This window comes from Phoenix dactylifera, chromosome 2 (assembly GCF_051530095.1).
Source record: "Phoenix dactylifera cultivar Ajwa chromosome 2, Ajwa_hap1_PhDact_Kaust_v1.1, whole genome shotgun sequence".
In the NCBI taxonomy this organism is placed as follows: Eukaryota; Viridiplantae; Streptophyta; class Magnoliopsida; order Arecales; family Arecaceae; genus Phoenix; species Phoenix dactylifera.
The window spans coordinates 16,945,654-17,017,742 of NC_143191.1; the positions used below are offsets into that span (position 1 = coordinate 16,945,654).

At 38.0% G+C, this 72,089-nt stretch overlaps 2 non-coding genes across 2 annotated transcripts; both read right to left on the minus strand.

Moving 5' to 3' along the window:
- Positions 1–16,152: 16,152 nt before the first annotated feature.
- LOC148714574 (small nucleolar RNA snoR137) lies at positions 16,153–16,284 on the minus strand. The gene has a single exon (XR_015975964.2). It is a non-coding gene; the product is annotated as a small nucleolar RNA snoR137 (small nucleolar RNA).
- A 30,438-nt stretch (positions 16,285–46,722) lies between these two features.
- On the minus strand, positions 46,723–46,854 carry LOC148714576 (small nucleolar RNA snoR137). The gene has a single exon (XR_015975965.1). It is a non-coding gene; the product is annotated as a small nucleolar RNA snoR137 (small nucleolar RNA).
- Positions 46,855–72,089: the final 25,235 nt, after the last annotated feature.

Sequence of the window (72,089 nt, forward strand, 5' to 3'; positions counted from 1 at the left end):
ATTATATTATTATATTTGCTCATCTAGGAGTTTAAATCATCTTCCTTTGTTTATTAAACTACTTGTAAAGGTTGGTTGGTTAATCCGCAAAACCAACGGAATAGGTTGATTGGTGAACCCGGAAAACCAATTGTAAAGGTTCGTTGGTGAGCCCGTAAAACCAACATAGGTTTTTGGTGAACCCGAAAAACTAAAGTGTAAAGGTTTTTGGATTGTGAGCCCGGAAAACAATCCAACTGTAATCCGCGGAATTATAGTGAATTTTCAAGGGGTCGCTTGGGGAGTGGACGTAGGTGCTAAGGAGAGCACCGAACCACTATACTTCTTGTTGTTTGCATTGTGATTTGTTTAAGTTCACTAACTCATCATTTAACACAAGTAAGATAGTTAAAATCAAAAGAAACCAATTCATCCCCCCCTCTTGGCTTGTCACCTTGGGCAACAAGTGGTATCAGAGCAAGGTGATCCAATAGTACTCATTGATCTCACAATCAAGAGTTAAAGATCATGACAACCCAAATGGGATGTTCTATGAGTGAGGGGCAATCCACAAATAGACCACCTCTATTTAATGTCACAAACTACACATATTGGAAAGCTAGGATGAGGATATTCATTCAAGCTTTAGACTATGAATTATGGTACATCATTACTAGAGGGCCTCACACACCCACACTTAATATAGAGGGCACTATCATACCCAAACCAGAAATGAATTGGAATGAAAGTGATAGAAGATTGGCACATTTAAATGCAAAAGCTATAAATGTACTTTATTGCTCATTAGATGTAAGTGAATTTAATAGAATATCTACTTGCATCTCTGTTAAAGAAATTTGGAACAAACTTGAGGTCACTCATGAAGGGACCAATCAAGTTAAGGAGTCAAAAATAAACATATTAGTTCACAAGTATGAATTGTTTAAAATGGAATCTACTGAGTCCATAACTGATATGTTTACTCATTTTACTGAAATTATAAATGGGCTTAAGAGTTTAGGAAAGTCTTACACAAACTCTGAATTGGTGCAAAAAATTCTCAGGTCTCTACCAAGAATTTGGGAGGCCAAGGTAACCGCAATTCAGGAAGCTAAGGACCTCAACACACTGCAATTAGAGGAACTTCTAGGATCACTCATGACCCATGAGTTGACAATGAGGCAAAATTCGGAAGATGAGGTCAAGAGAAGAAAGCCCATTGCCCTAAAGACTATCACCCCTAAACAACAAACTGAATCGGAAGATTCAGATGATGATGATGAATTTGATGAAGAAGGGATGACTATGCTTGGAAGAAAATTCAGAAAATTTACGAGAGGTAAGAACAGATTATATAAAAAGAAACCCTTCCTCAAAGGTAGCTCAAGCAAAGAAAAGGGTAAGAACAAAGAAAAGGAAAAAGAAACTCCTATTTGCTATGAGTGTAACAAACCCGGGCATTATAAGATAGATTGTCCAAATTTGAAATGGATGGCAAGAAAACTGAAAAAGAAGAACTTCATGGCTGAATGGAGTGAAAGTGAGGAGTCAAGTTCGGAAGAGGAAGATCATCAAGAGACGGCCCAAATGTGTCATATGGCCAATGACGATGAGGTAGATTCTGAACTTGAATGTGATTTTACTGTTGATGAATTACATGATGCATTCTTAGAACTCATGGAAGAACATAAGAAACTTATCAATAAAAATAAAGTTCTAAAAGAAGAAAATCAATCTCTTATCAAAGATAAGTTAAAACTATCTCATAACTATGAAACATTAAGTAGAAAACTTACAAATGAAACCAAGAATCTAATTGCTGAAAATATCAAGTTAAAAGAAGATGCTGAAAAATATAAATTCTTAGTAGATAAGTTTACACTTAGTTCTACCAAATTAAATATGATTCTTGATAGTCAAAAAGCTGTATATGATAAGGCTGGATTAGGATATAAAACAAATAGGAAACAAAAATTCTTAAAGAACATTTTTGTAAAAGCTAAAAATGAAAATATTACTTGTCATTGCTGCAATAAATTAGGACATAAAGCATATGAATGTAACTATAGAAAGTCCGGTCAAAACAAATTAAGTAATAATCATAAGATTAAATTCAAAAAAGTTTGGGTTCCAAAAGGAACATCAAGTACTAACCCTTAAGGACCCAACATAGTTTGGGTACCTAAAGCTCTTTCTTGATCTTGATTGCAGGGGTGTCTTGCAGCTGATAAAGTGGAAAAACGATGGTATCTAGATAGCGGCTGTTCAAGACACATGACCGGTGACGTAGACCAATTTGTCACCTTGGAATCAAAGAAGGGTGGAGTAGTAACCTATGGAGACAATGGTAAAGGGCATATCATTGGAAAGGGTAAAATTTTCATTACTCCATCCATTTTTATAGAAAATGTCTTATTAGTTAAGGGTTTGAAACATAACCTGCTTAGCATAAGTCAATTTTGTGATAAAGGGTTTAAAGTCACATTTGAAGCATCAGTATGCATAATCACAAATCCTAAAGATAATAGCATTGTACTTGTAGGACAAAGGCAAAGAAATATTTACTTAGTAGATCTTCATGATTTAGGCAAGAAAAATGGATTATGCTTAATTACTAATGAAGAAAAGAAAAATGAAACAAGTTGGCTTTGGCATCGTAGACTAGGACATGCTAGTATGGAATTAATATCAAAACTAGTCAAGAAGGAATTAATAAAAGATGTGCCAAAACTGATTTTTGAAAAAGACAAAATCTGTGGACATTGCTCATTAGGAAAACAAACTAAATCATCTTTCAAATCAAAGAATATAGTATCAACAACTAGGCCTTTTGAACTCATACACATGGATTTATTTGGACCCACTAGAACTGCGAGTCTAGGAGGAAAGAAATATGGACTAGTAATTGTAGATGATTTCTCAAGATATACATGGGTTTCATTTTTGCACATAAGAATGAAGCATTTTCAGAATTCTTAAAACTATATAGTAATATCATAAATGAAAAGAAGCTCACCTTAGTAGCAATTCGAAGTGATCATGGTACTGAATTTGAAAATCAACACTTTGAAGAATTTTGTAATAAAAATGGTATTTCACATCAATTCTCAGCACCTAGAACGCCTCAACAAAATGGGGTTGTTGAAAAAAAAAACAGGACATTGGCAGAAATGGCACGCACGATGTTGTGTGAGTCAAATCTTCCAAAGTACTTTTGGGCTGAAGCTATAAACACTGCTTGCCATATTCTAAATCGGGTTTTAATACGACCAATAACCAAGAAAACTCCTTATGAACTTTGGAAGAATAAGAAACCAACTGCTAAATATCTTAGAGTATTTGGATGTAGATGTTTCATCTTAAACAATGGCAAGGAGGATCTAAGTAAATTTGATGCCAAGTCAGATGAAGGTATCTTCTTAGGATACTCCACATCTAGCAGGGCATACAGAGTATTTAATAAAAGAACTCTTGTAGTGGAAGAGTCAGTTAATATCATATTTGATGAGTCTGATAGTGAGTCTGCTAGGAAAGAAAATATTCTTGATGATGATACAGGAATTATCGACTTTGAAAAGTTGAATATTAATGACGTGCCAATTCAAGATAAGGGAGATGATTGCGTGCCACCACAATTTCAAAACTTGCCAAAGGAATGGAGGTATGCATATGGACACCCTAAAGACTTAATCATTGGTGATCCATCTCAAGGGGTAAGAACTCGATCATCTCTTAGAAATTTAAATGATTATCTTGCTTTTGTTTCACAATTAGAACCTAAGACTTATGAAGAAGCTGAAAAAGATACTAATTGGATAAATGCCATGCAAGAAGAATTAAATCAATTCAAAAGAAGTAATGTATGGACATTAACTGAAAGACCAAAGCATAATTCAGTAATTAGAACAAAATAGATCTTTAGAAATAAATTAGATGAAAATGGGTTAGTTATAAGAAATAAAGCTAGACTTGTAGCTAAGGGATACAATCAAGAAGAAGGAATAGATTTTGATGAAACATTTGCTCCTGTAGCTAGATTAGAGGCCATTAGACTACTTCTAGCATTTGCATGTTTCATGGATTTCAAATTATATCAAATAGATGTAAAGAGTGCATTCTTAAATGGTTTTATTGAGGAAGAAGTATATGTAGAGCAACCTCCTGATTTTGAGAATCATGAATTGCCAAATCATGTGTTTAAACTACATAAGGCATTATATGGATTAAAGCAAGCACCTAGGGCTTGGTATGATCGATTAAGCAAATTTCTGCTTAATAATGACTTTAGTAGAGGAAATGTAGATAAAACACTATTTCTCAAAAGAAAGGACAAAAATCTATTAGTAGTACAAATATATGTAGATGACATAATCTTTGGTGCCACAAATTATACTCTTTGCAAAGAATTTGCTGATTTAATGCATGGAGAATTCGAAATGAGTTTGATGGGAGAACTAAGTTTCTTTCTAGGATTACAAATCAAACAAACTAAAGAAGGCATTTTCATTCATCAAACTAAGTATACAAAGGAAATACTAAAGAAGTTTGGAAATGAAAATCATAAGGGAGTAGGTACTCCAATGAATCCTACTAGTAAGCTAGATAAAGATGAAAAAGGGAAGAGTATTGATATTAAGCTTTATAGAGGACTAATTGGATCCTTGCTCTACCTTACTGCTAGTAGACCAGACATCGTATTTAGTGTAGGAATATGTGCTAGATACCAATCAGATCCTAAGGAGTCACATTTAAATGCTGTTAAAAGAATCCTTAGATATTTAAGAGGAACTACGAATATAGGATTATGGTACTCAAGAGACTCCTGTCTAGATTTGCTTGCATACTCAGATGCTGATTTTGCTGGATGCAAATTAGATAGGAAGAGCACTAGTGGTACATGTCAATTCTTAGGAAACAACTTAGTATCATGGTTTAGCAAAAAGTAGAATTCAGTGGCACTGTCAACAGCTGAAGCTGAATATATAGCTGCTGGTAGTTGTTGTGCTCAAGTACTATGGCTTAAGCAACAACTAGAGGACTATAGAGTTAAGCTAGATAATATTCCTATTAAGTGTGATAATACTAGTGCCATCAATCTTACTAAAAATCCGGTTCAGCATTCTAAAGCCAAACACATAGAAATACGATATCATTTTATTAGGGATCATGTGCAAAATGGAAACATATGTATTGAGCATATATGCACTGAAAAATAATTAGCCGACATATTCACAAAACCCTTGAGTGAAGATAGATTCTGCACGCTAAGGAGGGAATTAGGCATATGTGATCCTTTTTATTGAAGAGATATAAAAGGGAGCAAGCTGTCTCATGATACATTCCTCCCATTTCTAAAAACTCATGAAACATGAGTCAAACTTGTCATTTATAGATTCCCTACTCATGTATCATTGTTCCAGAAAGAATTTATAAGGATTGGAAGCAAGAAAATTTTTAGAAGCAAAAAGAAATTAAAAAAAAATTTTTCTGAACTTGGGTCGACCCAACCCAGAATAGGGTCGACCCAACGTTGAGTCGATCCAAGAAAATTCTTGAGTCGACCCAACGTCGGGGCCCCACTGTTAAAAGGGGGACCCGAGAGCTCTTTTAGGGCACTGTTTGCCCTTGTTCTCTTCTGAAAACCCTATTCCCCACTCTCCAAACTCCTCCAATCATCTCCAAATAATAGATTACTTTAAGATCTTGGAGAAATGGGACCCAAAAGAGCCGTAGCCAAGAGATCCGGAAGAGTCTCACGGATCCAACGTGAGGAAAGACATGCTACGGAGCCATCTACAGTGTCTCCACAACGTGAGGCACGTGCAGAGCCACCTTCTCCTCCTTCCCCCTCAGTAATACTTGCAAGATTTGCGGGGAGACCAGTTACAACGGGAAGAAGGATCCATTCCGAGTTCTTTGATCAAGAAGGGTTCTGTTTGAGGGAATGGATCCAAAGGCAAGGTTGGGAGTATCTTTGCTCCCTAGATGTGATGATCTACCCCGGATTAGTTCAGGAGTTCTATGCCTTCCTCAAAACTGGAATGGGAGGGCTTATTTCGGAAGTTCGAGGAGTTAGGGTTCGAGTTTCCGAGGAGAGTTTGAGTGAGCTACTTCATCTTCCATGTGAAGGAGCTACTCCAGAAAAGCCTAAAAATAAGATGAGAGCCCTACAGTTGATAATGAAAAATGAAAACTTCGACTTTTCCGAGAAGATAATAGCTAGCTCTCTTTCTGCTGAAATGAGGTTATTGCTCAGTATCATAAATAGGATTTTATTTTCGAAGAGCGGAAGATTCGATCTCATTACAGAGCGAGATCTAGTAGTGATGTAGCATATTATTCAGGGTATTCCCCTGAATCTCCCGGCCATGATCCTGAGGCAGATGAGGAAGGTGATCTGCAACTCCAGATTATCTCTGCCTTATGGTATGATACTCACCTTGATCTTCCGACAGCACGACATATCTGTCGAGGGGGAGATCTCCAGGCAGCTACTTCATACTGATACATACACTGCACGATCATTTATACGCATGGGCTATGAGAAAGTGAACGGGCAGTGGGTTCATACTGGAGCAGGGATTCAGGGTGATGCACCAGAGGGTGATGCACCAGATATTGGAGACCCTATCCCTGAGGATGAGGAGCATATGGATCATCCTACTGCACCTTCAGAGGCTGGACCTTCGTCATCTGTTCCTGCGGGAGACACAGATGAGTATTGGAGTGGGATGACTGAGCTTATATCAGCTCAGACGAGGATTTTCTCTGATAGGCTGACGAGCAGACTCGATGTCATGACTGCTGAGATCAGTGATCTGAGAGAGCAGATAGGAGCTTTACGGAGAGAGAGAGAGGTTCATCGACCATCTGTGCCACAGGCAGCTGAGTCATAGATTTCGGCACAGAGTCATCCAGCTCATCGTGCTCCATGCCAAACTCAGTCTCATCAGGCTCGACCTCCCCTCGCCACGTACACTAGGAGGATGAGGACTAGATCCCAGCCATTAGATACTCCCTAGGCTGATATTAGTATTTCTGTTTAGAGCCTAGGATAGGTATCTAGTTCTCATATGTATTTTGTGTTTATCATGTACTTTGAACTTTGATTGAGGAACATTGTATTTGCTTTTGTTTTTGGCATTATTGTACTAAAATGTTCCTATTTTGATCAATGAAGTTTGAATGTTTGTCACTTATTGTATCTATTCCCATGCACCTATTTGATGATAACAAAAAGGGAGAGAAGTAAAGAAAGAGAAATAAGTTGTGTAAGAAAAGAGAAATAACTTGTAAAATAAATTGAAAATTATAATGAGAAAGCATATACATTTTAGGGGGAGCAATTTGTAACAATGAGAACAATCAAATCTAAAATTTCTATTAAATTTCAGAATTTGGCACATAGAATTTCAGAATTTGGCACGCACCTTTCACACCTCGATACATAACCTGAAACTCATGTTTTATCTCAAATTTTTGGAGTTTCATCTTTAATGAAATATAATTGAAAGGGGGAGCAATTCAAAAAGTCAAATTGGAAACATTTGGATGAAATAGAGGGAGACTTCACCCTCATATTTGAAAAGCTAAAATTCAGCAACTTGAGCCCTTTTAAAACTGATTTTAAGACAAGTATCAATAGGTTCATACTCTATATTTTGTAATCATCAAAAAGGGGGAGATTGAGGATGATAGTGTTATTTTGATAATTAACAAGCAATAATCGAGAGTATGTTATAAGTTAATTTGATACTTCATTTGTAAGTCTGTTACTCTCAGTATATTCGTATAATTATATAAAGATGCATTTCATTATTTATATGGATGAATCTAACCTTGAGTTGCAGCAAAGTGTAGATTGAGTCGACCCCAAGGTTGATTGGGTCGACCCCGGCACATCAAGAAAGCATTTGGCACACTTCTGCAAAAATGGCACAGATGAACAGTAAGTTGGGTCGACCCAAGGAAAGCATGAGTCGACCCAAACATCAAGCTTCTCAACAACTCAGAAAATGGTTCTCTGAAAATACTGAGAGGGTCGACCCAAGATAAAGTTGGGTCGACCCAAACCCTGAGTGGGTCGACCCAAAGGCAAGACAGAACAGATGACAGAAAAGGTTCTCTGGAAACCCTGAGAGGGTCGACCCAAGAAGAAGTTGAGTCGACCCAACTGAACCTTGAGTCGACCCAAAGAAATGTTGGGTCGACCCAAGTGAAGGAAGGCTGAATTGCAAGTTTCTGTGGTTCTGAGAGGGTCGACCCAAGGAAAGTTTGAGTCGACCCAAGTGAAAGTTGGGTCGACCCAAGGACAGGTTAAGCCGACCCAAACACGGGCAGAAGCATAACGGCTAGTTCTGCAGAAGTACTTTTTGTCCTTCCAACAGTGAGTAACGGCTAGTTTTTGAATTCTAACCATTGGAGCTTGTCCAATGGATGAAGAAAACTATTTAAAATGGCACTATTCATTAGAGAGAACATCTTTTTTGCAAGAATATCAAAGAGTACACAAGAAAGACAAAGTGCCCTAATCTTCTTCATCCAAGTGCTTCATTCAAGAGTCAAAAGAAAGTGGTTGAGCAGATTCAAAGAGTCATTAAGAGCTCCATCCATCCGTGAAGAGTGAAGCATCCTTGACAAAGAAGAGAGAAGTCATATCAAGCGATAACTATTCTCTAAACTCTTCTTTGTAGATTATATTGTTATATTTGCTCATCTAGGAGTTTAAATCATCTTCCTTTGTTTATTAAACTACTTGTAAAGGTTGGTTGGTTAGCCCGCAAAACCAACGGAATAGGTTGATTGGTGAACCCGAAAAACCAATTGTAAAGGTTCGTTGGTGAGCCCGTAAGACCAACATAGGTTTTTGGTGAACCCGGAAAACCAAAGTATAAAGGTTTTTGGATTGTGAGCCCGGAAAACAATCCAACTGTAATCCGCGGGATTATAGTGAATTCCCAAGGGGTCGCTTGGGGAGTGGACGTAGGTGCTAAGGAGAGCACCGAACCACTATACTTCTTGTTGTTTGCATTGTGATTTGTTTAAGTTCACTAACTCATCATTTAACACAAGTAAGATAGTTAAAATCAAAAGAAACCAATTCACCCCTCCCCTCTTGGCTTGTCACCTTGGGCAACAGATGCATACTCGCCATCCCGTTTGGATTCGAGTAGGGACTAACTCATTGTGATCATTTTTCACCACAGTGATGCCAGACTTTTTAGGTACGACTTGAACTGGGCTTACCCACTGACTATCAGAAATAGGATATATAATCCCTGCATCTAAAAGCTTGATGACCTCGGCTCGAACTACGTCCTTCATGATTGGATTAAGTCGCCTTTGTGGTTCTCTAGAAATTTTTGCATCTTCTTCTAAATGGATTTTATGTTGGACCACAGAAGGACTAATCCCCTTAATATCAGCTATAGACCAACCGATAGCTTCCTGATTCTTCCGAAGGATACTTAACAGCTTCTCTTCCTGTTCTTTAGTTAGATTCGATGCAATTATAACAGGTAAGGTCTTGTTTTCTCCAAGAAATGCATACTTCATGTTTTCGGGAAGGTCTTTGAGTTCTAGTTGTGGAGGTTTGACATTGGATGACACTAGCTGAGATTCCGAAATAGGCAATGATTCAAACTTGGTGGCCCATCTGCTAGTATCCATCACAGAAATGGAATCTAACAATGCATTAACTTCTTGACTTGACTCACAATCTTGACCAAAATTAGCCAAACATCTTTCTAATGGGTCAGAATAACTTGACTCTTCAAAAGAACTGCTAATTATATTCTCAATCATGTGAATTTCTTCCAAATCGTCCATCTCAGTTGACTGACTACTACTATGAAAAGCATTGAGCTGGACAGTCATGTTCCCAAAGGCTAGAGTCATTATTCCATTTCGGCAACTAATCATAGCATTTGAAGTGGCCAAAAATGGTCTACCTAGGATCACCGGGATGTGACTTTCTGGATTTTTTACTGGTTCAGTTTCAAGGACTACAAAATCCACAGGATAGTAGAATTCATTAACTTTTACAATCACATCCTCCACAATTCCTTTGAGATACTTCACAGTCCTATCTGCTAATGACAAGGTAATATTTGTGGACTTTAATTCCCCCAAACCTAGTTCGGTGTAGACAGAATAGGGTAATAGGTTTACATTTGCTCCTAAGTCTAATAGGGCTCTCCGAATGATGGTTTCTCCTCTTTTAATTTCAACAGTGGGGCAACCAGGGTCCTTGTATTTTGGGGCAATCTGCTGTTGAATAAGAGATGAGGCTTGTGCAGCCATCACAGCTTGCTTAGGAATACTGGTTTTTCTTTTCACCGTGGTTAAGTCTTTTAAGAATTTTGTATAGGAGGGGATCTGTCTGATGGCATCTAGGAAGGATAAATTTATTTGGACATTTTTAAAGACTTCCATGATTTCATCGTACTGAGATTTTTTCTTTGAGTCTTGTAGTCTACTAGGAAAGGGAGCCTTGGGTGTGTACGTCTCTATTGGTTTCTCCTCTATTCCTTGTGTTCCCTGTTCTTGTGTCTTTTTCTGAGTGGGATTCGGTTCATGCTTTTCTTCTTTTTCTTGTACAGGAAGTTGGACCTTGTTGTCCACTTGCTTGCCAGACCGTAAAGTGGTAATTGCCTGGACTTCATGGTTAGGGTTTCCATTAGAATCAATCTGAAACTGGCCTCTCGGCCCTTGATTCTGTTGCCTACTAGGGTTAGGTACTGGCTGACTTGGCAATTCCCCTCTCTTCCTATCCCCTAGAGAGTTAGCTATTTGGCTCAGACTAACCTCAAGTTTTGCAATTGCTTGCGCATGGAATTGGTTAGTCTGGGTTTGAGCCGTGTTGGTCTGTTGTTGTTGTTGGATGAAGTCTTGTTGCTGCTTCATCATGTTAGCCATCATGGCTTCCAATGATGTAGTTTGCTGAGGGATAGGGGCACTATAAGTAGGAATAGGTGGAGCCAATGATTGGTTTATTTGTGATGGACCTATCCTGAAAAAATTCTTCTGAAAACCTGGTGGACCACCTTGATGCTGAATAGGTTCATTTTGCTTGTATGAGAAATTTGGGTGGAAACTATTATCAGGGTGGTAGACTGGGCTAAATGAATTGGGAGTGGGCTTCTTGAAGGCACTATATGAGTTAAGAGCATTTGCTTGCTCAGCCTTAATGTTGGGTAAACTAGGACAACACTCCACTAGATGCTCAGAACTATTACACAAGATACATAAACTATGTGACTCGTGATCCACTTTCATGATGGGATTTAACTCTTTATATGAACTCGAGCTAGTAGAAACAGTGAAAGCATCAAACTTTTTGCTTAAGTTGTTCATTCCAGTCACCAGATTGGACATGACATTTTTGAGTTCTGGGTCTGCTTTCATTTCATAATTACCTAGTTTTCTAGACCCGAACTCATCTCTATTTACTTCCTCACCATAGCTACTCCAATTTTGGGCGTTCTCGGCTAAGTCAACAAGAAATTCATAGGCTTGATCCGGGGTTTGGTCCATGAACCTACCTTTGTGCATGGACTCGATCATGTTTCTATGTGCCGGAGGTAGTCCTTTATAAAAGAAATATACTAGATCAGCCTTGTCAAGCCCATGGTGCGGGCACTTGACCAAAAGATCATGGAATCTTTCACAAAGTTGGAAAAATTCCTCCTCAGATTTTTCTCTAAAAGTTCTGATGGCATCCTTAATTTTTTCAGTTTTTACCACGGGATAGAACTTAGCCATGAACTTCCTAGATAGTTGTTCCCAAGATGTGATGGAATTTGAAGCAAGGGAATACAGCCATGCAGCGGCACGATCTTCTAGAGTCATGGGAAATAACCTTAATTTAATACCCTCTTCATCTAAATTTTGATTTCTAAACGTTTGACAGATTGTCAAAATTTTGTTTAGATGAATGTAGGGTTGTTCACTCTCGAACCCATAAAACTTGGGTAACATGTTTATTGTTGCAGCCCGAATCTCGAATTGGGCTGCATTATTAATTGGTAATACTATGCAAGTAGGGGGACTAGCGGATGCGAGTGCGAATAACTCATTCAAAGTTCTAATGTGTTCACCCTTTGTGGAGATTGACAGTTGGTTTACAGTTCGCAAGTTGTGATGAAAAGTTCTATCAATCTCAGGATCAAATGGGGTTAACTTATCCCTTAATGACCTTCTACCATGCATACATTATCAACACTTCATTAGATTTGACTCCTACAATGAACGAAATCCTAAAAGAAGAGAAGGGCTAGACACAGATGACCACAACCAACACCACACAACAATTTGACCCTATTAGTCTTAGAACTAAGTGAGGTTTAGTAGCTTCTTAAATCTAGTTGCACAGAGATGTATCAGGTTAAAAAGTTCCTGAAATTCTCTCCTAGATTAGACAGCTCCTAATCTCCCTTTCAGATTAAGCTTGAGGTTACCAGTTAAGCAATCCAGTAATCAGTGACCAGAAAAGTCCCGGGGTATGTGGTGGTGCCAGAAGGGATACACCGATACCACAATACCCGTAACAGTTCTCACTATTGTAAAACTTTCCTAGACATCACTAATTACTAAATTCTCACTGGAGTGGCTTTCAGCCGCTTCTTTCTAAGAGCCTAATTGAGCTCGAAAACCCTAAGGCCAACGTCTAATTTGATTTTAATTTAATTTGGCTTAGGATAAGTATGCAAGGTGGTGATTTTTGGACTAAGGACAGGTAATGACTTCCCGACCTTATCTTTTTAATGGGTTTTGCCCTTAATTACTTTATGCAAATGCTTAATACTAAATGCAGCAAATAATCAATATTTTTTTAAAGTTTATGCAATGTCATTAGGTTGTATTGATTAAATGAGCAAGCAAATTTTTTTTATATAATTTTATTTTTTTATAATTTTTTTATTTTTTTTATTTTTTTTATTTTTTTTATATAGCAATAACTTGAATGTAAACTAAACACAATTCTTATGCGTCAGTCAATCTCCGAATGCCCGTTGAATAAGCTCTGGAGATTACTCCGTGAGGAGTCCCAATAGAGGTATGATAACCTTGGGGGATTGCACCCTATCAATTACTAGCAAAAATAATAATTTTTTTTATATTTTTTTGATTTAATTAAAATTTTTTTTCTTTTTAAACTTCAAATTTCGAATCTCAGAATTCAAATTTTGAATTTAGAAAATTTTTGAATTTTTGAATTTTTTTTAATTTTAATTTTTTTTTTTGAATTTTAAATTTCGAATTTCAAATTTTAGAATTTAATAACTACGAAATTATTAACTAGAAATTATCAAAATAAAGAAAATTAATAAAAATAAAAATAAAAACTTACTACTGGAGTACGTTCACTCCGGGCATCCAAAATTTGATTTGATCTCCGTGATCGTTCTTGCTTCTCGATTTGCCTCTCCGGCAACGGTGCCAAAATTTTGTTCGTCCTTTCCTGTCTAACTAAAAATATGCTAGACAGATCGTTGTTAGAGCCGACAAACAAAAGTTAAATTTAAATTTTTACTCCTACCTTTTCTACTCGAAGAATAGTGGTTGTAAGAGGTCGATCCACAGGGAGGCGATTGGAGTTGCATAAAAATTAGAATGTTCACTCAGATTTGAAATCAATTTTTGAATGATAAATGAAAAACATTATTTTGAGGATGTTGATGGATTCTCTAGTCTACCGAAGAATATTTTTTTTATAAAAAGACAAGTACTTAGACATCAAAGAGTATTTATGAATTCATGAAATGTTTAACTATTCAAAGGAGAATTTTTGCATAAATTAAAATGGATGAAAATAGTGCTTAGGGAGATTGAAGCCTACACAAATTGCATAAAGGAGGATTTAATGTATTGCATCAAAGAAGAATTAAAAGATTGCATTAAAAAAAATAGAAATTAACTTGAATCTAGAACAAGGATTGCATAAGAAAAAAAAGAAATGATAGATTTAGAAAACTAAATTGATTACAATGGTAGAAATGAATACCGGTAGCTTGATGCTACCTTTCTTCTGCAATTAAAATAAAGGAAAGAAATAACAAAAATAAAGAAAAGAAAACATCTCCCTTTCTCTCCCACGGTGGAAGTTCAACATAAAATACTATATCTCTCTTTTTTTTTTTTATTCCTCTCTTCTTCCAAAGAACAGAGCAATGCTCTGTTTTTCTTCTCAACCGAGCTCACCTCCTCCTCCTTGGATTCCACCGAGCACACCCTGTTTCTTTGCCTCAACCCAGCACCGAGCTCCCCCCTCCTCCTTTTCCTCCTTCTCCTCTTATAGCCGCGGAGTCACTTGAAATGGAATCACGGAAGGGGGGCGCGGACGCGGTGCGGGATCGCCGGATCACGGAAGAGGGATTTCGAATCCGGCTCGGGCGCGATGCTGGGAGCTGAAGCGGAAGGTGGGGATGCGGGCTTCCTTCTTCGGGTGCTGCCGGGACCACGAAAGAGTGATGTAATCTGGGATCTTTGCTGGGAGGAGCCGTGGATCACGGAGGATTTGGAGAGGATGCCATGGCCGAAATGCTCAAATGGGGAAGGAAGATGGCAGACGCGGAAGAAGATGAGATGGTTTCCTTCTTTGGGCGCTGGATTGGAAGCGGGAGCTTGGATGCTGACTGCTGGGTGGAGCGCGGAAGAGAAGATCACGGAAGAGCTGGGATTTGGGACGGATGCCACGGCTGGAATCCGGAAGAGCTTGAGATGCGGACGGGCTAGAGACGCGGAGGAGATGCTGCTGTGAGGCGCTGGGAGCAGGCTGGATCGCTGACTGTGAACGCGTTGATGGCGTGGAGGATTTGGAAGGGTGTGAACTTCCTTCTTTGGTTGCTGGGAAGGAGGAGGACATGGATGGTCGGGATGCGGCTACGATCCGGGAAGAGCTGGGATGTCTTTTGCCCTCCTGAGATGGGAGCTAGGAGACACCAAGTTCCGTCCAATCAGTCATATAGATAAAATAAATAATGTGATATGAAATTTGGGTTGTAGACGGATTCGTCATGGGTCATCTGTTCTCACTGGAGGTCAATTGCAAATCTTTTAAGTCATGGGTCACCCAGCACCTCATAGTTATGATATGGCCAAATTAGATTTGCCCCAAAATTATTTCCTAAAAGCACAAAAGAAATGGACCTGATTCGGATCTGAACCCGACTCGGATCCGACCCGATCTTCAACCGGGTCGGATCTGGGAAGGGATCCTTCTTTAGTCAAATTTGTACTCAATGTGCATTTTACTCTAATTTATGAAAATCTGTGCCAAACCCAAATATAATATTAATCCAGTGAATTTATCATTATCGGTTAGCAATAATACTAATTTAGGTGACATGTAGGTCGCACTTTTGTGCTCTCATCAATGCTTGCATGCATCTTATTTGATGTTTTGAGAGGCCTGCGTGCCTCCTAAAAAGGGATGTAATTTATTATTTTATATCTGGTTGTATTTCTGTGATGTAATGTACGTCAACGATCAAGTCGAAGACAATACATGAGATGAAGGGCGATTTGAGCGGTTGATGGCGATTGGATCAAGAGTTGATCAAGGATCGAATCAAGGAGGCTCGGGAACAATTCAAGAGTTGAAGACCAACTGATTGATTGACGTGCATGTGCTTGTAATAAATAGGGTCACAAGGAGGAGGGTTTCAATGCCAATTCCCAACCAATTCCTTACATGCCTTCGTTTAAAATTATAAATATTTAATAGGCTTTTATGATGAATTAGGCTCATTAAATAGCCAAAAACAGCTGTTTCATTATCACACAGCAAATGCATGATGAAAAGTAGCCGTGACTACATAACCACAATTCTTCTATGAGTGTAATAGATTGATGTCTGATAATCTCATGTGGCTATATGGTTCTCATCCAAGTGTAATAGACTGGGCGACATCCCCAAAAAACAGGAGCCATGTTGATTTCATGGGGCATATTGAGGTGCCGAGACAATGAGGTCACAATGGTTAACAGCCAGGTTACTGAAAATATAGCTAATGAAACCAAAAGCATGTACCATGATAGAATACACATCATCTAGCTAAAACTAACTCATGCATGCAACAGCGGACACAAGGTACTTAAATTGCATGAAATCTTCAAAGTGCTTTCCGCCTAAAGTTTAAACAGCCAGCATATGTATGCTTCTTTAATTTGACATTCACCAGGAGACAGGTAACACAATGCAACAATAAAAAGCACCATGCTGTTTAATACTGGCCATGTTAAATGTATGCTTCTCACTGAGAAATGACCCAATGCAGGCCACTCATCCAGTAGGGAAGCAACTTCAAAAACATAAGAAGCGAATGAAGAATGTGATGAACTACAAGATATTCTTTAATTGTAGGGCCTATAAGCAAGAGTCTAAAAGTTGTTAAACATACAATGGTGAAGACTTAAAAATAAGACATTATGCTACTTAAATTGCTTTTCAAGTTACCATAAAACAGACGTGCATATAGAAGCAAGGTGGGAAACAGCATGCATCTGGTGATGATTAGTTTAATTAAGAAACGAAAGAGAAAGTGCATGTCTGTCTCATGGCCAGTCCCAAAAAGTAATGGCAGCAATGTTGCTCCTCCAGGAGCTGGAATATGAGACCGTCATCCAGTGGAGGAACTTCCTGAAAGGATTGAACTTTCAAGAAGAACCATCAACACCCAAGGACTATCTATGTGACGTTTACTTAGGAATTTACAAACATGATTGGTTTGCTCCAACAAGTTAAGGAGATTTTCACCCAGAAAAATCTCCTTCGTCACAATTGACACTAGCCATTCCTTGTGGCAAGAAGCAGTTCGGTTAAAAATGAAACAACATGTCTACACTATTCTTAGTTTAAATTTAAAAAACAAAACCAAAAGAATAGAGGTGTATGTATGTCTCATGGCCAGTCCTGAAAGGTAATGGCACCAATGCTGCAGCTCCAGGCCATAGAATATGGGACTGCCATCAGGTGAAGGAACTTCCTAGAAGGATTGCACTTTCAAGAAGAACCATCAACACCCAAGAACTTTCTATATGACGTTTACTTAGGAATTTACAAAAACATGATTGGTTTGCTCCAACAAGTTAAGAAGATTTTCACCCAGAAATACTTCCTTCGTCACACTTAACACTAGCCACCCACTCCTTGTAGCAAGAAGCAGCTGGGTAAAAAATGAAACACATCTACTCTATGCTTAGTTTAAATAAAAAATAAAAGAAAAGAGGTATATGTATGTCTCATGGCCAGTCCCGAAAGGTAATGGCAGTGATGCAGCTTCTCCAGGCGATGGAATATGAGACCATCATCAGGTGGAGGAACTTCAATGGGTCGATTTTTCTTTTGAAATATGATTATCGTAAAATGATCCTAAATAGGTATTATAAATGAATGTCAGACTTAGATATTATCATAAATGACTTTGAGATATAATTTATAATGACCTGTTAGCTGTTACACTTGGTAGACCCAACTTTATTTAGTTTCTAAGCAGAAACATGTGAAAGGCGTCCTTAGAATACAAGCTTGATGCTGAATAATAATTGCAACGAATCAAATTTTTTCAGGGTTGCTGATTTTTTGCATGCTGATTTTTTATGTGATAAATTGATGATTCTAATTGCATTGTTAATGGGATTACAAAGTTTAGAATCATGTTTAGCATGATCAGCAACCCATGTCATAAGATAATCAATTAGATTTCAGATCTGAAAATTATAATTGCTACATGCGGTGAAATAATGCAATCTAATTACTTGATCAATTAGATTGATAAATGGTTAATCCCTTCAATTCTCCATTAACTACTTAATCGACACCTAAATCAATAGACACAAGAGGATTATAGTTTTTTAGGCTCTGTAAAATCATCTAAATTTGGAATATGATTTTGACCTTCTATAGTTAATTTTTTCTATTACCTGGCGTCGATTTTCAAATAGACTCTTTTGGTTTTTTATTTAAACTAAGAATCAGAGAAGACATGTTGTTTTCTACCCAACTGCCTGTTGCTATAAGGAGTGGCTAGTGTTAGGTGTGACGAAGGAGATTTTTCTGGGTGATAATCTCCTTAACTTGTTGGAGCAAACCAATCATGTTTGTAAATTCCTAAGTAAACATCACATAGAAAGTCTTTGGGTGTTGATGGTTCTTCTAGAAAGTTCAACCTTTCAGAAAGTTCCTCCTCCTGATGGCAGTCTCATATTCCATTGCCTGGAGAAGCAGCATTGCTGCCATCACCTTTCGGGACTGGCCATGAGACATACATACACCTCTATTCTTTTTTTTTTTATTTAAACTAAGCATGGAGTAGATGATTCATTTTTTACCTAGTTGCTTTTTGCTACAATGAGTGGGTGGCTAGTGTTAAGCGTGACGAAGGAGATTTTTCTGGGTGAAAATCTTCTGAACTTTTTGGAGCAAACCAATCATGTTTGTAAATTCCTAAGTAAACGTCACATAGAAAGTCCTTTGGGTGTTGATGGTTCTTCTAGAAAGTTCAATCCTTTCAGGAAGTTCCTCCACCTGATGGCAGTCTCATAGTCCATCGCCTAGAGAAGCAGCATCGCAGCCATTACCTTTCGAGCACATTTGCACCCAAACATCCGAGCCCGCGTGCGATCTCCCAGTGATCCTCGCGTTCCCTCCTTTCTGGATTAGCACCCGCACTCTTTCAGAGTAGAGATTCCCACTCTCACTTCATCACAAAAAAAGACCTTTCTAACCTCCAATCTCATGAAGAATAGCTGAAAATACTATTCATTCCCGAAGTTACTATTCATATGAACAGTGTTTGAGATGAAACTATTCATATGAACAGTGTTTAACACTGTTCATATAACTAAACACTGTTCATATGAACAGTGTTACGAGAAAACACTGTTCATTTTTTCACTGTTTTTCTTCTTCCTCTCGCAGTGCCGCAGCCGTCCATCATCCGTGATCAACATCCACAGCATCCCGTGATCCAAGCATTCCCGAATCAGCATTCAAAGCTCTTCTTCTCCACGATCCGCCCAGCCACGGCATCCCACGCTGCAATCAAGCCCATCCGATTGCAAGGCGTGATCCCAGACACCGCATCCAGCATCCCGAGCAATTTCCCAGCTTCTTTCGGATTCCCTCCGCGTCCCAGCCTTTCGTGAAGCCAGCCATCCTTCCGTTGCAGCCTCCGCATCTCTCACCCCATGGGATCATGCGTAATCCCAGCCATACCATCTGCAGCTCCTTCCATTTCCAGGGACCCCAGCACCCATCACAGCCATCCATGAAGGAAGTCCCAACTCTCTTCCGAATTTGAGATCCCAAGCGTCCGCGATGCATAGATCAGCAAGCCGCATCCGCCCTCTCCTTCCTCCCGTCGATCCCGCGGCACTCTTCATTCCAGATCAGCCTCCTCCCAGCGATCCCGTGATCTCCTTCTGTTGCAGCCTCCGCATCCGCACATCCATCAAGCCAGCTCCCTTGATCCAGCCGTTTGCGTGCATTCCGCCCCAAGGATCATGCGTTCGTTCTCCATGGATTCATTGCCGGCTTTAAGAAGAAGTGAGAGATCTATATAAAGGGAGGAGAGGCCATCGGCTAAGGGAGCTCTGTTTTTGAAAAGAAAAAGAAAGAGAGTTCTCGGTTGGGGCCAAGAAACAGGGGAGAGCTCTGTTTTAAGAAGCGCTCTGCTTTAAGAAGGAAGGAAAAAAAAAAGTATTCAATTTTATTTAGGAGTTCCACCGAGGGGGAGCCATGCTCTGTTTTCTTTTCTTGTTTTCTTGTTATTTGTAGAATAAAAGAAGAGGAAGTTTCTTGTTATTTCTTGCTTTCTTCGCAGAAGAAAAGAAACATTAGGCTTCCAATCTTCATTTTTTTTCTTGCAATCAATTTTATTTTTATGAAATCCATCAATTTTCTTTTTATACAATCTATATTTTAAGTGTCAGTTTAATTTCTGCAATTTATTTTATGTGTAATGGAAATCTTACTTAAATATTTTTCCTTGCTGTTTGACCGCTACTTTGCATTAGATTTCATATAATAAGTGTGATTTAATAGTCGTAAATTTGGAACAAAATAATAGTGTAGACACCATAAACGAGCTATCGTAAGGTATTTAAACTTTCAAGAAGAACCATCAACACCCAAGAACTTTCTATATGACGTTTACTTAGGAATTTACAAAAACATGATTGGTTTGCTCCAACAAGTTAAGAAGATTTTCACCCAGAAAAACCTCCTTCGTCACACTTAACACTAGCCACCCACTCCTTGTAGCAAGAAGCAGCTGGGTAAAAAATGAAACACATCTACTCTATGCTTACTTTAAATAAAAAAATAAAAGTGGACACAAGGTACTTAAATTGCATGAAATCTTCAAAGTGCTTTCCGCCTAAAGTTTAAATAGCCAGCATATGAAGACGATGCCTCATGAAAATTTTTGGGTGTCTCTTATATCCAATAGTTTGAAAAATCTATGCTTATCTGATAAGTGCTAAATAATGCATGAACTAATATCTTATTCATAGCACTTATCATTATTTTAATTCACATATTTTGTAAATTCAACTAAAAAATATGTTCACCTTCATCAATGCATTTTAATTCAATTTTGATTATTGATTAAGCTTAATGTATGCAGGTCGAATCAAGCTCAATAAGATAAAACCTAAACCTACACTGCATCATTTCATAATTCCACATCCTCCGGAGTCGACTCCAAGAACTCTCCTCCAAAATCCAGTGCTTCCCATTAATTCCTGTTTCTTCACAAGTTCACCTACTTCTCTTCCCACACTTTTCAATCATTTATTTCTCAGATCTCAAAGTATATCATCTATTCATCTACAGTTGCACAGATCTCAGAGAATTCTAGTCATTGGCCTTTTTCCAGCCGAATAGGATTAACTCCCCTGTTTCAAACGGTTCAATTCCCATCATCCCAACCTCCAGATTTCCCCTCACGCCCGTTTCCATCTTCCTCCATGTCTCTCTACCAAACAGCCCAGCATTCGCGTTTGATCCTAGCCTTCCCGTTCATCATCCACGAGCAAGCTCAGCCCCTGTTCCACGTCAAACAAAACCTCCTCCACCCTCCTGGCATTTCGGTAGAGAGCCCCAGCTCATCTCCCCTCCTCTTCGCCCGTGGGATAAACTCAAATCCCAGCTTCTCCCGCTAGATCCCCTCCACGGATAAGCTCTCAACAACGTCACCAGATCATCATCTCCCGTGTCCCACAACAAAACCAAGCCATCAGCCGATTCCAAACCTCTACGTCCTTCCCAGCTCCCCTATTTCCCAACATTCATCCAGAACCGAATCTAGATTAGAACATCAACATCCCCTGTTTCTCCGCGTTGTAACCATGTCACCTTCTTCCCAGATTTCTTCTCAGCCGCTTCCCAAACCGAGATCCTCACAATCTTCTTCTGGATTCCTCTCTCCCATGATTGTAATCTAGTCGTCCGCAGCCTTCCTCCCAGCTCACGAATCCGTCCGAGTTCATCCTTATCCCACGACCAGCTAGGATTCAACGTCATCCTCTTCATCACGGTTCAGCAGATTCGGCATCCATCTCCTCCCGTTCGTGAACATCATCCTAGCATCTTCATCTCAGCCAAATTCCCAGCCACCTTCCGGATGAGAACCAGCAACCTTCTGCCGGATTACTCCCAACGTCCCAAGCCGTTCCCGAGAATCCAGACCCCATCTGGATTTGCTCCCATCCTCATCCTCTTCCAAATCCTTCCTAGCACTTGGATTAACTTCATCGCCCATGGATAAGATCCAAGCTTATCCTCTCATCCTCTTCCCCTGTTCCGGATCACTTCACATCCGTTCCCAGCTGTCAGCCGAGGTCCCAACTTCCTATCCCCTGCTCACGGATCCATCCACCTTCATCCCATTGTGATCCATCCTTATCCATGGATTCAATCAATGGCATCATCCACAAACTTCCCAGCAAATTTCATTATCCACGAACGGCTTCACGCGTCTTCTCCTTTGATCCGAACCACAGCAGTCCAGTGAATCAGGCCAAGCTTCATCCCAACAGCAAAGGGTTCATCCTTATCCATGATTCAAAATAAGGAAGAGGAAAGAGAGATTGGAGCCTATAAAAGGCCAGGCGTGAAACAGGGGAGGCAACTTCGGTGGGGGTTCCACATATCTTCACAATCTCCGGAGAGGCCAAGTTCCCCACCGGGAGAAGAAGAGCTTGGCTCTTCTCAGGGAGTTCCCACAAGAATAAAAGGAGAGAGAGAAGACTTTGGGGCATTTCGGGAATAACTTCCCATATAAAAAATAATGAAGTGCTGAGAGGAAGTTTTCGATGGAAGTCGCTAGAGGAAGAAAGAAATAAATGGGAGCCCGCTGCTGTGCCACTGCTGCTGTCGCCCACGACTTCATGGAAGGCTGATTTCCTCTCTAGGGCTGGATGCAGCCCTAACAAAGGGCCAAGGGTTTTATATTTTAATTTTCTATTCCTGAAGTTGTATAAACTTTATTTTGCTCCTAATGAATATTTTATTTCATCTCATATTTAATTTCTATGATTTTTAGTATGACGTTTATACAATTGCTCTTCATGATCATTGAAGTAAAAATAAGATAGTTCATGCTTAAGGAAGATGCGATGTGCTGCCACCTTAGATTAGGGTAGACATTTCATGCTAACTAAAGATGGATTATGCCTAAATTACTTTTATGAAATTTTTATTTGAATGCTTATTAGACTTGTAGTCAATTTGCATAATGATCCAAGAATGAAATACATAACAAATAACCCTTGTTTCGATGTTAGTGGTGAATTCCTTGCCCTAGGTTCTCTCAACTGATATCTTTTTAATTGCATTTTTTTATTAAATTTCTTAGTTTAATTTTCTTCACAAACTTTTTCTTTTAAATATATATTTTTTAAGAAAACAACTGTATCCCAATTTCTGTGGATCGATACCCGTAATCACTATTCTACTAGATACGTGCTATTGCGTGGTCTTTAAAGTTGACTATCATTATCTCCTAAGGTCTGTTTTTAGATCACTTTCAATCATGGTGTGTGTAGATATGGGATTGGAGAGAGATTAAGGTGATACTGATGGTGGTGCATGGAAATTAAAGAAGGACATGCCTCATGATTTTTTTCCTTTATTTTTCAATCCTTCTTATTGTATTTGGCTCTAGAATGACTCTGAGATATAATTTATAATGACCTGTTAGCTGTTACACTTGGTAGACCCAACTTTATTTAGTTTCTAAGCAGAAACATGGGAAAGGCGTCTTTAGAATACGAGCTTGATGCTGAATAATAATTGTAACGAATAAGGTATTCCCCCCTGCTTCTAAAAAATTCACTAGTTCGTAAAAAACTTTAGGATGCTTTTGTGTTGTCCTAGGGGCAAGTGCTGCAATGGATACTATATCAAATTGAGGCATAATTGATATTCATACATACATCCTCAAACAAGTAAGGAATTTTGCTAATCAAATTTAGAAAAAGAAATGCATTACTCGGCTGACGTTTACTTAGGAATTTACAAACATGATTGGTTTGCTCCAACAAGTTAAGAAGATTTTCACCCAAAAAAATCTCCTTCGTCACAATTGACACTAGCCATTCCTTGTGGCAAGAAGCAGTTCGGCTAAAAATGAAACAACATGTCTACACTATTCTTAGTTTAAATTTAAAAAACAAAACCAAAAGAATAGAGGTGTATGTATGTCTCATGGCCAGTCCTGAAAGGTAATGGCACCAATGCTGCACCTCCAGGCCATAGAATATGGGACTGCCATCAGGTGGAGGAACTTCCTAGAAGGATTGCACTTTCAAGAAGAACCATCAACACCCAAGAACTTTCTATATGACGTTTACTTAGGAATTTACAAAAACATGATTGGTTTGCTCCAACAAGTTAAGAAGATTTTCACCCAGAAAAACCTCCTTCGTCACACTTAACGCTAGCCACCCACTCCTTGTAGCAAGAAGCAGCTGGGTAAAAAATGAAACACATCTACTCTATGCTTAGTTTAAATAAAAAAATAAAAGAAAAGAGGTGTATGTATGTCTCATGGCCAGTCCCGAAAGGTAATGGCATCGATGCTGCTTCTCCAGGCGATGGAATATGAGACCATGCATCATCAGGTGGAGAAACTTCCTGAAAGGATTGAACTTTCTAGAAGAACCATCAACACCCAAAGGACTTTCTATGTGACGTTTACTTAGGAATTTACAAACATGATTGGTTTGCTCCAACAAGTTAAGAAGATTTTCATCCAGAAAAATCTCCTTCGTCACACTTAACACTAGCCACCCACTCCTTGTAGTGGGAAGTGGTTGGGTAAAAACATGAAACACATCTACTCTATGCTTGGTTTTAATAAAAATATAAAAGAATAAAGATATATGTATGTCTCATGGCCAGTCCCGAAAGGTAATGGCAGCGATGCTGCTTCTCCGGGCGATTTTATATCATAGTTCAATCAATAAATTCTTTTATAAAAGGGGATTACTTAGGAAATTATTTAGATGACAATCAAACAGGCAATTTAGACTCATATGGCTTACCCTAAATAGTTTCACATCGACTATGTACCAAGTAGATCTTCAGCACTTATATAGGGCCAAAAAATCGAAATAGCAACTTCTTGGCTATTTTTTTCAAATATGGTTCCAAGTCATTACAAGCTTTGTACTAATTTAATCACGGTTAAACAACTTGTAATGGATATAGTTTTCCATTTCCTTGAATCAAGATGACCCAAAATGTGGAATCTAATAGGTTGAATGTCTTGAATAATGATTCTAGCACCTTTGAGAGGGATGCCAAGGTAACAACCAACCAGTTCAATCTTTTGAATTTGTAGCAGAGCAATAATGTTTTGAAGCATTGCGGGGTCAATATGTGGAATGAAGGGAATTGAGTATTAAGACAAGTTGATGGCTTCGATTGTAAGCCATCGTAAGCTATAGTTCTAAATTAACTATCTTGAAAGTAAAGCAATCCTCATTGTTGGCTCTTGATAGCAATAAGCAGTCATCGATAAATAGTAGATGGTTGAAAGTACATCTATCTCTCTTTGTTTTATATCTGGACAAGCATGGATTTATCATGATATCGGTTAAGATTTTGATCTCCTATAATCCAACGCGATGACATTTATCTCCATCTTTCAACAACCTCAATTCCTATCTCTATCAAAGCCGGCGAAATTCTTCAAAGGATTAGAAATGAATTCGGTATCCAGAATCGAGGAAGAAGAAAATAAGTAAAACAAATTCAACTGCCGACGAGGGAAAACTTTTCAAACCTCTCCACCTCTTCCATGCCTCTGCTATAACCGTAGAACCCTTAACTCGATCTCCATGTGAAAAACCCCAAAGCCCTAGCCTCTCGATCCTCTCCATCTCACTTCCATGGGGAAACGCTCTCGTATGTTGAGGTCCTCCAGCTTCGGGGCGGCCAGTCCCCTCGACAAGATCTTCTGCCGGATATGGTGTTTGAATGCTAGTAGTATCTCTTGAATAAATGGGTCTGCCAAAGCTTGCATGGTCCATGCTTCATATCATTATTGTAAACTATATGAGCTGTCTAGGTATTTGTGATGATAATTAGATATACTTCAGCTATGCTTCAACTCAGCCTCTTGACAAATTATTGGAGTTTATATGACTTCTGAAATTAATGCATGCTCATATAATGGTGTAAATAATTGTTGAAGTTCAATTCAGCTAGTATAAGCAAATTCTGGCGGTTGTTAGATAGGCAAGAAGGAAGGTAGCTTGTGAAGGTGATTCTCATTAAGTATGGGCCATGGGAGTTCTTGGGGCTAGTAGTAGGCCTAAGCAGGGCATTAGGAAGAATGTGTATGATAGAGCTGAGATCAACAAGAGGGATTGTGACTTGGGATTCATTTTTAAGATCTGGATACTGTCAGAGTCATCATTTCTGTTTCAATCCATTTCCTAAGTTGCACAGGTTTGCTTGAAACAGGAAGTGTAATGCTAACAGCTGCAATTTGTCGAGGTTTTACGTTGCATATCTAAAGCTATAAGGTGTGTCATCCTAGGCTTTTAGTTGGTTGAATCTTTTATGTTGTTCAGGCCTTCTCCGAATCTACTATAGTTTTGAACCTTTTTTTCACTGAAAGCTGATTTTGTGTGCCTTCTAAGCAGTCATCGATAAATAGTAGATGGTTGAAAGTACATCTATCTCTCTTTGTTTTATATCTAGACAAGCGTCCAGCATCTATTTCAAGATCAAGAGCCATGCTCAACATTTCAGAGCGCAGTATGAAGAGGTAAAGAGGAAAGGAGAAAGGGGCATCTCAATCGCATAAATGATTTAAAGGTGCTAGTGGAAGAGCCATTAATCAATACGAGAAAATTGGGTTCCTGTAACAATCATTAATCTAAGCAATCCACTTCTCAAGGAAAGAAAACTTTCTCATGACACCCTCGTTTGGTCTTAGTATACTCCATCATAAGACCTATTCATATACAGATTAATAGTGATTACAGATTACAGAGTTTCTCCAGCCTTGTGTGATAAATCAATAGCCTCCTGAGCGAAGATGCTACAATAGGGAATAGAAATTGAAGGCCACTTTCTCCTCAAGCACCAAATCATCAATGGCGACCTTTCTAAGAGCTTGGACTTTGTTACTATTTGTTTAAGCCAAATACCTAAATGATTATCATTATAAACGTCCGCATAAAAGTTCCTGCACAATAAGGTCAAAACGGTAAATTTGGTTCGGACAAGCCGAGAAACCCTAGAAAGCGCTCTATAAAACGTCGGCCGCCTCCTGCGTTTCTAAGATGTCGAAGCGAGGTAACGCCTCTCTCGCTTTCTGGCCCTCCCTACCCCTGCCTCCAGATTTTCTCGATATCCTTTGCTTCCATCTTGTGATCTGATTAGGGTTTTATGATCCGATTCATCTAGCCAAATGAATCGCGGTGATGGCATTAGATCCTTTTTGCTCTGCTCAAGGATGTCTTCAGATGAGCGCCTTCTTGCCTTTGTTGTTTGCTCTAGGGAAAACAAAAGAGACCGATGTAGAAGCCTTACAAGTTTAATCTTTGCTGGATGAATGCGTCCGATTTTAGGGCGATTGTAAGGCTTGATTCCTTCATCAAACCAATTGGATTCCATTTTTTCATTCAAGTTTTGGTCTTCCATTTTTTCCTCCTGGAAAGCTTACGCTTTATTAGATCTCTCCTGATTTTTTTACTCAGTTTCTGCTAGATACGCAGTGAAAAGTCTTGACTCCGCACCTTCTTATTTGTTTTTTATTAGCAGATATTTTTTAAGATTTTACCATGTTATTTAGATGCTTGTGAGAGACAAGTGATTATTAAGACCGTTTAGGTGTCTATTGATTTATGGTTCTCGTTTTTTATGATTCTTTGCAGAAAAATCTGTAATCTCGCATTTCTACTTCCATTTTCAAACAAAAAGGCTTTTTTTTGTCCTTTGTATTTATTTTTGTTATATTCAAGAATTAGTATATTGGTTGTATGAATATTATGCATATTCATAATACTGTGGAAACAAATGCATGGTTTTCTTGGGTGGAGCATTTTCCATCTTTTTCTTAATTCATCAATATTGGTGGAGAAGAAGTCCTTTCTATCTCATCAGGTGGTTCCTCCACCTGATGGTAGTCCCATATTCTATAGCCTGGAGGTGCAGCATTGGTGCCATTACCTTTCGTTTATGGTGCTTTTTATTGTTGCATTGTGTTTCTCCTGGTAAATGTCAAATTATAGAAGCATACATATGCTGGCTGTTTAAACTTTAGGCGGAAAGCACTTTGAAGATTTCATGCAATTTAAGTACCTTGTGTCCGCTGTTGCATGCATGAGTTAGTTTTAGCTAGATGATGTGTATTCTATCATGGTACATGCTTTTAGTTTCATTAGCTATATTTTCAGTAACTTGGCTGTTAACCATTGTGACCTCATTGTCTCGGCACCTCAACATGCCCCATGCTGTTTAATACTGGCCATGTTAAATGTATGCTTCTCATTGAGAAATGACCCAATGGAGGCCACTCATCCAGTAGGGAAGCAACTTCAAAAACATAAGAAGCGAATGAAGAATGTGATGAACTACAAGACATTCTTTAACTGTAGGGCCTATAAGCAAGAGTCTAAAAGTTGTTAAACATACAATGGTGAAGACTTAAAAATAAGACATTATGCTACTTAAATTGCTTTTCAAGTTACCATAAAACAGACGTGCATATAGAAGCAAGGTGGGAAACAGCATGCATCTGGTGATGATTAGTTTAATTAAGAAACAAAAGAGAAAGTGCATGTCTGTCTCATGGCCAGTCCCAAAAAGTAATGCCAGCAATGTTGCTCCTCCGGGAGCTGGAATATGAGACCGTCATCTAGTGGAGGAACTTCCTGAAAGGATTGAACTTTCAAGAAAAACCATCAACACCCACGGACTTTCTATGTGACGTTTACTTAGGAATTTACAAACATGATTGGTTTGCTCCAACAAGTTAAGGAGATTTTCACCCAGAAAAATCTCCTTCGTCACAACTGACACTAGCCATTCCTTGTGGCAAGAAGCAGTTCGGTTAAAAATGAAACAACTTGTCTACACTATTCTTAGTTTAAATTTAAAAAACAAAACCAAAAGAATAGAGGTGTATGTATGTCTCATGGCCAGTCCTGAAAGGTAATGGCACCAATGCTGCACCTCCAGGCCATAGAATATGGGACTGCCATCAGGTGGAGGAACTTCCTAGAAGGATTGCACTTTCAAGAAGAACCATCAACACCCAAGAACTTTCTATATGACGTTTACTTAGGAATTTACAAAAACATGATTGGTTTGCTCCAACAAGTTAAGAAGATTTTCACCCAGAAAAACTTCCTTTGTCACACTTAACACTAGCCACCCACTCCTTTAGCAAGAAGCAGCTGGGTAAAAAATGAAACACATCTACTCCATGCTTAGTTTAAATAAAAAAATAAAAGAAAAGAGGTGTATGTATGTCTCATGGCCAGTCCTGAAAGGTAATGGCAGCGATGCTGCTTCTCCAGGCGATGGAATATGAGACCATCATCAGGTGGAGGAACTTCCTGAAAGGATTGAACTTTCTAGAAGAACCATCAACACCCAAAGGACTTTCTATGTGACGTTTACTTAGGAATTTACAAACATGATTGGTTTGCTCCAACAAGTTAAGAAGATTTTCACCCAGAAAAATCTCCTTCGTCACACTTAACACTAGCCACCCACTCCTTGTAGTGGGAAGTGGTTGGGTAAAAACATGAAACACATCTACTTTATGCTTAGTTTTAATAAAAATATAAAAGAATAGAGATGTATGTATGTCTCATGGCCAGTCCCGAAAGGTAATGGCAGCGATGCTGCTTCTCCAGGCGATGGAATATGAGACTGCCATCAGGTGGAGGAACTTCCTGAAAGGATTGAACTTTCTAGAAGAACCATCAACACCCAAAGGACTTTCTATGTGACGTTTACTTAGGAATTTACAAACATGATTGGTTTGCTCCAAAAAGTTAAGAAGATTTTCATCCAGAAAAATCTCCTTCGTCACGCTTAACACTAGCCACCCACTCATTGTAGCAAGAAGCAACTAGGTGAAAAATGAATCATCTACTCCATGCGTAGTTTAAATAAAAAAAAAGAATAGAGGTGTATGTATGTCTCATGGCCAGTCCCGAAAGGTAATGGCAGCGATGCTGCTTCTCCAGGCGATAGAATATGAGACTGCCATCAGGTGGAGGAACTTCCTGAAAGGATTGAACTTTCTAGAAGAACCATCAACACCCAAAGGACTTTCTATGTGACGTTTACTTAGGAATTTACAAACATGATTGGTTTGCTTCAAAAAGTTAAGAAGATTTTCACCCAGAAAAATCTCTTTCGTCATGCTTAACACTAGCCACCCACTCATTGTAGCAAGAAGCAACTAGGTAAAAAATTAATCATCTACTCCATGCTTAGTTTAAATAATAATAAAAAAGAATAGAGGTGTATGTATGTCTCATGGCCAGTCCCGAAAGGTAATGGCAGCAATGCTGCTTCTCCAGGCGATGGAATATGAGACTGCCATCAGGTGGAGGAACTTTCTGAAAGGTTGAACTTTCTAGAAGAACCATCAACACCCAAAGACTTTTTATGTGACGTTTACTTAGGAATTTACAAACATGATTGGTTTGCTCCAACAAGTTAAGGAGATTATCATCCAGAAAAATCTCCTTCGTCACACCTAACACTAGCCACTCCTTGTAGCAACAGGCAGTTGGGTAGAAAACAACTTGTCTTCTCTGATTCTTAGTTTAAATAAAAAACCAAAAGAATAAAGGAATATGCATGTCTCATGTTCAATCCCAAAAGGTAACAGCAACAACATTGCTTCCTCAGGCAATAGAATATGAGACTGTTTCTAGGTCGAAGTACTTCCTTAAAGTATTGCACTTTCAAAAGAAACATTAACATCCAATGACTTTCTTTGTGACATTCACTTACAAATAGGTTACATGTTCTTGGATTATGATATATATGGTTCTTGGATTATGATATATAACCCCCCTTTAGGCTTAAATAAAAAACCAAAAGAGTCTATTTGAAAATCGACGCCAGGTAATAGAAAAAATTAACTATAGAAGGTCAAAATCATATTCCAAATTTAGATGATTTTACATAGCCTAAAAAACTGTAATCCTCTTTGTGTCTATTGATTTCATAGTTTAGGTGTCTATTGATTAATTCCACTCCAAGTAGGACTTATGATCAAGTCCTATTAATTAAATTCAATTAGTTAAATTAAATTGCAATCCGATTGCAATTATTCCTTCTTTTAACCACTAACTCTTAGCGGATTAACCATTTATCAATCTAATTGATCATATGTGATTCTTAATCACAATTCAACCATCGGATCGATCAATACTTCTATTGTGTGTGATCCCATAGGTTCCATTCTGACTGGTAGTGAGATATATTGCGATCTCTATCACAATATCATTGAAAACTCCTTTTAATGAGTTGAAACAATTCCAACTCAACTCACCAGGGATTATCAACCATCGAGATGATCCCTGTGAGTCTCACCATCCACCAGTGATACCTAGCAGTATGTAGTGGCTACCCAGCAGAATAGAATGATGAACCTCTAGGTGCAATTATCGTATGATACAGTCCTTCTATCGTGGATCCCTACAGACAGGAGGTCATGGATAACTCATCAAACCCCATCGTCTGTCATATGTCTAGATTTATTCGACTTGAGTTCAATAGTGGAAAAACTCTTTCTCTACTATATTTACTGCCCCGGCCAAGGTCTTAGAACTCAGTCTAATAAATCACATAGGATCATTCCTCTTCTATCAAGGTCGATAGATTCCATGTAAGTGCATACCCTACTCCTACAATGAACCTACTGCAGCCAATCTACACTACAAGGACCCATATGACTAGAGACCATGTATATGTGTAGTCAAACTATAATAACCTCACTGTGAGTAGCCGAAGCACCGCAGGTCAAAGGACCAGTCATACTACTGTAACTCAAGCAAGTCACTGATGAGTGGATAGACATCCAAGTACTTTGGAAGATTTGACTCGCACAACATCGTGCGTGCCATTTCTGCCAATGTCCTGTTTTTCCTTTTAACAACCCCATTTTGTTGAGGCGTTCTAGGTGCTGAAAATTGATGTGAGATACCATTTTTATTACAAAATTCTTCAAAGTGTTGATTTTCAAATTCAGTACCATGATCACTTCGAATTGCTACTAAGGTGAGCTTCTTTTCATTTATGATATTATTATAAAATTTCAAGAATTCTGAAAATGCTTCATTCTTATGTGCCAAAAATGAAACCCATATATATCTTGAAAGATCATCTACAATAACTAGTCCATACTTCTTCCCTCCTAGACTCGCAGTTCTAGTGGGTCCAAATAGATCCATGTGTATGAGTTCAAAAGGCCTAGTTGTTGATACTATATTCTTTGATTTGAAGGATGATTTAGTTTGTTTTCCTAATGAGCATGGTCCACAGATTTTGTCCTTTTCAAAAATCAATTTTGGCACATCTTTTATTAATTCCTTCTTGACTAGTTTTGATATTAATTCCATACTAGCATGTCCTAGTCTACGATGCCAAAGCCAACTTGTTTCATTTTTCTTTTCTTGATTAGTAATTAAGCATAATCCATTTTTCTTGCCTAAATCATGAAGATCTACCATGTAAATATTTCTTTGCCTTTGTCCTACAAGTACAATGCTATTATCTTTAGGATTTGTGATTATGCATACTAATGCTTTAAATGTGACTTTAAACCCTTTATCACAAAATTGACTTATGCTAAGCAGGTTATGTTTCAAACCCTTAACTAATAAGACATTTTCTATGAAAGTAGATGGAGTAATGAAAATTTTACCCTTTCCAATGATATACCCTTTTCCATTGTCTCCATAGGTTAATACTCCACCCTTCTTAGATTCAAAGGTGACAAATTGATCTACGTCACCGGTCATGTGTCTTGAACAGCCGCTATCTAGATACCATCATTTTTTCACTTTATTAGCTGCAAGACACCCCTGTAATAAAGATCAAGAAAGAGCTTTAGGTACCCAAACTATGTTGGGTCCTTTAGGGTTAGTACTTGATGTTCCTTTTGGAACCCAAACTTTCTTGAATTTAAGCTTATGATTATTACTCAATTTGTTTTGACTGGACTTTCTATAGTTACATTCATATGCTTTATGTCCTAATTTATTGCAGCAATGACAAGTAATATTTTCATTTTTAGCTTTTACAAAAATGTTCTTTAAGTATTTTTGTTTCCTATTTGTTTTATATCCTAATCCAGCCTTATCATATACAGCTTTTTGACTATCAAGAATCATATTTAATTTGGTAGAACTAAGTGTAAACTTATCTACTAAGGATTTATATTTTTCAGCATCTTCTTTTAACTTGACATTTTCAGCAATTAGATTCTTGGCTTCATTTGTGAGTTTCCTACTTAATGTTTCATAGTTATGAGATAGTTTTAACTTATCTTTGATAAGAGATTGATTTTCTTCTTTTAGAACTTTATTTTTATTGATTAATTTTTTATGTTCTTCCATGAGTTCTAAAAATGCATCATGTAATTCATCAATAGTAAAATCACATTCAAGTTCAGAATCTACCTCATCGTCATTGGCCATATGACATATTTGGGCCGTCTCTTGATGATCTTCCTCTTCCGAACTTGACTCCTCACTTTCACTCCATTCAGCCATGAAGTTCTTCTTTTTCAGTTTTCTTGCCATCCACTTTAATTCCGGGCAATCTATCTTATAATGCCCGGGCTTGTTACACTCATAACAAATAGGTGATTCTTTTTCCTTTTCTTTGTCCTTACCCTTTTCTTTGCTTGAGGTACCTTTGAAGAAGGATTTCTTTTTATGAAATCTATTTTTACCTCTCATAAATTTTCTGAATTTTCTTCCAAGCATAGCCATTCCTTCTTCATCAAATTCATCATCATCATCTGAATCTTCCGACTCAGTTTGTTGTTTTGGAGTGGTTGACTTTAGGACAATAGTCTTTCTTCTCTTGACCTCATCTTCTGAATTTTGCCTCATGGTCAACTCATGAGTCATGAGTGATCCTAGAAGTTTCTCTAATTGTAGTGTATTGAGGTCCTTAGCTTCCTGAATTGCAGTTACCTTGGCCTTCCAAACTCTTGGTAGAGATCTGAGAATTTTTCGCACCAATTCAGTGTTAGTATAAGATTTTTCTAAACTCTTTAGCCTATTTATAATTTTAGTAAAACGAGTAAATATATCAGTTATGGACTCAGTGGATTCCATTTTAAAAAATTCATACTTATGTACTAATATGTTTATTTTTGACTCCTTAACTTGATTAGTCCCTTCACGTGTGACCTCAAATTTGTCCCAAATTTCTTTTGCAGAGATGCATGTAGATATTCTATTGAATTCACTTACATCTAATGAACAGTAAAGTACATTAATTGCTTTTGCATTTAATTGTGCTAATCTTCTATCACTTTCATTCCAATCCATTTCTGGTTTGGGTATGATAGTGCCCTCTATACTAATTGTGGATGTGTGAGATCCTCTAGTAATGATATACCACAATTCATAGTCTAAAGCTTGAATGAATATCCTCATTCTAGCTTTCCAGTATGTGTAATTTGTGCCATTAAATAGAGGAGGTCTATTTGTGGATTGCCCCTCACTCATAGAACATCCCACTTGGGTTGTCATGATCTTTAACTCTTGATTGTGAGATCAATAGTACTATTGGAGTACCTTGCTCTGATACCACTTGTTGCCCAAGGTGACAAGCCAAGAGGGGGGGTGAATTGGTTTCTCTTAATTTTAACTATCTTACTTATGTTAATTAATGAGTTAGTGGAATTAAAACAAATCACAATACAAACAACAAGAAGTATAGTGGTTCGGTGCTCTCCTAAGCACCTACGTCCACTCCCCAAGCGACCCCTTGGGAATTCACTATAATCCTGCGGATTACAGTTGGATTGTTTTCCGGGCTCACAATCCAAAAACCTTTACACTTTGGTTTTTCGGGTTCACCAAAAAGCTATGTTGGTTTTACGGGCTCACCAACGAACCTATGTTGGTTTTCCGGGCTCACCAACGAACCTTTACAATTGGTTTTACGGGTTCACCAATCAACCTATACCGTTGGTTTTGCGGGCTAACCAACTAACCTTTACAAGGAGTTTAATAAACAAAGTAAGAAGATTTAAGCTCCTAGATGAGCAAATATAATAATATAATCTACAAAGAAGAGTTTAGAGAATAGTTATCGCTTGATGTGACTTCTCTCTTCTTTGTCAAGGATGCTTCATTCTTCAAGGGTGGAAGGAGCTCTTAATGACTCTTGGAATCTGCTCAACCACTTTCTTTTGACTCTTGAATGAAGCACTTGGATGAAGAAGATTAGGGCACCTTGTCTTTCTTGGGTACTCTTTGATATTTTGCAAAAAGGATATTCTCTCTGATGAATAGTACCACTTTAAATAGTTTCCTTCATCCATTAGACAAGCCCCAATGGTTAGAATTCAAAAACTAGCCGTTACTCACTGTTGGAAGGACAAAAAGTACTTCTACAGAACTAGCCGTTATGCTTCCCTCCGTGCTTGGGTCGACTCAACCTTTTCTTGGGTCGACCCAACTTTCACTTGGGTCGACTCAACCTTTTCTTGGGTCAACCCTCTCAGAACCACAGAAACTTGTAATTCAGCCTTCCTTCACTTGGGTCGACTCAACATTTTTTTGGGTCGACTCAAGGTTCAGTTGGGTCGACTCAACTTTTACTTGGGTCGACCCTCTCAGGGTTTCCAGAGAACCTATTCTGTCAATGTATTCTGTCACTGCCTTTGGGTCGACCCTCTTAGTGTTTGGGTCGACTCAAGCTTGGGTCGACTCAACTTCCTCTTGGGTCGACCCTCTCAGTGTTTCCAGAGAACTGTTTTCTTGAGGCTTGAGAGGCTTGAGGTTTGGGTCGACTCATGCTTTCCTTGGGTCGACCCAACTACTGTTCATCCGTGCCATTTTTGCAGAAGTGTGCCAGATGCTTTCTTTATGTGCCGGGGTCGACCCAATCAACCTTGGGGTCGACTCAATCCATACTTTGCTGCAACTCAAGGTTAGATTCATCCATATAAACAATGAAATGCATCTTTATCTTATTATACGAATATAATGAGAGTAACAGACTTATAAATGAAGTATCGAATTAAATTGTAACATACTCTTGATTATTGCTTTTTAATCATCAAAATAACACTATCATCCTCAGTAGTCCTTTCACTTCTTACTATGTGATTGGAAAATCCATTTCTTAGGAATAGGCTCAAAACAATATTGTTTACCTCTATTTGATTTTGATGAGCTCAAAACACATGAGCACATTTCTTATTGTACTAATAAATTTAAGTGAGAGTTTCAGAAGAAAATATATAAAAACTTAAGATAAATCCATTAGAAAAAAGGTTCAAAGGAATTAAGATGAGTTAAACATTTCGTTTGAACCTTATTTGCACTTGGACTGTCCACGAGACGTCTTCCATAGTGGATGAGACGTCTCTGGCACTTAAAAAGTGGTCTGGCATGCCCTCGAGCCGACTAATGACTAAAGAAAGTTGACTCCCACAGAAAAATAGAAGACTATCTCAATGTGCCAGTGCACGAGACGTCTCCCGCAGTGAAGAATAGTATAACTCTTTTCTCCGGTCAGAATGCGAGACGCCTCCTTCAGAGCGCAAGCTGTCTCCTTCAGAGAAAAGATAGAAAAGTATGTTTTGCAAGCTGTGCGCGAGCCAACTCCTACAAAGCACGAGCCGTCTCTCGCAGATGAAAGCAAAGACTCAGTTTTAATGAGGCAGAGCGCGAGCCGACTCCAGACTGTTGCGAGCCATCTTCTGAAAGAACAGAAGTTCAAATTTGAAGAAGCCATGCACGAGCTGACTCCTGACTTACGTGAGCCATCTTCCACAGGACTAACAAAAATTCACTTCTGAAGAGCCCGATCTCAAGTCGACTCTAGACAGACTCGAGACACTCCAACCTAAGACGAGCCGACTCACAAAATGGCCAAGACGTCTCAAATCTGCTGGCACTCTAATGGCTAGTTTGTCAGAACTTCCAGAAGTGGCAGAACGGCTATATTATACCCCCTAACGGCTATTGCTCTAGTAGAAGACTATAAGAAGGGGTGTTTAATAGTTTTTCAAAAGAACTTAGTGATCATAAAGAGCATTTAAGAAAAACATCTTAAAAGAGCATTCAAGAGCCATTCAAAGCAAAAGAGAAAGAAGAAATGCAGCCACCAAGGTGGTAGCCTAGTGGTACTGGGCGGGGATTCTAACCTCATGGTCCCAAGTTCGAGTCGCTGCGGCGACGATTAAAATGTGGCTTCAGCCACTGCTTGGACATAAGGTATAGGACCGCTCTTGGACCACTAGTAGCCGGGGTGGTGCCAGGTATGACGTACTCACACTTGGAACTCGAGCCAGAGCCTAGAGGGGTAGCTGAGCCGGGCCCATGGGTGGGGAAGGCATGAGTAAAACCGGTCGGGGTGCCCAACACACGGCCATTTCTGTCCGCATTGAACATTCTCCTGGCGGGGCGGAGGCCCAGTGGGGGCTGCTACGCAGGGGTGGGCTTGTCCCTTCCTCCCCCCTACCCCTTTTTTTCAGCAAAAAAAAAAGAAGAAGAAGAAGAAATGCATCTTGAGTGAATTTCAAAGCTTCCTCTCCAACTAATGCTGCCTCAATGATCCTCAACTTCCTGTGCAATCAGAAGAGGGTCAAGTAAAGGAGAAGCCAAAGTTCTTCTAGCAGTGATCCTTGTTTACAAGACTTCTTTCCTTTACTCCTGGTATTTTGATTGTTATATCTGCTTATGTAAAGAAGCTTGTACTTGTTTAAAACAATCTTTTCATATCTTATAACTTGATTCAATCAGGAGATTGAATCAAAGGGTTAAGACATTATCCAAGCCTGTGAAATGGACTGTGTTCAACCAAGTTTGGTTGGGGTTTGGTTCTAGTTTGTAATACAGGAAAAACCAACTAAAGTCTTATCATGCTTTTGATACCTTTTGGACTATCTAACCCAGTACCAAACTCTACTAACAAATTAGCACTCTTAGGTTTGGACCTGAAACACTAGAGCAATGAAAACGTTTGCAACAACATAAAGAGAGAATAAATTCTTAATAGGATCCAAGAGATTGCCAACCTTGATGAGCACCTAGAGGGTCTATTGCAACATGAAGAGGTTCTTAGATATTAGCACTCTGAAAGGCAATGCCGAACTGTTTTACCTGTTTAACTTAATTCAACCTCTTGTAGGTCGCATTAGGATATGTGTTTAATAAAATGGTCGAATGTGGATCTGGATTTTTAATCTGTTTAATAAATTGATCAGATTTAGGTTGATAGATTTTTTATATATCCTGTATCCGACCCGATCTGTATCTGCTTCGGCCCAACCGGATTGCCACATCTGTCTCCAGCCTTCAGCGTAACTTGGTTACAAGCATGCGACAAAATACCACTTTCTTTAACAAGATGGCTAATTTATTGGCTTCGTAGCAACTGGTTTACTACTTTGGTAATTGAGCATGGAGCACTTACTAATGCCCTAGACATCACCAAAGAGTTAAATTCTTTCTTCCTAGAGCTTTATTTTAACCTTTCTAGTATAAACCCTTCTCCCTAAACTGGCAGGTCTTATACCTGCTTAACCTTCACTTTTCTTTCCTTGAAGCTGATCAAACAAGCAAATTTTGACCTTCGCTAGGAGAAAGTGCCAGCCTTTGATAGTTTTTGCTTCTCCTTCTACCAAATCTTTTGGGACATGACGAAAGGTCTCCTTGCTCTTTACAATTTCTTCTATGGCAATGGTATTGGTATAACAGATTCAACTATGCTTTTATCACTTTGCGTGCCAAAAATGGAGCATCTTGAAATATGACTTCAGACCAATGGTTTTGACTCATGGTATTCTCAAAATCATGTCTGAGTCCTCGCTACACGCTTGAAAACCATATAATGCACGGACCTTATCTGCTCTTCCCGGTGAGCATTTCTTCATAACCTTTTATCCTGGATAGTTTCATCTCAGCTCGTGAGATGATCAACTATTCGAAATCGAGAAACCTTAGTAGTGTTCTCCTGAAGCTTGGCTTTGAAAAAGCTTTTGGGAGATGGTTTAAACCATAAAAGAGGTTTGCTCAGTCCCATTCTCTTCAAGGGGCAGTTGGTAGGTTTAATTACTGGCCTCGGTCCCAAGACTGTTGGTGAATGCCCTTGCTCGCTCCAATTTGCAGATGATACCTCCCTATTTTGCATAGACTCGACAAAGTGTCCAAACAGTTAAATTTTCTTTCATTCTTTCAAGCTTATCTATGGTCTCACTAGCAACTATTTCTGAATCTGCGTGAGTTATGGTTGGCAATGGCCATAGCGAGGGTACATTTTTCATTGCAAATTGGAGGAATTGCATATAATTATCTGGGCTTGCGTCGTCATGGTCGCCGCTTTTCCAAAGACCATTGGCATTCTCTAATCAACAAGGTTGACCAGAACTTGCAGGATGGAAAAGCAAACTACCCTAGGAGGATGTCGCATGCTAGTGAACTCAATTCTCTCAGTGATCTTGCAGTGCTCCATGTCTCTATCTTTTGTCTTTCCCTGCTAGTTCATCAAGCACCTAGATCACAACCGAAGATGAGTCGCATAATGTTTTAGGCGGTCATTGTCTCATCAACTAGAAAAAATTGCTGTAAACACAAAAGTCTAAAGAGGTGCTAGAGATCAGAGATCTCAAATCAATGAATCTGCCCTCCTTGAGATATGGAGACTGAGACTTTTGCAGCCGTCAACCTTGCCTTGAAAACGAATCATAACTCGAAAACATTACCCAAGGGAACTCATTGTCTCAAAATTTAGATATATCAAAGCATCTGCCTCTGCTTTCTAGAATTCTGTTGTGCAATGCACAGACAATTTTAGCTTAACAATCACCATTGGGACTGGCCTAGGCTCAGATTTTGGCTTGACCCATGGCCAGGACCCGTTCGTAAACTTTTCCCTCATATTGGGCACAGCTGCCATCTTCAAACTATTTCAACTTCTCCATCCAATCCATAATAACATTAATTGTGAGGCACTTCAAGTTCGAACTGCTCGATCAAATCCTAGTACTTAAAACTCATGTGGCACTTCTTCCTATTGGGTTAAGCAGTTGTAATCGACGCCGCTGCCCCAGGAAAATCCAGTTGTTTGCTTGGTTGCACAACAGAATCAATGAGTTAACAAAGTGCAATACACTTCAAAAGATGATTAGAAATTAATTGATGTCCTTCAAATGATCCTAATTTTGGTGCCATGCTTGCTATATTAATCTATAAAAGTAAAATAAAATTCACTATGTTAACGAGGCACCGTAGAACCGTATATATACATACATACTGCACAAGTTACATTGGTTTAATTGTTGTACATTACTTAAAATGTAAGTTAATAATTTACCATGCCCTATGGAATATGATCTCATGCACTAATACCATATAATAATAGAGAATAATAATCTTGATTACAACATGCAATAAATCTCAATGAGAAATTTGATTGCATATTAATTATTGGTAAGCGCTTAACTACCACCAAATCATATGTCTCATCATAAATTAATGCATCGTGACACGGCACTGCACCATCAACATGCCATGTGGAATGAAGGAATTGGTGCAACCAATAAAATTGATGCAGTACTTATTGGAATTATAATATAAAGTGCCAACCTCTAATTGAGGATTAAAAGCTTTTTCCTAAATCAATTAGACCACAAATCTTAACTACGAACACCCAAACATATCTTCAACCAGTGCTGTTGAAATCTTAAACTGATTTTAGGTATAATCTTGAGGGCATCCCAATGTTCTCTATATGTCCATCTAAGAAGTCTTACTTCATAAGAAGTCTTACTTACATGTCAAAAGATGATCCTCTTAGTGGAAATTGTGCAAATGATCCTTTGACCTAAGATCACCATAGTATCTTGTGTACATAAATCTATATTTTGGTTTACACTCATTCATGACAATAAGTTGTGTACGAGGTCTTCTGGATATGGTGGATTGTGTACGAAGGTTATGAGAAGGTCAACAAGAAATTAATCACTTCTAGTAAAAGAAGATCGCATCCTATTTATTCTAATCATATGATAATTCAAGGAGCCTTTGATCAAAGCACAATGAAAATTAGAAAGAGTTTCTAATATTTCATAATTCGAATTATCATTAGAAGATTGAGAAATATATGAATATGAAATTGAGTTTGACATATATTCATACTCATATACATATTCGGGATGCAATTTGATTAAAGGATTGAATTGCACGATAACTTGCCACTGAAGGGTATTTTTGGTATTTCCACCAAATTCCATATTTTTCGGGTAGACATGACACGTTGCTAGACGTCAATCTTGTCTTATAGGTTTGATCGAATTTAACAATCATACATCATGCATAATCATTTGATTGAACCAATTAAGGATGGCTCTGATACCATTGTAGGGTTCTAGCATGTCTTAATGGGCAGCAGAAGCTAGGGATTTTAAAAAATTTCTTAATAAAGTCCCTTAACATGAAATCCTTATAAGCCTAGATCACCTTAATGGTAACAATCTAATAATATATAAACATAAATGTAAAAATAGAAGAATACCTCTAACGCTAATCCAAAGTGTACAATCTCCACGAGGCATCCAAGTGTCCGCCCTCCAATGGTGATCCACACGAAAACTTGATCAAGACTTTAGCTCCAAAAACTTTTGATCCTAAATGCAGAATTCTTCTAAAGAACTCAATTGGCTTGCTTTCTTTCCTCTCTAATTTTCTTTCACTTTCTAAAATTACTTCTAATATTTTTGTCCTAAAGAAGAACTCCTTGTCTTGGTTTAGGACACCTTAGAAGCAATGCTAAAAATAGACACTCTTTAAGAAAAAAGAAATGAGGGAGAGAGAGAGAGAGAGAGTTGGATTTGGTTTCCGATGATTAGAAAACACCGGGAGCATTAGAAAAATAGATTCCTTCCTTAATCTCATTAAGGAAGAAAATACATAATGAATAAACCAAGAAAGGAGGCTTATAATACTCATTATAAATCTCATTATTCAATCCTTCCTTAATCATAATACTCCTTTCTTGTTCAAACCTGAAGTGAAAAGGATTTTTTTTTTTTTTTGAAGATAGAGGAGGACCCATCAGGCTTCTATTCAAAGTAGTGATGTGGTTGAAATTCAAATATTCAGAAAGGCTCATTGGAGTTGTCCTTCTAGGCTCATAAAAAAAGCTGTCCACATTTATTATTGCAATATTTCTTCCCAATCCAAACCAATTTGCATGTGAATTCCCTAAGTGAGAAGGGGCGGGGTGTGAGGGCAAAAGATTGATTTAAGATAAGTTTAAAATTCTGCACACATTATCTGGGAGAATGACTGATTTAGAGAGTATTACTATTTAGATTGTTTCTTAATTATGGTATGCGTGCAAATCTAGGATATGTGAGAAATATTTTGGCATTTGTAAGGGAACATTTCTTTATGGGTGAGTATGGTGGGATGTGAAACCAGGAAATTGGGGGAGAAGAATCATGATCTCGATGGTAATTCTTTCCAATACAATCCAATCTGCATGGGGACTCTCAAAGTGAGAAAGGATGGGACATATAAGGAAGAGATTGGCTTGCAATATGTTTAGGATTCATTACTCATGGGACTTGTATATAGGATAATGGCTATGATAATGCTTTAAGTCTCCGATACCCAACCCCATACCTGTAACATACTTGTGTGGGTTTAGGTCAATACTCTTGGGATGGGATTTAGAGAATGGGCATGGAATTAATATCTAGATCAGTAGCGTTACTTAGAGATGATTAATATATAGATCACTTTCAATCATGGTGTGTGTAGATATGGGATTGGAGAGAGATTAAGGTGATACTGATGGTGGTGCATGGAAATTAAAGAAGGACATGCCTCATGATTTTTTTCCTTTATTTTTCAATCCTTCTTATTGTATTTGGCTCTAGAATGACTCTGAGATATAATTTATAATGACCTGTTAGCTGTTACACTTGGTAGACCCAACTTTATTTAGTTTCTAAGCAGAAACATGTGAAAGGCGTCTTTAGAATACGAGCTTGATGCTGAATAATAATTGCAACAAATAAGGTATTCCCTCCTGCTTCTAAAAACTTCACTAGTTCGTAAAAAACTTTAGGATGCTTTTGTGTTGTCCTAGGGGCAAGTGCTGCAATGGATACTATATCAAATTGAGGCATAATTGATATTCATACATACATACATACACATACATATGCTCATATCTATGTGTATGTGTAAAATGATGTCTAAGGATAAATGAGCCATTGTGAGAGGTCGCAAATATTTTTTCAGATAGGAACGCCGACGGATAAGCATAGATTAAAGTGTTAATAAATTATAGATTAAAGTGTTAGATAAAAACAGACCTTAGGGGATAAGCATAGATTTTTCAAACTATTGGATATAAGTATAATTTACTTCTAATTCTAGGGAGCTTTTTATAATTTACTCATCACCCAGGGATAATTTTGAATTTTTATATGAGGTAAACAAATTTACTAATATCGTTAATTTAATTGGGTGTAAGTGTAAGTTTTACAAACTAGTAGGTATACATATAATAAACGTAAATATTAACAGAATTTTTGTAATTTACTCAAACTTTTTTATAGGCACCGGGATATGGTCAAACCAATGGATTGAGCTTGAGTCTAAAACGAAGAGCCAAAAACTATTTATGTTCGGTCACGGTAAAGTGTGCCCTTTAATCTCAAATCATCGTCCAGCATGAGCTTTTCAAATCATCTATTTTTTAAATTTAATATTTTAACTAACAAATCTTTACATTAACACTTTTTATTTTTATTATTTTTGGATTTATCATGATATCGGTTAAGATTTTGATCTCCTATAATCCAACGCGATGACATTTATCTCCATCTTTCAACAACCTCAATTCCTATCTCCATCAAAGCCGGCAAAATTCTTCAAAGGATTAGAACTGAATTCGGTATCCAGAATCGAGGAAGAAAGAAAATAAGTAAAACAAATTCAACTGCCGACGAGGGAAAACTTTTCAAACCTCTCCACCTCTTCCACGCCTCTGCTATAACCGTAGAACCCTTAACTCGATCTCCATGTGAAAAACCCCAAAGCCCTAGCCTCTCGATCCTCTCCATCTCACTTCCATGGGGAAGCGCTCTCGTATGTTGAGGTCCTCCAGCTTCGGGGCGGCCAGTCCCCTCGACAAGTTCTTCTGCCGGATATGCCATTTGAATGCTAGTAGTATCTCTTGAATAAATGGGTATGCCAAAGCTTGCGTGGTCCAAAGATGGAGCAAACGATGAGGTCTTAAGAGGGAAAGATTCCACGAGTCCAAGCCAAACTGTGATCCATCCAAAGACTCCAAATCTAACACCACACCACTTCACATCTATCAAGCTATCATTACAGACCCTAAGTCAAATGGACTTCGTCATCTGGTGTATTATGGCCACATGCTTGTCATAACAATTCACAATCCCGTGACTGACATACCCCTTTCAGTGTCTCGCAATTAATATGTTGCATGTTATCCTATTAACAACCATTTAGTTTGAGCTTCTCTCTTTCTTATAAGAAATATCTGATGTATTTTGAGCCATTATAACAGAAAAAATGAATGGTAATTGTAATATGACATTGTTATTGATACTTGCCTATGCATGCATACATACACTATAAAAACAAAGGTATAGTTTATTGTCTATAGAAAGGGCGGTCTAGTAGAAAAATGTAAGTCATATGCATGTATATGTGCATTACATTTAAAATAAAAATTCTTTTTAGTATCATAGTTGATGAATTAGACTAGGCAAATTTCATTCGTTAAATTCTAGGCATAATCAAGAAATAAAATACATATTCTTAAATGATCAGAAATGCCTATATAAAATAAATACGAATAAAGAGATAACCGATAAATCAAATGAAGTATATACAATGCATGATATGTATATATGAAGTATGTATTCCATAAACATTGTTCTTAGGGTTTAATTTCAATGTATTGTAGTAAACCAATGGTGTAAATCTTTTTTTTTTGGCCCCTTCTCAATTTTCTTCTGATAGGGGACTGGGCATATGGAACAGTTAGGATGGACTAAAATAGTCATTAACAAGAATATAAAAGTAGAGAATAAAAAATGTGTCCTTGTCCATCCCAATTTTGGGAGATAATAGGTGTCCATGCTCATCTTGCGTACCATTTTCTTCCTGGAATGATATGGTGCCGTCAAAATATGCTGGTACCATCGGAACATGTTGGTAGCATCGGAAAGTGCCAATACTGTTGGAACATGCTGGTACAATTGGAACATGCGAATACCGTTGGAACGTGCCGATACTGTCTGGACTCCTTGGTCCAAACATAATTTTGAGAAAACTTATCGAAGATATTAGCTTAGGATATGAAGCAACTAGTCTTCTAGAAACACCAAAGGGAAGCTACACAACGGGAAAATGAGTTGGAATGGTTGAAATCAAGGGAAGAAGAGACTCCTTTCTTGTTCAAACCTGAAGTGAAAGGATTTTTTTTTTTTTTTTGAAGATAGAGGAGGACCCATCAGGCTTCTATTCAAAGTAGTGATGTGGTTGAAATTCAAATATTCAGAAAGGCTCATTGGAGTTGTCCTTCTAGGCTCATAAAAAAAGCTGTCCACATTTATAAGCTGCAATATTTCTTCCCAATCCAAACCAATTTGCATGTGAATTCCCTAAGTGAGAAGGGGTGGGGTGTGAAGGGAAAAGATTGATTTAAGATAAGTTTAAAATTCTGCACACATTATCTGGGAGAATGACTGATTTAGAGAGTATTACTATTTAGATTGTTTCTAAATTATGGTATGCATGCAAATCTAGGATATGTGAGAAATATTTTGGTATGAAGATAATCACTTGTGTGGACCCTATTTAGTTATATATAATGAGTTCCGGATTCCGGCGAGAAGAGAGGCTGATGAAGCTTGGAACAGGGCACCTGGGAGCTAGAGAAAGAAGGGGGGTTTGGGGGGTGGCGGAGCTCGGCTACGGCGACACGATGGCAACCGGAGGTGAGGAAGAAAAGATGAGGGAGCTCGGTGGTGTTCCGTTGCAAGGGATGAGAGGTATTTGAATGATTTCAAAATGCTTTAAATTCGGTCGGCAAAAGGATAAGGCCGACCGTCGATTTTTGCCAGCCCGATTGCTGTGGCCTTATCCAACAGTCGGAGGATCGGGCAGAGGAAATTTTTTGGTTTTTTTTTTTATTGGAGTTGATGGGCATTGCTGGCTTCAATTCGGAACCGGCCAATTGGATCGATTCTCGCACATACATATTACCACCCTTCAATTCTATATTATTATTAGTTCTTAAAAGCTAGCATGGCCATGAATGCGGAGGATATCACTAGGGTGCAAATAGATCAGACCGGATCGGAATATGAGTGGCCTCGACCCAATTCAATTTTTTGTTTGGGTCCTAAAGCTCGGGACCAATTCAAGAGTTGAAGACCAACTGATCGATTGACGTGCATGTGCTTGTAATAAATAGGGTCACAAGGAGGAGGGTTTCAATGCCAATTCTCAACCAATTCCTTACATGCCTTCGTTTAAAATTATAAATATTTAATAGGCTTTTATGATGAATTAGGCTCATTAAATAGCCAAAAACAGCTGTTTCATTATCACACAGCAAATGCATGATGAAAAGTAGTCGTGACTACATAACCACAATTCTTCTATGAGTGTAATAGATTGACGTCTGATAATCTCATGTGGCTATATGGTTCTAATCCAAGTGTAATAGACTGGGCGACATCCCCAAAAAACAGGAGCCATGTTGATTTCATGGGGCATGTTGAGGTGCCGAGACAATGAGGTCACAATGGTTAACAGCCAGGTTACTAAAAATATAGCTAATGAAACCAAAAGCATGTACCATGATAGAATACACATCATCTAGCTAAAACTAACTCATGCATGCAACAGCGGACACAAGGTACTTAAATTGCATGAAATCTTCAAAGTGCTTTCCGCCTAAAGTTTAAACAGCCAGCATATGTATGCTTCTTTAATTTGACATTTACCAGGAGACAGGTAACACAATGCAACAATAAAAAGCACCATGCTGTTTAATACTGGCCATGTTAAATGTATGCTTCTCACTGAGAAATGACCCAATGGAGGCCACTCATCCGGTAGGGAAGCAACTTCAAAAACATAAGAAGCGAATGAAGAATGTGATGAACTACAAGACATTCTTTAATTGTAGGGCCTATAAGCAAGAGTCTAAAAGTTGTTAAACATACAATGGTGAAGACTTAAAAATAAGACATTATGCTACTTAAATTGCTTTTCAAGTTACCATAAAACAGACGTGCATATAGAAGCAAGGTGGGAAACAGCATGCATCTGGTGATGATTAGTTTAATCAAGAAACAAAAGAGAAAGTGCATGTCTGTCTCATGGCCAGTCCCAAAAAGTAATGGCAGCAATGTTGCTCCTCCAGGAGCTGGAATATGAGACCGTCATCCAGTGGAGGAACTTCCTGAAAGGATTGAACTTTCAAGAAGAACCATCAACACCCAAGGACTTTCTATGTGACGTTTACTTAGGAATTTACAAACATGATTGATTTGCTCCAACAAGTTAAGGAGATTTTCACCCAGAAAAATCTCCTTCGTCACAGCTGACACTAGCCATTCCTTGTGGCAAGAAGCAGTTCGATTAAAAATGAAACAACATGTCTACACTATTCTTAGTTTAAATTTAAAAAACAAAACCAAAAGAATAGAGGCGTATGTATGTCTCATGGCCAGTCCTGAAAGGTAATGGCACCAACGCTGCACCTCCAGGCCATAGAATATGGGACTGCCATCAGGTGGAGGACCTTCCTAGAAAGATTGCACTTTCAAGAAGAACCATCAACACCCAAGAACTTTCTATATGACGTTTACTTAGGAATTTACAAAAACATGATTGGTTTGCTCCAACAAGTTAAGAAGATTTTCACCCAGAAAAACCTCCTTCGTCACACTTAACACTAGCCACCCACTCCTTGTAGCAAGAAGCAGCTGGGTAAAAAATGAAACACATCTACTCTATGCTTAGTTTAAATAAAAAAATAAAAGAAAAGAGGTGTATGTATGTCACATGGCCAGTCCCGAATGGTAATGGCAGTGATGCTGCTTCTCCAGGCGATAGAATATGAGACCATCATTAGGTGGAGGAACTTCCTGAAAAGATTGAACTTTCTAGAAGAACCATCAACACCCAAGAACTTTCTATATAACGTTTGCTTAGGAATTTACAAAAACATGATTGGTTTGCTCCAACAAGTTAAGAAGATTTTCACCCAGAAAAATCTTCTTCGTCACACTTAACACTAGCCACCCACTCCTTGTAGTGGGAAGTGGTTGGGTAAAAACATGAAACACATCTACTCTATGCTTAGTTTTAATAAAAATATAAAAGAATAGAGATGTATGTATGTCTCATGGCCAGTCCCGAAAGGTAATGGCAGCGATGCTGCTTCTCCAGGCGATGGAATATGAGACTGCCATCAGGTGGAGGCACTTTCTGAAAGGATTGAACTTTCTAGAAGAACCATCAACACCCAAAGGACTTTCTATGGGACGTTTACTTATGAATTTACAAACATGATAGGTTTGCTCCAAAAAGTTAAGAAGATTTTCACCTAGAAAAATCTCCTTCGTCACGCTTAACACTAGCCACCCACTCATTGTAGCAAGAAGCAACTAGGTAAAAAATGAATCATCTACTCCATGCTTAGTTTAAATTTGAAAAAAAGAATAGAGGTGTATGTAGGTCACATGGCCAGTCCCGAAAGGTAATGGCAGCGATGCTGCTTCTCCAGGCGATGGAATATGAGACTGCCATCAGGTGGAGGAACTTTCTGAAAGGATTGAACTCTCTAGAAGAACCATCAACACCCAAAGGACTTTCTATGTGACGTTTACTTAGGAATTTACAAACATGATTGGTTTGCTCCAAAAAGTTCAGAAGATTTTCACCCAGAAAAATCTCCTTCGTCACGCTTAACACTAGCCACCCACACATTGTAGCAAGAAGCAACTAGGTAAAAAATGAATCATCTACTCCATGCTTAGTTTAAATATTAAAAAAAAAGAATAGAGGTGTACGTATGTCTCATGGCCAGTCCCGAAAGGTAATGGCAGCGATGCTGCTTCTCCAGGCGATGGAATATGAGACTGCCATCAGGTGGAGGAACTTTCTGAAAGGTTGAACTTTCTAGAAGAACCATCAACACCCAAAGACTTTCTATGTGATGTTTACTTAGGAATTTACAAACATGATTGGTTTGCTCCAACAAGTTAAGGAGATTATCACCCAGAAAAATCTCCTTCGTCACACCTAACACTAGCCACTCCTTGTAGCAACAGGCAGTTGTGTAGAAAACAACATGTCTTCTCTGATTCTTAGTTTAAATAAAAAAGGAAAAGAATAAAGGAATATGCATGTCTCATGTTCAATTTCAAAAGGTAACAGCAACAACATTGCTTCCTCAGGCAATAGAATATGAGACTTTTTCTAGGTCGAAGTACTTCCTTAAAGTATTGCACTTTCAAAAGAAACATTAACATCCAAAGACTTTCTTTGTGACATTCACTTACAATATACAAAACATGATGGGTTCGCTCCAACAAGTTACAGAGATTTTCACTCAGAAAAAAATCTCTCTATCATCATCAAATGGATCAAAACTCTCTTGCAAATGGAGAAAGCAAAAAAGATGTGATACCAAAAAAAACTTCTCTGATGTTTCGATGGACATAATAGATGATTTAGCAATACAAGCTACAAACATTCAAAATCTCAGACAGCAAAATAATAAATAAGGTGATCATATCAGCTCAAAAATTCAATAATTTCGTCAAATCACAGAAGCCAATAGAAAATTGTATTGTGTGGAAAAAACACATGGTAGCATGCTTAAAGCAATTACAAACAATCATATCTATCAAAAAATCAAAAAGTTCCGTTACCAATTGTGCAGTAGCATTGTGCACCAGCTAACATCTGGTGATTGGTACAGATATCATAACCGACATAATCAAAGAAGTATTAGTGCTCGGTCTTGGCTCGCCACCAAAACTGAAGTATCAACTATCAGATCCAGTGGGTGCTACTGATCAACGGATGCGTTAAAAGATGACAAAGCATTGCTATGATAATTTTTTTGGTAACTAGAAAAAAAATACAAGCGGAGTTTTATAATAAAAGAGATATCTTCAAAGAACATATAGACACCATCCTTTCTGCGCCATGGCCTCCGCTGCGTTACAATGACAGCAGGCATGACCTTCTTTTCTTTTTGAGGTCAGGCTTACCCTTTTTGACAGCGGCCATCACCGTATCCCCATCACCATATCCCAACACAAGCAGTGGGAAACCGGTTGAGACGGCCCTTCATACCCAGCGACATCTGGAACTTATTTCCGGCAGAACCTCCTCGTCCTATGTATTGCAACAAATGATAAATCGGTGAGACAATGTAACTCAATTCTAAAATATAATCTACACCAAAAAGAACCAATATACTAATTCTTGAATATAACAAAAATAAATACAAAGGACAAAAAAAGCCTTTTTTGTTTGAAAACTGAAGTAGAAATGCCAGATTATAGATTTTCCTGCAAAGAATCATAAAAAACGAGAGCCATAAATCAATAGACACCTAAACGGTCTTAATAATCACTTCTCTCACAAGCATCTAAATAACATGGTAAAATCTTAAAAAAAATCTGCTAATAAAAAACAAATAAGAAGGTGTGGAGTCAAGACTTTTCACTGCGTATCTAGCAGAAACTGATAAAAAAATTAGGAGAGATCTAATAAAGCGTAAGCTTTCCAGGAGGAAAAAACGGAAGACCAAAACTTGAATGAAAAAATGAAATCCAATTGGTTTGATGAAGGAATCAAGCCTTACAATCGCCCTAAAATCGGACGCATTCATCCAGCAAAGATTAAACTTGCAAGGCTTCTACATCGGTCTCTTTTGTTTTCCCTAAAGCAAACAACAAAGACAAAAAGGCGCTCATCTGAAGACACCCAGAAAAACCTCCTTGGTTACACTTAACACTAGCCACCCACTCCTTGCAGCAAGAAGCAGCTGGGTAAAAAATGAAACTGCTTGGTTTAAATAAAAAAATAAAAGAAAAGAGGTGTATGTATGTCTCATGGCCAGTCCAGAAAGATAATGGCAGCGATGCTGCTTCTCCAGGCGATGGAATATGAGACCATCATCAGGTGGAGGAACTTCCTGAAAGGATTGAACTTTCTAGAAGAACCATCAACACCCAAAGGACTTTCTATGTGACGTTTACTTAGGAATTTACAAACATGATTGGTTTGCTCCAACAAGTTAAGAAGATTTTCACCCAAAAAAATCTCCTTCGTCACACTTAACACTAGCCACCCACTCCCTGTAGCGGGAAGTGGTTGGGTAAAAACATGAAACACAACTACTCTATGCTTAGTTTTAATAAAAATATAAAAGAATAGAGATGTATGTATGTTACATGGCCAGTCCCGAAAGGTAATGGCAGCGATGCTGCTTCTCCAGGCGATGGAATATGAGACTGCCATCAGGTGGAGGAACTTCCCGAAAGGTTTGAACTTTCTAGAAGAACCATCAACACCCAAAGGACTTTCTATGTGACGTTTACTTAGGAATTTACAAACATGATTGGTTTGCTCCAAAAAGTTAAAGAAGATTTTCACCTAGAAAAATCTCCTTCGTCACGCTTAACACTAGCCACCCACACATTGTAGCAAGAAGCAACTAGGTAAAAAATGAATCATCTACTCCATGCTTAGTTTAAATAAAAAAAAAAGAATAGAGGTGTATGTATGTCTCATGGCCAGTCCCGAAAGGTAATGGCAGCAATGCTGCTTCTCCAGGCGATGGAATATAAGACTGCCATCAGGTGGAGGAACTTTCTGAAAGGTTGAACTTTCTAAAAGAACCATCAACACCCAAAGACTTTCTATGTGACGTTTACTTAGGAATTTACAAACATGATTGGTTTGCTCCAACAAGTTAAGGAGATTATCACCCAGAAAAATCTCCATCGTCACACCTAACACTAGCCACTCCTTGTTGCTGGGTAGAAAACAACATGTCTTCTCTGATTCTTAGTTTAAATAAAAAACCAAAAGAATAAAGGAATATGCATGTCTCATGTTCAATTCCAAAAGGTAACAGCAACAACATTGCTTCCTCAGGCAATAGAACATGAGACTGTTTCTAGGTCGAAGTACTTCCTTAAAGTATTGCACTTTCAAAAGAAACATTAACATCCAAAGACTTTCTTTGTGACATTCACTTACAATAAACAAAACATGATGGGTTCGCCCCAACAAGTTACAGAGATTTTCACCCAGAAAAAAATCTCTCTATCATCATCAAATGGATTAAAACTCTCTTGCAAATGGAGAAAACAAAAAAGATGAGATACCAAAAAAAAACTTCTCTGATGTTTCGATGGACATAATAGATGATTTAGCAATACAAGCTACAAACATTCAAAATCTAAGACAGCAAAATAATAAATAAGGTGATCATATCAACTTAAAAATTCAATAATTCCGTCAAATCACAGAAGCCAATAGAAAATTGTATTGTGTGGAAAAAAGACATGGTAGTATGCTTAAAGCAATTACAAACAATCATATATATCAAAAAATCAAAAAGTTCCGTTACCAATTGTGCAATAGTATTGTGCACCAGCTAACATCTGGTGATTGGTACAGATATCATAACCGACATAATCAAAGAAGTATTAGTGCTCGGTCTTGGCTCGCCACCAAAACTGAAGTATCAACTATCAGATCTAACATCAGATCCAGTGGGTGCTACTGATCAACGGATGCGTTAAAAGATGACAAAGCATAGCTATGATAAGTTTTTTGGTAACTAGAAAAAAAATACAAGCGGAGTTTTATAATAAAAGAGATACCTTCAAAGTACATATAGACACCATCCTTTCTGCGCCATCGCCTCCGCTGCGTTACAATGACAGCAGGCATGACCTTCTTTTCTTTTTGAGGTCAGGCTTACCCTTTTTGACAGCGGCCATCACCGTATCCCCATCACCATATCCCAACACAAGCAGTGGGAAACCGGTTGAGACGGCCCTTCATACCCAGCGACATCTGGAACTTATTTCCGGCAGAACCTCCTCGTCCTATGTATTGCAACAAATGATAAATCGGTGAGACAATGCTAACTCAATTCTAAAATATAATCCACACCAAAAACAACCAATATACTAATTCTTGAATATAACAAAAATAAATACAAAGGACAAAAAAAGCCTTTTTTGTTTGAAAACTGAAGTAGAAATGCCAGATTATAGATTTTCCTGCATAGAATCATAAAAAACGAGAGCCATAAATCAATAGATACCTAAACGGTCTTAATAATCACTTGTCTCTCACAAGCATCTAAATAACATGGTAAAATCTTAAAAAATATCTGCTAATAAAAAACAAATAAGAAGGTGTGGAGTCAAGACTTTTCACTGCGTATCTAGCAGAAACTGATAAAAAAATTAGGAGAGATCTAATAAAGCGTAAACTTTCCAGGAGGAAAAAACGGAAGACCAAAACTTGAATGAAAAAATGAAATCCAATTGGTTTGATGAAGGAATCAAGCCTTACAATCGCCCTAAAATCGGACGCATTCATCCAGCAAAGATTAAACTTGCAAGGCTTCTACATCGGTCTCTTTTGTTTTCCCTAAAGCAAACAACAAAGACAAGAAGGCGCTCATCTGAAGACACCCAGAAAAACCTCCTTGGTTACACTTAACACTAGCCACCCACTCCTTGCAGCAAGAAGCAGCTGGGTAAAAAATGAAACACATCTACTCTATGCTTGGTTTAAATAAAAAAATAAAAGAAAAGAGGTGTATGTATGTCTCATGGCCAGTCCCGAAAGGTAATGGCAGCGATGCTGCTTCTCCAGGCGATGGAATATGAGACCATCATCAGGTGGAGGAACTTCCTGAAAGGATTGAACTTTCTAGAAGAACCATCAACACCCAAAGAACTTTCTATGTGACGTTTACTTAGGAATTTACAAAAATGATTGGTTTGCTCCAACAAGTTAAGAAGATTTTCACCCAGAAAAATCTCCTTCGTCACACTTAACACTAGCCACCCACACCCTGTAGTGGGAAGTGGTTGGGTAAAAACACGAAACACAACTACTCTATGCTTAGTTTTAATAAAAATACAAAAGAATAAAGATGTATGTATGTCTCATGGCCAGTCCCGAAAGGTAATGGCAGCGATGCTGCTTCTCCAGGCGATGGAATATGAGACTGCCATCAGGTGGAGGAACTTCCCGTAAGGTTTGAACTTTCTAGAAGAACCATCAACACCCAAAGGACTTTCTATGTGACGTTTACTTAGGAATTTACAAACATGATTGGTTTGCTCCAAAAAATTAAGAAGATTTTCACCCAGAAAAATCTCCTTCGTCATGCTTAACACTAGCCACCCACACATTGTAGCAAGAAGCAACTAGGTAAAAAATGAATCATCTACTCCATGCTTAGTTTAACTAAAAAAAAAGAATAGAGGTGTATGTATGTCTAATGGCCAGTCCCGAAAGGTAATGGCAGCAATGCTGCTTCTCCAGGCGGAGGAATATAAGACTGCCATCAGGTGGAGGAACTTTCTGAAAGGTTGAACTTTCTAAAAGAACCATCAACACCCAAAGACTTTCTATGTGACGTTTACTTAGAAATTTACAAACATGATTGGTTTGCTCCAACAAGTTAAGGAGATTATCACCCAGAAAAATCTCCATCGTCACACCTAATACTAGCCACTCCTTGTTGCTGGGTAGAAAACAACATGTCTTCTCTGATTCTCAGTTTCAATAAAAAACCAAAAGAATAAAGGAATATGCATGTCTCATGTTCAATTCCAAAAGGTAACAGCAACAACATTGCTTCCTCAGGCAATAGAACATGAGACTGTTTCTAGGTCGAAGTACTTCCTTACAGTATTGCACTTTCAAAAGAAACATTAACATCCAAAGACTTTCTTTGTGACATTCACTTACAATAAACAAAACATGATGGGTTCGCTCCAACAAGTTACAGAGATTTTCACCCAGAAAAAAATCTCTCTATCATCATCAAATGGATCAAAACTCTCTTGCAAATGGAGAAAACAAAAAAAATAAGATACCAAAAAAAACTTCTCCGATGTTTCGATGGACATAATATATGATTTAGCAATACAAGCTACAAACATTCAAAATCTAAGACAGCAAAATAATAAATAAGGTGATCATATCAGCTCAAAAATTCAATTATTTCGTCAAATCACAGAAGCCAATAGATAATTGTATTGTGTGGAAAAAACACATGGTAGCATGCTTAAAGCAATTACAAACAATCATATATATCAAAAAATCAAAGAGTTCCATTACCAATTGTGCAGTAGCATTGTGCACCAGCTAACATCTGGTGTTTGGTACAGATATCATAACCGACATAATCAAAGAAGTATTAGTGCTCGGTCTTGGCTCGCCACCAAAACTGAAGTATCAACTATCAGATCTAACTATCAGATCCAGTGGGTGCTACTGATCAACGGATGCGTTAAAAGATGACAAAGCATAGCTATGATAAGTTTTTTGGTAACAAGAAAAAAAATACAAGCAGAGTTTTATAATAAAAGAGATACCTTCAAAGTACATATAGACACCATCCTTTATGCGCCATGGCCTCCGCTGCGTTACAATGACAGCAGGCATGACCTTCTTTTCTTTCTGAGGTCAGGCTTACCCTTTTTGACAAGGGCCATCACCGTATCCCCATCACCATATCCCAACACAAGCAATGGGAAACCGGTTGAGACGGCCCTTCATACCTAGCGACATCTGGAACTTATTTCCGGCAGAACCTCCTCGTCCTATGTATTGCAACAAATGATAAATCGGTGAGACAATGCTAACTCAATTCTAAAATATAATCTACACCAAAAACAACCAATATACTAATTCTTGAATATAACAAAAATAAATACAAAGGACAAAAAAAGCCTATTTTTTGTTTGAAAACGGAAGTAGAAATGCGAGATTATAGATTTTCCTGCAAAGAATCATAAAAAACGAGAACCATAAATCAATAGACACCTAAACGGTCTTAATAATCACTTGTCTCTCACAAGCATCTAAATAACATGGTAAAATCTTAAAAAATATCTGCTAATAAAAAACAAATAAGAAGGTGCGGAGTCAAGACTTTTCACAGCGTATCTAGCAGAAACTGATAAAAAAATTAGGAGAGATATAATAAAGCGTAAGCTTTCCAGGAGGAAAAAACGGAAGACCAAAACTTGAATGAAAAAATGGAATCCAATTGGTTTGATGAAGGAATCAAGCCTTACAATCGCCCTAAAATCGGACGCATTCATCCAGCAAAGATTAAACTTGCAAGGCTCCTACATCGGTCTCTTTTGTTTTCCCTAAAGCAAACAACAAAGACAAGAAGTCGCTCATCTGAAGACACCCAGAAAAACCTCCTTGGTCACACTTAACACTAGCCACCCACTGATTGTAGCAAGAAGCAGCTGGGTAAAACATGAAACACATCTACTCTATGCTTGGTTTAAATAAAAAAATAAAAGAAAAGAGGTGTATGTATGTCTCATGGCCAGTCCCGAAAGGTAACGGCAGCGATGCTGCTTTTCCAGGCGATGGAATATGAGACCATCATGAGGTGGAGGAACTTCCTGAAAGGATTGAACTTTCTAAAGGAACCATCAACACCCAAAGGGCTTTCTATGTGACATTTACTTAGGAATTTACAAACATGATTGGTTTGCTCCAACAAGTTAAGAAGATTTTCACCCAAAAAAATCTCCTTCGTCACACTTAACACTAGCCACCCACTCCTTGTAGTCGGAAGTGGTTGGGTAAAAACATGAAACACAACTACTCTATGCTTAGTTTTAACAAAAATATAACAGAATAGAGATATATGTATGTCTCATGGCCAGTCCCGAAAGGTAATGGCAGCGATGCTGCTTCTCCAGGCGATGGAATATGAGACTGCCATCAGGTGGAGGAACTTCCTAAAAGGATTGAACTTTCTAGAAGAACCATCAACACCCAAAGGACTTTCTATGTGACGTTTACTTAGGAATTTACAAACATGATTGGTTTGCTCCAAAAAGTTAATAAGATTTTCACCCAAAAAAATCTCCTTCGTCACGCTCAACACTAGCCACCCACACATTGTAGCAAGATGCAACTAGGTAAAAAATGAATCATCTACTCCATGCTTAGTTTAAATAAAAAAAAAATAGAGGTGTATGTATGCCTCATGGCCAGTCCCGAAAGGTAATGGCAACGATGCTGCTTCTCCAGGCGATAGAATATGAGACTGCCATCAGGTGGAGGAACTTTCTGAAAGGTTGAACTTTCTAAAAGAACCATCAACACCCAAAGACTTTCTATGTTTACTTAGGAATTTACAAACATGATTGGTTTGCTCCAACAAGTTAAGGAGATTATCACCCAGAAAAATCTCCATCGTCACACCAAACACTAGCCACTCCTTGTTGCTGGGTAGAAAACAACATGTCTTCTCTGATTCTTAGTTTAAATAAAAAACCAAAAGAATAAAGGAATATGCATGTCTCATGTTCAATTCCAAAAGGTAACAGCAACAACATTGCTTCCTCAGGTAATAGAACATGAGACTGTTTCTAGGTCGAAGTACTTCCTTAAAGTATTGCACTTTCAAAAGAAACATTAACATCCAAAGACTTTCTTTGTGACATTCACTTACAATAAACAAAACATGATGGGTTCGCTCCAACAAGTTACAGAGATTTTCACTCAGAAAAAAAATCTCTCTATCATCATCAAATGGATCAAAACTCTCATGCAAATGGAGAAAGCAAAAAAGATGAGATACCAAAAAAAACTTCTCTGATGTTTCGATGGACATAATAGATGATTTAGCAATACAAGCTACAAACATTCAAAATCTCAGACAGCAAAATAATAAATAAGGTGATCATATCAGCTCAAAAATTCAATAATTTCGTCAAATCACAGAAGCCAATAGAAAATTGTATTGTGTGGAAAAAACACATGGTAGCATGCTTAAAGCAATTCCAAACAATCATATCTATCAAAAAATCAAAAAGTTCTGTTACCAATTGTGCAGTAGTATTGTGCACCAGCTAACATCTGGTGATTGGTACAGATATCATAACCGACATAATCAAAGAAGTATTAGTGCTCGGTCTTGGCTCGCCACCAAAACCGAAGTATCAACTATCAGACCTAACTATCAGATCCAGTGGGTGCTACTATCAACGGATGCGCTAAAAGATGACAAAGCATTGCTATGATAATTTTTTTGGTAACTAGAAAAAAAATACAAGCGGAGTTTTATAATAAAAGAGATACCTTCAAAGTACATATAGACACCATCCTTTCTGCGCCATGGCCTCCGCTGCGTTACAATGACAGCAGGCATGACCTTCTTTTCTTTTTGAGGTCAGGCTTACCCTTTTTGACAGGGTCCATCACCGTATCCCCATCACCATATCCCAACACAAGCGGTGGGAAACCGGTTGAGACGGCCCTTCATACATAGCGACGTCTGGAACTTATTTCCGGCAGAACCTCCTCGTCCTATGTATTCCAACAAATGATAAATCGGTGAGACAATGCTAACTCAATTCTAAAATATAATCTACGCCAAAAACAACCAATATACTAATTCTTGAATATAACAAAAAGAAATACAAAGGACAAAAAAAGCCTTTTTTGTTTGAAAACGGAAGTAGAAATGCGAGATTATAGATTTTCCTGCAAAGAATCATAAAAAACGAGAACCATAAATCAATAGACACCTAAACGGTCTTAATAATCACTTGTCTCTCACAAGCATCTAAATAACATGGTAAAATCTTAAAAAATATCTGCTAATAAAAAACAAATAAGAAGGTGCGGAGTCAAGACTTTTCACTGCGTATCTAGCAGAAACTGATAAAAAAAATTAGGAGAGATATAATAAAGCGTAAGCTTTCCAGGAGGAAAAAACGGAAGACCAAAACTTGAATGAAAAAATGGAATCCAATTGGTTTGATGAAGGAATCAAGCCTTACAATCGCCCTAAAATCGGACGCATTCATCCAGCAAAGATTAAACTTGCAAGGCTTCCACATCGGTCTCTTTTGTTTTCCCTAAAGCAAACAACAAAGACAAGAAGGCGCTCATCTGAAGACGCCCAGAAAAACCTCCTTGGTCACACTTAACACTAGCCGCCCACTCCTTGCAGCAAGAAGCAGCTGGGTAAAAAATGAAACACATCTACTCTATGCTTGGTTTAAATAAAAAGATAAAAGAAAAGAGGTGTATGTATTTCTCATTGCCAGTCCCGAAAGGTAATGGCAGCGATGCTGCTTCTCCAGGCGATGGAATATGAGACCATCATCAAGTGGAGGAACTTTCTGAAAGGATTGAACTTTCTAGAAGAACCATCAACACCCAAAGGACTTTCTACGTGATGTTTACTTAGGAATTTACAAACATGATTGGTTTGCTCCAACAAGTTAAGAAGATTTTCACCCAGAAAAATCTCCTTCGTCACACTTAACACTAGCCACCCACTCCTTGTAGTGGGAAGTGGTTGGGTAAAAACATGAAACACAACTACTCTATGCTTAGTTTTAATAAAAATATAAAAGAATAGAGATGTGTGTATGTCTCATGGCCAGTCCCGAAAGGTAATGGCAGCGATGCTGCTTCTCCAGGCGATGGAATATGAGATTGCCATCAGGTGGAGGAACTTTCTGAAAGGATTGAACTTTCTAGAAGAACCATCAACACCCAAAGGACTTTCTATGTGACGTTTACTTAGGAATTTACAAACATGATTGGTTTGCTCCAAAAAGTTAAGAAGATTTTCATCCAGAAAAATCTCCTTCGTCACGCTTAACACTAGCCACCCACACATTGTAGCAAGAAGCAACTAGGTAAAAAATGAATCATCTACTCCATGCTTAGTTTAAATATTAAAAAAAAAGAATAGAGGTGTACGTATGTCTCATGGCCAGTCCCGAAAGGTAATGGCAGCGATGCTGCTTCTCCAGGCGATGGAATATGAGACTGCCATCAGGTGGAGGAACTTTCTGAAAGGTTGAACTTTCTAGAAGAACCATCAACACCCAAAGGACTTTCTATGTGACGTTTACTTAGGAATTTACAAACATGATTGGTTTGCTCCAAAAAATTAAGAAGATTTTCACCCAGAAAAATCTCCTTCGTCATGCTTAACACTAGCCACCCACACATTGTAGCAAGAAGCAACTAGGTAAAAAATGAATCATCTACTCCATGCTTAGTTTAACTAAAAAAAAAGAATAGAGGTGTATGTATGTCTAATGGCCAGTCCCGAAAGGTAATGGCAGCAATGCTGCTTCTCCAGGCGGAGGAATATAAGACTGCCATCAGGTGGAGGAACTTTCTGAAAGGTTGAACTTTCTAAAAGAACCATCAACACCCAAAGACTTTCTATGTGACGTTTACTTAGAAATTTACAAACATGATTGGTTTGCTCCAACAAGTTAAGGAGATTATCACCCAGAAAAATCTCCATCGTCACACCTAATACTAGCCACTCCTTGTTGCTGGGTAGAAAACAACATGTCTTCTCTGATTCTCAGTTTCAATAAAAAACCAAAAGAATAAAGGAATATGCATGTCTCATGTTCAATTCCAAAAGGTAACAGCAACAACATTGCTTCCTCAGGCAATAGAACATGAGACTGTTTCTAGGTCGAAGTACTTCCTTACAGTATTGCACTTTCAAAAGAAACATTAACATCCAAAGACTTTCTTTGTGACATTCACTTACAATAAACAAAACATGATGGGTTCGCTCCAACAAGTTACAGAGATTTTCACCCAGAAAAAAATCTCTCTATCATCATCAAATGGATCAAAACTCTCTTGCAAATGGAGAAAACAAAAAAAATAAGATACCAAAAAAAACTTCTCCGATGTTTCGATGGACATAATATATGATTTAGCAATACAAGCTACAAACATTCAAAATCTAAGACAGCAAAATAATAAATAAGGTGATCATATCAGCTCAAAAATTCAATTATTTCGTCAAATCACAGAAGCCAATAGATAATTGTATTGTGTGGAAAAAACACATGGTAGCATGCTTAAAGCAATTACAAACAATCATATATATCAAAAAATCAAAGAGTTCCATTACCAATTGTGCAGTAGCATTGTGCACCAGCTAACATCTGGTGTTTGGTACAGATATCATAACCGACATAATCAAAGAAGTATTAGTGCTCGGTCTTGGCTCGCCACCAAAACTGAAGTATCAACTATCAGATCTAACTATCAGATCCAGTGGGTGCTACTGATCAACGGATGCGTTAAAAGATGACAAAGCATAGCTATGATAAGTTTTTTGGTAACAAGAAAAAAAATACAAGCAGAGTTTTATAATAAAAGAGATACCTTCAAAGTACATATAGACACCATCCTTTATGCGCCATGGCCTCCGCTGCGTTACAATGACAGCAGGCATGACCTTCTTTTCTTTCTGAGGTCAGGCTTACCCTTTTTGACAAGGGCCATCACCGTATCCCCATCACCATATCCCAACACAAGCAATGGGAAACCGGTTGAGACGGCCCTTCATACCTAGCGACATCTGGAACTTATTTCCGGCAGAACCTCCTCGTCCTATGTATTGCAACAAATGATAAATCGGTGAGACAATGCTAACTCAATTCTAAAATATAATCTACACCAAAAACAACCAATATACTAATTCTTGAATATAACAAAAATAAATACAAAGGACAAAAAAAGCCTATTTTTTGTTTGAAAACGGAAGTAGAAATGCGAGATTATAGATTTTCCTGCAAAGAATCATAAAAAACGAGAACCATAAATCAATAGACACCTAAACGGTCTTAATAATCACTTGTCTCTCACAAGCATCTAAATAACATGGTAAAATCTTAAAAAATATCTGCTAATAAAAAACAAATAAGAAGGTGCGGAGTCAAGACTTTTCACAGCGTATCTAGCAGAAACTGATAAAAAAATTAGGAGAGATATAATAAAGCGTAAGCTTTCCAGGAGGAAAAAACGGAAGACCAAAACTTGAATGAAAAAATGGAATCCAATTGGTTTGATGAAGGAATCAAGCCTTACAATCGCCCTAAAATCGGACGCATTCATCCAGCAAAGATTAAACTTGCAAGGCTCCTACATCGGTCTCTTTTGTTTTCCCTAAAGCAAACAACAAAGACAAGAAGTCGCTCATCTGAAGACACCCAGAAAAACCTCCTTGGTCACACTTAACACTAGCCACCCACTGATTGTAGCAAGAAGCAGCTGGGTAAAACATGAAACACATCTACTCTATGCTTGGTTTAAATAAAAAAATAAAAGAAAAGAGGTGTATGTATGTCTCATGGCCAGTCCCGAAAGGTAACGGCAGCGATGCTGCTTTTCCAGGCGATGGAATATGAGACCATCATGAGGTGGAGGAACTTCCTGAAAGGATTGAACTTTCTAAAGGAACCATCAACACCCAAAGGGCTTTCTATGTGACATTTACTTAGGAATTTACAAACATGATTGGTTTGCTCCAACAAGTTAAGAAGATTTTCACCCAAAAAAATCTCCTTCGTCACACTTAACACTAGCCACCCACTCCTTGTAGTCGGAAGTGGTTGGGTAAAAACATGAAACACAACTACTCTATGCTTAGTTTTAACAAAAATATAACAGAATAGAGATATATGTATGTCTCATGGCCAGTCCCGAAAGGTAATGGCAGCGATGCTGCTTCTCCAGGCGATGGAATATGAGACTGCCATCAGGTGGAGGAACTTCCTAAAAGGATTGAACTTTCTAGAAGAACCATCAACACCCAAAGGACTTTCTATGTGACGTTTACTTAGGAATTTACAAACATGATTGGTTTGCTCCAAAAAGTTAATAAGATTTTCACCCAAAAAAATCTCCTTCGTCACGCTCAACACTAGCCACCCACACATTGTAGCAAGATGCAACTAGGTAAAAAATGAATCATCTACTCCATGCTTAGTTTAAATAAAAAAAAAATAGAGGTGTATGTATGCCTCATGGCCAGTCCCGAAAGGTAATGGCAACGATGCTGCTTCTCCAGGCGATAGAATATGAGACTGCCATCAGGTGGAGGAACTTTCTGAAAGGTTGAACTTTCTAAAAGAACCATCAACACCCAAAGACTTTCTATGTTTACTTAGGAATTTACAAACATGATTGGTTTGCTCCAACAAGTTAAGGAGATTATCACCCAGAAAAATCTCCATCGTCACACCAAACACTAGCCACTCCTTGTTGCTGGGTAGAAAACAACATGTCTTCTCTGATTCTTAGTTTAAATAAAAAACCAAAAGAATAAAGGAATATGCATGTCTCATGTTCAATTCCAAAAGGTAACAGCAACAACATTGCTTCCTCAGGTAATAGAACATGAGACTGTTTCTAGGTCGAAGTACTTCCTTAAAGTATTGCACTTTCAAAAGAAACATTAACATCCAAAGACTTTCTTTGTGACATTCACTTACAATAAACAAAACATGATGGGTTCGCTCCAACAAGTTACAGAGATTTTCACTCAGAAAAAAAATCTCTCTATCATCATCAAATGGATCAAAACTCTCATGCAAATGGAGAAAGCAAAAAAGATGAGATACCAAAAAAAACTTCTCTGATGTTTCGATGGACATAATAGATGATTTAGCAATACAAGCTACAAACATTCAAAATCTCAGACAGCAAAATAATAAATAAGGTGATCATATCAGCTCAAAAATTCAATAATTTCGTCAAATCACAGAAGCCAATAGAAAATTGTATTGTGTGGAAAAAACACATGGTAGCATGCTTAAAGCAATTCCAAACAATCATATCTATCAAAAAATCAAAAAGTTCTGTTACCAATTGTGCAGTAGTATTGTGCACCAGCTAACATCTGGTGATTGGTACAGATATCATAACCGACATAATCAAAGAAGTATTAGTGCTCGGTCTTGGCTCGCCACCAAAACCGAAGTATCAACTATCAGACCTAACTATCAGATCCAGTGGGTGCTACTATCAACGGATGCGCTAAAAGATGACAAAGCATTGCTATGATAATTTTTTTGGTAACTAGAAAAAAAATACAAGCGGAGTTTTATAATAAAAGAGATACCTTCAAAGTACATATAGACACCATCCTTTCTGCGCCATGGCCTCCGCTGCGTTACAATGACAGCAGGCATGACCTTCTTTTCTTTTTGAGGTCAGGCTTACCCTTTTTGACAGGGTCCATCACCGTATCCCCATCACCATATCCCAACACAAGCGGTGGGAAACCGGTTGAGACGGCCCTTCATACATAGCGACGTCTGGAACTTATTTCCGGCAGAACCTCCTCGTCCTATGTATTCCAACAAATGATAAATCGGTGAGACAATGCTAACTCAATTCTAAAATATAATCTACGCCAAAAACAACCAATATACTAATTCTTGAATATAACAAAAAGAAATACAAAGGACAAAAAAAGCCTTTTTTGTTTGAAAACGGAAGTAGAAATGCGAGATTATAGATTTTCCTGCAAAGAATCATAAAAAACGAGAACCATAAATCAATAGACACCTAAACGGTCTTAATAATCACTTGTCTCTCACAAGCATCTAAATAACATGGTAAAATCTTAAAAAATATCTGCTAATAAAAAACAAATAAGAAGGTGCGGAGTCAAGACTTTTCACTGCGTATCTAGCAGAAACTGATAAAAAAAATTAGGAGAGATATAATAAAGCGTAAGCTTTCCAGGAGGAAAAAACGGAAGACCAAAACTTGAATGAAAAAATGGAATCCAATTGGTTTGATGAAGGAATCAAGCCTTACAATCGCCCTAAAATCGGACGCATTCATCCAGCAAAGATTAAACTTGCAAGGCTTCCACATCGGTCTCTTTTGTTTTCCCTAAAGCAAACAACAAAGACAAGAAGGCGCTCATCTGAAGACGCCCAGAAAAACCTCCTTGGTCACACTTAACACTAGCCGCCCACTCCTTGCAGCAAGAAGCAGCTGGGTAAAAAATGAAACACATCTACTCTATGCTTGGTTTAAATAAAAAGATAAAAGAAAAGAGGTGTATGTATTTCTCATTGCCAGTCCCGAAAGGTAATGGCAGCGATGCTGCTTCTCCAGGCGATGGAATATGAGACCATCATCAAGTGGAGGAACTTTCTGAAAGGATTGAACTTTCTAGAAGAACCATCAACACCCAAAGGACTTTCTACGTGATGTTTACTTAGGAATTTACAAACATGATTGGTTTGCTCCAACAAGTTAAGAAGATTTTCACCCAGAAAAATCTCCTTCGTCACACTTAACACTAGCCACCCACTCCTTGTAGTGGGAAGTGGTTGGGTAAAAACATGAAACACAACTACTCTATGCTTAGTTTTAATAAAAATATAAAAGAATAGAGATGTGTGTATGTCTCATGGCCAGTCCCGAAAGGTAATGGCAGCGATGCTGCTTCTCCAGGCGATGGAATATGAGATTGCCATCAGGTGGAGGAACTTTCTGAAAGGATTGAACTTTCTAGAAGAACCATCAACACCCAAAGGACTTTCTATGTGACGTTTACTTAGGAATTTACAAACATGATTGGTTTGCTCCAAAAAGTTAAGAAGATTTTCATCCAGAAAAATCTCCTTCGTCACGCTTAACACTAGCCACCCACACATTGTAGCAAGAAGCAACTAGGTAAAAAATGAATCATCTACTCCATGCTTAGTTTAAATAAAAAAAAAAAGAATAGAGGTGTATGTATGTCTCATGGCCAGTCCCGAAAGGTAATGGCAGTGATGCTGCTTCTCCAGGCGCTGGAATATGAGACTGCCATCAAGTGGAGGAACTTTCTAAAAGGTTGAACTTTCTAAAAGAACCATCAACACCCAAAGACTTTCTATGTGACGTTTACTTAGGAATTTACAAACATGATTGGTTTGCTCCAACAAGTTAAGGAGATTATCACCCAGAAAAATCTCCATTGTCACACCTAACACTAGCCACTCCTTGTAGCAACATGCAGTTGGGTAGAAAACAACATGTCTTCTCCGATTCTTAGTTTAAATAAAAAACCAAAAGAATAAAGGAATATGCATGTCTCATGTTCAATTCCAAAAGGTAACAGCAACATCATTGCTTCCTCAGGCGATAGAATATGAGACTGTTTCTAGGTTGAAGTACTTCCTTAAAGTATTGCACTTTCAAAAAAAAACATTAACATCCAAAGACTTTCTTTGTGACATTCACTTATAATATACAAAACATGATGGATTCGCTCCAACAAGTTACAGAGATTTTCACTCAGAAAAAAATCTCTCTATCATCATCAAATGGATCAAAACTCTCTTGCAAATGGAGAAAGCAAAAAAGATGAGATACCAAAAAAAACTTCTCTGATGTTTCGATGGACATAATAGATGATTTAGCAATACAAGCTACAAACATTCAAAATCTCAGACAGCAAAATAATAAACAAGGTGATCATATCAGCTCAAAAATTCAATAATTTCATCAAATCACAGAAGCCAACAGAAAATTGTATTGTGTGGAAAAAAACACATGGTAGCATGCTTAAAGCAATTACAAACAATCATATCTATCAAAAAATCAAAAAGTTCCGTTACCAATTGTGCAGTAGCATTGTGCACGAGCTAACATCTGGTGATTGGTACAGATATCATAACCGACATAATCAAAGAAGTATTAGTGCTCGATCTTGGCTCGCCACCAAAACTGAAGTATCAACTATCAGATCTAACTATCAGATCCAGTGGGTGCTACTGATCAACGGATGAGTTAAAAGATCACAAAGCATTGCTATGATAAGTTTTTTGCTAACTAGAAAAAAAATACAAGCGGAGTTTTATAATAAAAGAGATACCTTCAAAGTACATATAGACACCATCCTTTCTACGCCATGGCCTCCGCTGCGTTACAATGACAGCAGGCATAACCTTCTTTTCTTTCTGAGGTCAGGCTTACCCTTTTTGACAGGGGCCATCACCGTATCCCCATCACCATATCCCAACACAAGCAGTGGGAAACCGGTTGAGACGGCCCTTCATACCCAGCAACATCTGGAACTTATTTCCGGCAGAACCTCCTCGTCCTATGTAGTGCAACAAATGTTAAATCGATGAGACAATGCTAACTCAATTCTAAAATATAATCTACACCAAAAACAACCAATATACTAATTCTTGAATATAACAAAAATAAATACAAAGGACAAAAAAAAGCCTTTTTGGTTTCAAAATGGAAGTAGAAATGCGAGATTATAGATTTTCCTACAAAGAATCATAAAAAACGAGAACCGTAAATCAATAGACACCTAAACGGTCTTAATAATCACTTGTCTCTCACAAGCATCTAAATAACATGGTAAAATATTTAAAAAAAACTGCTAATAAAAAACAAATAAGAAGGTGCGGAGTCAAGACTTTTCACTGCGTATCTAGCAGAAACTGATAAAAAAATCAGGAGAGATCTAATAAAGCGTAAGCTTTCCAGGAGGAAAAAACGAAAGACCAAAACTTGAATGAAAAAATGGAATCCAATTGGTTTGATGAAGGAATCAAGCCTTACAATCGCCCTAAAATCGGACGCATTCATCCAGCAAAGATTAAACTTGCAAGGCTTCTACATCGGTCTCTTTTGTTTTCCCATAAAGCAAACAACAAAGACAAGAAGGCGCTCATCTGAAAACACCCAGAAAAACCTCCTTGGTCACACTTAACACTAGCCACCCACTCCTTGTAGCAAGAAGCAGCTGGGTAAAAAATGAAACACATCTACTCTATGCTTGATTTAAATAAAAAAATAAAAGAAAAGAGGTGTATGTATGTCTCATGGCCAGTCCTGAAAGGTAATGGCAGCGATGCTGCTTCTCCAGGCGATGGAATATGAGACCATCATCAAGTGGAGGAACTTCCTGAAAGGATTGAACTTTCTAGAGGAACCATCAACACCCAAAGGACTTTCTATGTGACGTTTACTTAGGAATTTACAAACATGATTGGTTTGCTCCAACAAGTTAAGAAGATTTTCACCCAGAAAAATCTCCTTCGTCACACTTAACACTAGCCACCCACTCCTTGTAGTGGGAAGTGGTTGGGTAAAAACATGAAACACAACTACTCTATGCTTAGTTTTAATAAAAGTATAAAAGAATAGAGATGTATGTATGTCTCATGGCCAGTCCCAAAAGGTAATGGCAGCGATGCTGCTACTCCAGGCGATGGAATATGAGACTGCCATTAGGTGGAGGAACTTCCTGAAAGGATTGAACTTTCTAGAAGAACCATCAACACCCAAAGGACTTTCTATGTGACGTTTACTTAGGAATTTACAAACATGATTGGTTTGCTCCAAAAAGTTAAGAAGATTTTCACCCAGAAAGATCTCCTTCGTCACGCTTAACACTAGCCACCCACACATTGTAGCAAGAAGCAACTAGGTAAAAAATGAATCATCTACTCCATGCTTAGTTTAAATAAAAAAAAATAGAGGTGTATGTATGTCTCATGGCCAGTCCCAAAAGGTAATGGCAGCGATGCTGCTTCTCCAGATGATGGAATATGATACTGCCATCAGGTGGAGGAACTTTCTGAAAGGTTGAACTTTCTAGAAGAACCATCAACACCCAAAGACTTTCTATGTGACGTTTACTTAGGAAGTTACAAACATGATTGGTTTGCTCCAACAAGTTAAGGAGATTATCACCCAGAAAAATCTCCTTCATCACACCTAACACTAGCCACTCCCTGTAACAATAGGCAGTTGGCTAGAAAACAACATGTCTTCTCTGATTCTTAGTTTAAATAAAAAACCAAAAGAATAAAGGAATATGCATGTCTCATGTTCAATTCCAAAAGGTAACAGCAACAACATTGCTTCCTCAGGCGATAGAACATGAGACTGTTTCTAGGCCGAAGTACTTCCTTAAAGTATTGCACTTTCAAAAGAAACATTAACATCCAAAGACTTTCTTTGTGACATTCACTTACAATATACAAAACATGATGGGTTTGCTCCAACAAGTTACAGAGATTTTCACTCAGAAAAAAAATCTCTCTATCATCATCAAATGGATCAAAACTCTTTTGCAAATGGAGAAAGCAAAAAAGATGTGATACCAAAAAAAACTTCTCTGATGTTTCGATGGACATAATAGATGATTTAGCAATACAAGCTACAAGCATTCAAAATCTCAGACAGCAAAATAATAAATAAGGTGATCATATCAGCTCAAAAATTCAATAATTTCGTCAAATCACAGAAGCCAATAGAAAATTGTATTGTGTGGAAAAAACACATGGTAGCATGCTTAAAGCAATTACAAACAATCATATATATCAAAAAATCAAAAAGTTCCGCTACCAGTTGTGCAGTAGCATTGTGCACTAGCTAACATCTGCTGATCGGTACAGATATCATAACCGACATAATCAAAGAAGTATTAGTGCTCGGTCTTGGCTCGCCACCAAAACGGAAGTATCAACTATCAGATCTAACTATCAGATCCAGTGGGTGCTACTGATCAACGGATGCATTAAAAGATAACAAAGCATTGCTATGATAATTTTTTTGGTAACTAGAAAAAAAATACAAGCGGAGTTTTATAATAAAAGAGATACCTTCAAAGTACATATAGACACCATCCTTTCTGCGCCATGGCCTCCGCTGCGTTACAATGACAGCAGGCATGACCTTCTTTTCTTTCTGAGGTCAGGCTTACCCTTTTTGACAGGGGCCATCACCGTATCCCCATCACCATATCCCAACACAAGCAGTGGGAAACCGGTTGAGACAGCCCTTCATACCCAGCGACATCTGGAACCTATTTCCGGCAGAACCTCCTCGTCCTATGTATTGCAACAAATGATAAATTGATGAGACAATGCTAACTCAATTCTAAAATATAATCTACACCAAAAACAACCAATATACTAATTCTTGAATATAACAAAAATAAATACAAAGGACAAAAAAAAAGCCTTTTTGGTTTCAAAACGGAAGTAGAAATGCGAGATTATAGATTTTCCTACAAAGAATCATAAAAAACGAGAACCATAAATCAATAGCCACCTAAACGGTCTTAATAATCACTTGTCTCTCACAAGCATCTAAATAACATGGTAAAATCTTAAAAAAAACTGCTAATAAAAAACAAATAAGAAGGCGCGGAGTCAAGACTTTTCACTGCGTATCTAGCAAAAACTGATAAAAAAATCAGGAGAGATCTAATAAAGCGTAAGCTTTCCAGGAGGAAAAAACGGAAGACCAAAACTTAAATGAAAAAATGGAATCCAATTGGTTTGATGAAGGAATCAAGCCTTACAATCGCCCTAATATCGGACGCATTCATCCAGCAAAGATTAAACTTGCAAGGCTTCTACATCGATCTCTTTTGTTTTCCCTAAAGCAAACAACAAAGACAAGAAGGCGCTCATCTGAAGACATCTTTGAGCAGAGCAAAAAGGATCTAATGCCATGACCGCGATTCATTTGGCTAGATGAATCGGATCATAAAACCCTAATCAGATCACAAGATGGAAGCAAAGGATATCGAGAAAATCTGGAGGCGGGGGTAGGGAGGGCCAGAAAGCGAGAGAGGCGTTACCTCGCTTCGACATCTTAGAAACGCAGGAGGGGGCAGACGTTTTATAGAGCGCTTTCTAGGGTTTCTCGGCTTGTCCGAACCAAATTTACCATTTTGACCTTATTGTGCGGGAACTTTTATGCGAACGTTTATAATGATAATCATTTGGGTATTTGGCTTAAACAAATAGTAACAAAGTCCAAGCTCTTAGAAAGGTCGCCATTGATGATTTGGTGCTTGAGGAGAAAGTGGCCTTCAATTTCTATTCCCTATTGTAGCATCTTCGCTCTGGAGGCTATTGATTTATCACACAAGGCTGGAGAAACTCTGTAATCTGTAATCACTATTAATCTGTATATGAATAGGACTTATGATCGAGTATACTAAGACCAAACGAGGGTGTCATGAGAAAGTTTTCTTTCCTTGAGAAGTGGATTGCTTGGATTAATGATTGTTACATGAACCCAATTTTCTCGTATTGATTAATGGCTCTTCCACTAGCACCTTTAAATCATTTATGCGATTGAGATGCCCCTTTCTCCTTTCCTCTTTGCCTCTTCATACTGTGCTCTGAAATGTTGAACATGGCTCTTGATCTTGAAATAGATGCTGGACGCTTGTCTAGATATAAAACAAAGAGAGATAGATGTACTTTCAACCATCTACTATTTATCGATGACTGCTTATTGCTATCAAGAGCCAACAATGAGGATTGCTTTACTTTCAAGATAGTTAATTCAGAACTATAGCTTACGATAGCTTACGATCGAAGCCATCAGCTTGTCTTAATACTCAATTCCCTTCATTCCACATATTGACCCCGCAATGCTTCAAAACATTATTGCTCTGCTACATATAAACAACTTGTAATGGATATAGTTTTCCATTTCCTTGAATCAAGATGGCCCAAGATGTGGAATCTAATAGGTTGAATGTCTTGAATAATGATTCTAGCACCTTTGAGAGGGATGCCAAGGTAACAACCAACCAGTTCAATCTTTTGAATATGTAGGAGAGAAAGTACGAACAATACATGTATGTTTGCAAAGTTACAAGTAAGAAAAAATTCTATCAATACCTTTTTTTTGTTAATTGTACGTTCATTCATTTTTAATATGTCAGCATATTTAGAATGAAATAAGCATAAGGATATAGTTAAAACAACAAGTGAAGTCACCTCCTATAGTGGATCCAACTAAATAGGGTCTTTGTTCTTACAATTCCCAATTGAAACTCTCCAAACACAGGCATGCATACGTACACACACAAATCAAGCTACAGCAACTACAGTTGCATGTATCAAAAAAAAAAAAAAAATCATGAATCCCACCCATGTTCAGGACCTATGTGGCATTAGAGCTGTCTTTGTTTTTTTTTTTTCCGACAAACTGGTTAACTAGAATTTGATGTGGAAGATAGCATTTGCAGAAAACTTCTGCCATTCTCTGGTTCTATTTTCACTCTATTTTGAAAGCAACAAATCTTTGCTTCCAAATGCTCTGAAGATTTTGCAAGCAATTCAAAAAAGCAAATGATTTAAGCATACATGCTGTTCAGTTGCTTCATTTTTCTTCTTCGGTTTAAAGAAAGGAAAAGAAAAAACAAAAGCATTATGTGATCGATCCAAGATAATAGCCAACCAAATAATCCTCCA